Source organism: Acanthochromis polyacanthus, chromosome 2 (genome assembly GCF_021347895.1).
Source record: "Acanthochromis polyacanthus isolate Apoly-LR-REF ecotype Palm Island chromosome 2, KAUST_Apoly_ChrSc, whole genome shotgun sequence".
Lineage (NCBI taxonomy): Eukaryota > Metazoa > Chordata > Actinopteri > Pomacentridae > Acanthochromis > Acanthochromis polyacanthus.
This window is the reverse complement of record NC_067114.1, coordinates 31,530,546-31,602,634: the sequence shown is the minus strand read 5'-3', so window position 1 is coordinate 31,602,634 and position 72,089 is coordinate 31,530,546. Positions and strand designations below refer to the sequence as shown.

General features: G+C 41.0%; 1 long non-coding RNA gene across 1 annotated transcript; it reads left to right on the top strand.

Moving 5' to 3' along the window:
• Positions 1-21,612: 21,612 nt before the first annotated feature.
• On the top strand, positions 21,613-40,941 carry LOC127532105 (uncharacterized). Its single transcript, XR_007939366.1, has 3 exons — positions 21,613-21,743; positions 36,180-36,339; positions 36,411-40,941. It is a non-coding gene; the product is annotated as an uncharacterized LOC127532105 (long non-coding RNA).
• Positions 40,942-72,089: the final 31,148 nt, after the last annotated feature.

Below are 72,089 nucleotides of genomic sequence, written 5' to 3'. Positions count from 1 at the left end.
TCATTAGTTTTTCAACAGGATGATGAGCCAAAGGGCTGTTTGACCAAGAATCAGAGTGATGGATGCGACACCTGAACAACTGGCAACTACATTCACCCAATGTCAACCCAACTGATACTGTTTGATATGAGTCAAAGAGTGATGGAAAAATGCTTAACATGTGTGGAAACTCCTATAAGACAATCAGAAGCATTTCCTATGATGACCTCATGATGATTGTTGAAAGCACACTCTAAAAAATACAAAAAAAAAAATGAACAAAAAACCCCCCTTTGAATGAGTAGGTGTCCAAACCTGGACTGGTACTATAGGTGCAGGAAATTTTTTGTACTTACTACAGCGTAATGATTTTAATATTACCTAGCGAAATATAGCAGACCAACATCCCTGAACCTGAACAACATTGTCTAAATCTTTTCAAACTTATGAAACTCAATAAGTCCGACTTTCCACTGATGTACATGTAAGATGACATGGCTTCTATGAAATCTAGGGCAGACTTAATCAAATGTCAGCTTCTCAACCTAAATGACTGATTTAGAAAGCATCTATCACTAAGGTCTGCCTCCTTTCTGCCTCAGTCTCTCACTTTCTGTCTTCTCTCCCTCTTCAGTCTAATAGACAGTAGCTTGGATCTCTGCTCCGGTAAGCTGGCCAAGGTAATATTCCTCAGGTATCCTTTAATTACCTGGCATTTAGTATTCATGGTCCAAGTATTCATCACCACTTTGCTCACTGCTCACTGATTGAAGAATGAGGGTTTCCCTCAACAATATGCATTTCCAAAAAAGAATTACCCTCCTCAAGAAGAGAGCAGTGAAGAAAATGAAAGATTTGCCTGGACAGACAAGACAAGAGGTTCTTCTGATGAAAGACAATGAATCTGATTTAATATGGTGTGTCAAAAAAGTTGAAATGGGTCATTACAAATCTTCACTCTTCCCAGCCCAACGAATGTATTTTCTATTGAATTTATCAGCAGTGCATTGCATCCATTATTATTGTTTATTCTCTACATGAAATCAATTAACAATGACCCAAAGCATAACTGCACAGGATAGAGCTGAATTGTCTAAAATCCTAAAATCCCATTCATCTTTGACTGGCTATACATCCATCAAGTTCCTAATGATGATTCACAGTGTCAGAACACCAGTTTCATATAACTGGCTCATTGTCTGGTCATCTGCTCATCCCAGTTTTGCTTTGTAAACAAATTGTACCATTTGTCCAGTCATAACAGATTCACATTCAATTTGCCAAACCATTTAATCTCTGTGCATTGTTTTAAAAAAGAACCATCAGTTGTGCATTACAGAGAAATACATTTGACCCTATAGTTTTATAATTTCTCTGTATTGTAACTAGAGTTCAAAAAGAGTTATTATAGTTAATCTAAAGCAGTAAGATATGAAATCCAATTGTGATTATTCTCATAATTGTGCATCAAAAGAATAGCGAACTGTATTCATGTGTTTTAATGCAGAAAATATGAGAGTCTGAAATCCACTGTTTCATAGACACACCAGAAAGCCTTTGTTCAGCTGGATTTGCCTTGAAGGAATGAACAATCTAATCAAAGCTTGTTCCCCCTGAAGAATACTGTTAATGAGTTGCTGCATTCTCGACATTTTCATTCTGTCTTGTGGGTATATATTCTAATAATTCTTGATGCCTAATTACTACCAAAGAGCTGTAAAATGTTCTAAAGATGGACAGTGTCAGTGTGTAGTAGGCATTAAACACGATGACACTACCACTGGTATACATTATTTAGAGAGCTGACATTTAATGGGGAAAAACATTTTGTGATTTACATTTTGAGGGAGAAAATTATCCGTGATTGCTGTGACACAGCAGATGTTGAACAGGTCAACAATGACAGCAGTTCTACAGCACCAAATGTTGTTGTTGTAGCAGCATTTTGCTCCTCTGATTGAACTGTTCGACACCCGCTGTCACTCATCTGCTACCCACATGCCAGTCCAGGGAAGTACACAACAGATGGAAATGGTTATGAAAATAATTATGCGAAACAAATGTTTTTTTGTAGAGGCATTTCTCCACTTCGCATTCCAGTAAATGTTGCAGTGTCTATTGTCAGTCTGACAGCCAAGAAAGCCTGGAATGCTTGTCCCTGCTGGAATCAAACCCACAAAGTGCTGTTTACCACTGTGACACATTAACTATGCCACTTGGGATGAGTGGTCTGCATTTTTTTTTTCATTAAACTATTAAGCCTTGATAAGAAGACATGGAATTCTGGAACTCTTGGTATAATCCCTCCTCCCCTACAGCCTTGTGAGCCAGATTGCTCTCTCCCAATTAAGAAATGTTTGCCAATAAGAGAACATTTGGTGTAAGTCATAAAGTCAGACTGCAAAAAAGAAGAAGGGGAAAAAACACACACCCAGGGAAATAAAACAACATCTTAACATGCCCAACAATATTAGAGATATCAAAATTGCATTAATTGTGTGGGTTCACAGGGGTCTATTAAGCTATCCTCAAATGCTCCTTAAAAGTGCTGTCACTAAGATTATGTAGAAAATGAGGAACAACATGCAAACAGCAAAGTGGCTAGAAGCAACAGGGAGAAATAAAAAAATATCAACTGAAATTGAAGAAAAATGAGATTACATTAAACAGGAGCAATGTTTCATATTCGCTCCCAGTTTATAATTTGTTCCCCAATGCCGTGATACATCAAATAACTTTCAATGATCCAGTTATTGCCTTTGTTTAAGTCCAGAAAGGACTTAGAAGGTGGAACAGAGAAATACATCATTAAAACCTTGCTATTAGCCATAAAGTATTACAAGTCTTCCACGCAAATCATTAAATCAAATGACTTTGTTTAATGCCAAAAGGAAACTTGCGTATTTAAAAAGAGCCAGAATCTTGTCAGTTACTACACTCACTGCATTTTTTTTTTTGCAGCCTTTACTTGTTCTTTGGTCAATGGTTTGGTTTTCTGGAATGATTAATTCTCTTGGCTATTATTAGATCTACATTATTTTTTTTTAAAGTATTTGGTATATGTACAGAAAAATTGAAAAGCCCATATTATGCTTTTAAGGATGTCCCTTACTGTGTTACAGCTTTATTGTTCATGTAAAAATTCTACAACCCCCACAGTCATTGTCTCCCACAGAAACCTCTGCTTCCACCATCCTGTAATAGCAGATTTGGCCATGACCGTAAACAAAGAATGTGTATGTAACAACTGTATGTATACCGGTACATTTATTTACGTGTAATCTATGTAATCTTGAAGTTGGGTAAAGGAAACTTCTCCCTATTGGACATCTTATGCAAACAAACTCTTATAGAAAGGGCCACTGAAGGAAAAGTAATTCCAACATACGTAAAACACAAAAACACAATGTAAAAACTGTCAGCTCAGTACTCCATAAGGGAAAAACAATGCTTTCAACAGGCCGCAGGCCACCAAGGGAAGAGAGCATCGAAGCCACTCAAATCCTTGCAATGAGAAAAAAAAAAATCTGACTGCACTGAGAACCATAAACAAAGAAGTGTTTGTCTCTTTTCTTTGACTACAAGTACAGAAGCAGCAGCAGCAGCATGTTTCATCTGATGCTGCCTGAGGAAAACCAAAAGCACAGAAATATGCTGCTGCTGCTTTCTTACTTTCAAGCTGCACAGTCATTTAAATGTGTGTAACTAAAACACACTTAACCCTTTTTCTCCTCTCTTGTTTAATTTTGACAGTTTTAACCTGACTTCAAACTATAACTGTTATTTTGGTTCCGTGATCGTTTTATTTATTTATTTATTTTTAATCAGCCACTAATGGCTTAGAATCTAGCATCATCTCTCTAAATCTCAAATAAGAGTTCTATGGCTGGGTCAATATATAATTGCGGGATTTTTGAGTTTGAAAAATTCTGGAAATTATTTTTTTCCCAATACGTTATTATTTTTCCTTACAAAGTATTCCTGAAATATTGTGTTTTCAGCAGTTGCCAAGCTAAGGCATAACTGATTTCAGATATTTATTTAAGAGGTTCGCTGATTATTTGGTCAACTATGCTACGGACACAAACTGTAAAGTTTTAACTTTGAGTAAATGTCAGTTATTTAAACAAATCATTGTTCTTGGAAGAATATGTGTCTACTTACCTACATTTTCAATTATAATCCACAATTAAAGAAAATGTACCTTTTTTGCATTATAATTTCCATGCAGTTCATGGTCTACATATTTACTCCCCAAACTCCTGAGATTCATGATAATATTCTTGATTAAATTATACTCAGTTTCACAGTTACTACATTTCCAAGTTTGTGCTTACAGTTTAGGGAACAATTAAATATATACAGAAACGGCAGGATATCAGCGCTCTGTGAAATAATAATTATTTAATGCCAATATTAATAACTTGAGGCATTTTTGCACAAGACATGAACAACATATTGTGTAACCACAATTTTGGCAATAAATTATATATACAGCTGAGCACATGAAACAGTGCATTAGTGTTGAATTGACGACTCAAGTATTATGTTAAGTGCTAAGTATATTAAGAAATTAATACTAGAACAGAAAACTACTGTACAGTAATTTATGATGAAGCTTAATGTTACTAACTGATCAGAACTGCAACAATTAAGTGATTTTTCAATTAGCAGACAAAGAAAAATACAATCTGCAACAATTTTGATGATTTCAACATTTCAGTGAACAAGTCAGCAAATGATTAGCAGATTTCATAAGCAAACACATACTATTTAGACAAAATATCCAAAAATTACTCAGTGCAATACATTGCTGGATGATGTGTTGTGCTAAAGTCAACTTTATACAAAGAAAAATCTGGTCATGGGAATAAATGTGTGTGTGTAAACAGACAGACAGTACTCTTCTGTTGAAGATTACTTTGAATCAAGGGCGTCAGTTTGTTTTTAAAAGTGGGGGGGGATGGAGACCACAGCCATTGTCAGATGGAAATGCACACCCTGGGTGGCATGCTGGGTAATCAGGAACACCGGGGATATCCCTGGTGGGCCGCTTTATTGTTGGGCTGCTGCAGTCCGGGCTGAAATTTTCCTCCTGCACGCCTCTGGTCGGAGCTTCCATTTGGCACGGGCGCAAATTTAGCATCTGCACGTTTTTTTATTTAACCTCACGAAGGTGTGCTGCATGTCTGTGCAACTCTCGGCCGAGTGCGGATGGTGCATTCAGGAGCGTCAGAATTTTCTATACTGCTGAAAATAACTGGGCTTACAATGGCTTACATGTGAAGAATTTGTGTTGGAGACAAAATGACCCCTGACAAAAAGTGGGGGGGACACATCCCCACCGTCCCCCCCTAAACTGACGTCTATGCTTTGAATGAATATGGAACAGGCCTGGACAAAAATAATGGTATCCTTAATTTTGTTGCACAGCCTTTTAAAGCAGTCACTGCAGTCTGGAGATTTCTGTAACTCTCAGTGAGACTTCTGCATGTGTCCACTCCTGGTGAGCAAACTGCTCCAGCTGTCTCAGGTGTGAAGGCTGTCCTTCTCCAGACTGCATGTGTCAGCTCCTTCCACAGATGTTCAGTAGAATTCAGATCAGGGCTCATTGGAGGCCACTTCAGAACAGTTCAGTGTGTAACTGTGTGTTACACCTCATCTCTTCATCTAGCTGCGTTGCGATGTCAGCCTTGCCTAGCATCGTTAGCTTCACAAACTGAGAGCTAAACTGAGCGGTGTGAGTTTCCCCCAGTGTCCTGTGTCTTTTAAATTGTCTGTTTACGCTTATGATTTGATTGTTCTATGTAATTCACAAAGAGACATTGACATTTTAGCTGACGCTGTAAGAGATTTTGGTTTTATTTCTTCGTCTAAAGTGAACTGGGAGAAAAGCGAGGCTCTGATGGCAGGGGGGGAGCTAGGGGTCCGGCTCAGGCTACCCGGTGGCCTCCAGTGGAAGAAAGGAGGACTCAAATACCTTGGAGTCTTCCTGGGGGATGAGACCACTGTAAGCAAAAACTGGGACAATGTCTTAGAAAAGGTCAAGGGTCGGCTGGAGAAACGGAGGTGGCTGGTCCCCAAAAATGTCCTACAGAGGCCGAACCTTGATAGCCAACAACTTGGTCTCATCCTCCTTGTGGCACCGGCTGTCCTGTGTCGAGCCCCCAGTTTCTCTCCTGTCCAAAATACAATTGCTTTTAGTTGATTTTATTTGGGATAAGTTACACTGGGTCCCACAGAGTGTCCTGTTTTTACCCAAAGAGGAGGGGGGCCAAGGCCTGGTCCACCTGGTCAGCAGGGGTGCGGCCTTCAGATTACAGTTCATTCAGAGATTGCTGACTGGACCAAAGGACACTGTGTGGAGACCCCTGTCCCGCTGCATTCTCCAAGGTTTTAACAGCCTGGGTCAGGATTTTAGTTTGTTTTTAATGAACACACCGAACAGGAGCACGTCTCATCTGCCTGCTTTTTATAAAAATGTTGGAGACAGAGAATCACAGGACGGGACCGCCTGCTTTTAGCCTCTTTTAATGAAACAGTGACTGCTGAGGAACCTTTTCCTGCCATTTTCCTGGCACCGGATTTTAAAGACTGTTCTGGCCCTTTGTTGGAATATACCCAGTCCGCCCCACTGGAGGGGACCTCAGGGAAAACCTTTTACAGGATATTGGTAAAAACTTTAAACAGAACAAAGCTGGACAAGAGACCTGACACCCCATGGAGGACCTACCTGCAGCTGGCTCCTGCAGCCAGACCTCAGTGGAGGTCCCTCTACAAGCCTCCACTCTCAAAAAGACATGCAGACCTTCACTGGAGAGTCCTTCATGGCATTTTAGCAGTGAACTCCTTTGTATCCACCATCAATACTGCAGCAGAGAACAGATGTCCCTACTGCGACCAAAGAGAGACTGTTTCACTGTTTTTATGAGTGTCTTCGTCTTTTACCTTTGTTTCGGTTTATACAAACTGTTTTAACCAAATGTGGAGAGGTTTTTACTAAGCAGGTTTTTATTCTGGGTTTTTAATACACTCGTCAATACAAGAACAAGTGCCAGCTTTAAAACTTTGTTTTAGGGCAGGCCAAGATGGCAGTGTATTTTAGCCAGAGGAGGAGGGTGGAGGACGGTTTTATTGTTGAACCAGTCACTGTGTGTGTTAACATGATGAAGGTGTGTTAATGATGTGTTGTGTTCTGTGAAAAACCACACACTGCAGTATGGAGATGTGCTCATGTGAATGGTGTAATTATTTATTTAATTATTTATTAATTTATTTATTTAATGAAGTAAGAGCACTTATTTGATTATATGTTGATGATTTAATATTTTTGTGATTGCAAGAGCGGCAAATAAAGTTGATTCAAAAATCAAATCTCTCTCTCTCTCTCTCTCTCTCTCTCTCTCTCTCTCTCTCTCTCTCTCTCTCTCTCTCTCTCTCTCTCTCTCTCTCTCTCTCTCTCTCTCTCTCTCCTCTCAGGTGTGCACTGTCATAGAGGTTGGCAGCAGGTGCTCTGAATCAGTGATTGGCAGAATGTGAGCAGGTGGGAGTCATGCAATCAAGCTACTCCTGCTAGGGAATGTTTATGTTAACCTTATAGGTCAACAGCTCTGCCCCTGCCATGTTAGTGGGTGGGATATGAACCAAATTTTGAAATCAAAGTCCACCTTAAATATGTTTCTGTTACAATAAATGAATAAATGATTGCATGGATGTGTGTCCAAGTTTTGAAACAATTATGAACAGTATGTTTTTGATTAGTTATTTGCTCCTATAAAATGGAGTATATCCTCATGATAGACAGATGCTGTCTTGAATAGAGTTTCAGGATTTCTGCTTATGAATTTCAAAGAACCTTGCACTGAAATTGTCTCTGTGAAATGAGTTTCCTTCCCAAAATGTGATATATTGCTGTCTTTTTCAAGTTGAAATGTTCTGCAATAAACTATATTAACTGAAGGAGGATATGGGATTTTTGTGAGATGTTTAGTTATATAATAGATGCTGTCTTTTTGCTCATGTTTTTTATAGGTGCTGTGTGATGGACAGAGATCAAGAAAGTAAAACAACATAGGACAAGGAAATCATACAAACTTAAACACAGTAAAGGTGCATGTCCACTAAATGCAATTTCCCCGCATGGCAATGCACCGCACCTGAAAATCGCACGGATTGTGGGCATGTACTTGTGGTCAGGAGGCTGTCTAGATAAAAAGGGGCTTCCCTTCAACCACAGTCACTCTTGCACAGTGCAATGGATCATAAATAAAAGAATACAAAAAATACATAATTAAAAGATGCACAGTCCGTCTAGAGTCTCCATGAACCCCAAATGATTTTTCTATATATACACCACAAACCTGGTTAGAATCACTATTTATATAATATTTTATGTAATTCAAAAGCAAAAAGATGAGACCAGACAACTGAATTTCTAACTTTGCCAGCAAGTTGATTTCTCGCGATATTTGTGAGTTCACAAATCTCTCAAGAAACCATCTTGCCCCGCTCCCGCATTCACTGTTCGTACAGAGCCAAGTTGGCACGGGCCAATCACGCAGCAGTGTTCGCGTGTCGGGCAGGATATCCGGGTGTGAAGACGACACCAAGCGCCAGTAGATCAAACATGGCAACGGAGGACAACGATCGTGTAGATGCTGCTATTAAGTCAGTTTTAGCTGAATCTCCTATCGCTTCTTTGAAGGAAGAACAACGAGAGGCGCTTTGCGCATTTCTGCATGGTAAAGATGTTTGTGCTTTTTTACCTATGGGTTTTGGTAAGAGTTTAATCTACCAATTGGCTCCGCTCGTTGTGAAGATCCCACGATTGGCCAAAAACAAACCTGTCAGAGGCGGGACGTACTGTTGCATTGTCCAATCCGTGCCTCTTTCCTCCGAACGGATTTACATGGAGCGGTCCCAGATTGATATTGTGGAGTACTATCAAGTACTCCACAATATCAATCCGTGCCTCTTTCCTCCGAACGGATTTACATGGAGCGGTCCCAGATTGATATTGTGGAGTACTATCAAGTACTACACAATTATTAATCTGGCTATTGCCAGGTTACTGAATTTCCCTTCGGGGATCAATGAAGTCATTCTCTTCTATGTGGGTGACACCTAAAGGGACCGAAAAATCTAACTTACTAATTAAAAAATATGGCAAGTTATATTCCCCTGAGGTCTATAAGTTGTCATGTTTTTTATTTGTTTCTGTATGGATCCCAGGTGTCCTGATGAGGGATAAATCAAGCTGCCCATGCAAACTTTCATCTCTCATGGTGGTCATGCTGCCTTCTTGTCTCAGTTGGTTCCTGCTGTATCTGCCACTCACTGTAGATGAATAGAATGCCATGACTACTGCAATAAACAGGTTTTAAGTAGGTCTCTATATAACTGTAAACACATACTTTCAGTGCAGAGAAATGTAGACAGTATAGGGCAGGGGTCGGCAACCTTTAACACTCAAAGAGCCATTTTGACCCGTTTCCCACAGAAAAGAAAACACCGGGAGCCACAAAATGCTTTTGGCATTTAAAATGAAGACAACACTGCATATATCGCTTTTTTTTTTTTTTACCTCTATGCCCTTGTTAATCAGTCGTGATTAATTAATTACAAAGCCTCTAATTAGATTTATTTTTTAAAATTGTGTCCTACCACTAATATTTATCTTACCTGGTTAATGTCATTTTTGCTCCTGGACCTCATATGTTATGTAATGTTAGCTGGAAATCAATAATTTGTGAATGTATGTCTATTTAACTTGTAAAATCTATTTATCTATTTATCTTAAGCTAATAACTTTTCTCCGGTAAGTCGCTGCCCTATTTTCCAAGACGACACTCCTCTGACTCTCTGACCTGCTGCCTGGATGCTGGACGTGACATTGAGCCATGCTCTCGCGAGTAACGTCGTATTAACCTGACATATCAAAGAGTAGATACTGAGCGAGGCGTGCTTGCTGGTCTTTTAACTTTTATTATGACCACAACAATACTTAATATATACTTGCGTGTCTCTTACATGCACATGCCCTGTACAGGGCAGGAAGTCGGGGTCGGGTGCTATGCCCACCGGAGGCAGGAGCGGGCGCCTGGGCGTGCCGCCCCCTGGTGGCGTAGACCAGCTCTGGGGACGTGGAACGTCACCTCACTGGCGGGGAAGGAACCTGAGCTGGTGCGGGAGGTGGAGCGATACCAGCTAGATATAGTTGGGCTTGCCTCCACGCACAGCAAGGGTTCTGGAACCAGAATCCTGGAGAGGGGTTGGACTCTCTCCTACTCTGGAGTTGCCCAGGGTGAGAGGCGCCGGGCGGGTGTGGGGATACTCACAAGCCCCCGGCTGAGCGCCGCTTTGTTAGAGTTCTCCCCGGAGAACGAGAGGGTCGCCTCTCTGCGACTTCGTGTTGCAAGGGGGAAAACTCTGACTGTTGTCTGTGCTTATGCGCCGAACAGCAGTTCAGAGTATTTGGCCTTCTTGGAGTCTCTGGGTGAGGTCCTGGAAGGGGTACCGCCCGGGGATTCCATAGTTCTCCTGGGAGACTTCAACGCTTATGCGGGCGACGATAGAGAAACCTGGAGGGGAGTGATTGGGAGGAACAGCCTGCCCGATCTGAACCCGAGTGGTGTTTTGTTATTGGACTTCTGTGCTAGTCATGGTTTGGCCATAACAAACACCATGTTCGAGCATAAGGTTGCTCATAAGTGTACTTGGTACCAGAGCACCTTAGGCCAAAGGTCGATGATCGACTTTATAGTCGTATCGTCAGACCTGCGACTGTATGTCTTGGACACTCGGGTGAAGAGAGGTGCAGAGCTGTCAACTGATCACCACCTGGTGGTGAGTTGGATCCGATGGCGGGGAAGACTGCCGGACAGACCTGGTAAAACCCAAACGTGTAGTGCGGGTGAACTGGGAACGTCTGGCGGAGGACCCTGTCCATAGGGTTTTCAACTCCCACCTCCGGAAGAGTTTCTCCTGCATCCCGGGGGAGGTTGGGGAAATGGATTCTGAGTGGTCCATGTTCAAAGCCTCCATTGCAGAAGCAGCTGTTAGGAGCTGTGGTCTGAAGGTCACTGGTGCCTGTCGCGGTGGCAATCCAAGGACCCGCTGGTGGACACCAGCGGTGAGGGAGGCCGTCAGGCTGAAAAGGAGACTTTTCAAGCCTGGTTGGCTCGGGGGTCTCCTGAAGCAGCTGACAGGTACCAGCTGGCCAAAAGGGCGGCAGCTGCGGCAGTTGTGGAAGCTAAAACTCGGGTGTGGGAGGAGTTCGGGGAGGCCATGGAGAAGGACTTTCGGTCGGCCTCGGGGAAGTTCTAGCAAACCATTCGACGCCTCAGGAAGGGGAGGCAGGGCTTCGCTCAGGTTGTGTATGGTCGGGGTGGAGAACTGTTGACCCGTACTGTGGATATTGTCGAGCGGTGGAAAGAGCACTTCGAGGAACTCCTGAACCCGGTAAACACGTCCTCTATGGAGGAGGCAGAGCCTGAAGACTCGGGGGTATCTGCGTCCATATCTGTGGCAGAGGTCGTCAAGGTAGTTAAAAAGCTCCTCGGTGGCAAGGCGCCAGGTGTGGACGAGATTCGCCCTGAGATGCTGAAGGCTCTGGACATTGTTGGACTGTCTTGGTTGACACGTCTATACAATGTCGCGTGGGCATCGGGTACAGTACCTGGGGAGTGGCAGACCGGGGTGGTGGTCCCTATTTTCAAAAGGGGGGATCGGAGAGTGTGTGCCAACTACCGGGGTATCACACTTCTCAGCCTCCCCGGGAAAGTTTACTCTAGGGTGCTGGAAGGGAGGATCCGACCGATAGTCGAACCTCGGATTCAGGAGGAGCAATGCGGATTCCATCCTGGTTGTGGAACAGCGGACCAGCTCTTTACCCTTGCGGAGCTGCTGAGGGGGTCATGGGAGTATGACCTGCCAGTCTACATGTGTTTTGTAGATCTGGAGAAGTCCTACAACCGTGTCCCCCGAGGGGCTTTGTGGGGGGCACTGTGGGAGTATAGGGTCCGAGACTCATTGTTAAGGGCCGTTCAGTCCCTGTACAACCAAAGTGAGAGCTGTGTCCGCATACTCGGCATTAAGTCAGACACGTTTCCGGTGGGTGTTGGACTCCGCCAGGGCTGCCCTTTGTCTCCAATCCTGTTTGTGGTTTTCACGGACAGGATTTCAAGGCGCAGTCATGGTGGGGAGGGTTTTCGGTTTTGGAGCCTCAGGATCGCTTCTCTGCTTTTTGCAGATGATGTGGTTTTGTTGGCATCCTCAGACCATGACCTCCAGCACGCACTGGAGCGGTTTGCAGCCGAGTGTGAAGCGGCAGGGATGCGGATCAGCACCTCCAAGTCTGAGGCCATGGTTCTCTGCCGGAAACCGGTGGAGTGCTCCCTCCGGGTTGGGGGGCAATTGCTTCCCCAAGTGAAGGAGTTTAAGTATCTCGGGATCTTGTTCACGAGTGATGGGAAAATGGCCCGAGAGACGGACATGCGGATTGGTGCGGCGTCAGCAGTAATGCAGGCGTTGTACCGAACCGTCGTGGTGAAGAGGGAGCTCAGCCGTAAGGCGAAGCTCTCGATTTACCAGTCCATCTACGTTCCAACCCTCACCTATGGTCATGAGCTTTGGGTAGTGACCGAAAGAACAAGATCGCGGATACAAGCAGCCGAAATGAGCTTCCTCCGTAGGGTGGCTGGGCTCAGCCTTAGAGATAGGGTGAGGAGCTCAGACATCCGGAGGGAGCTCGGAGTAGAGCCGCTGCTCCTTCGCATCGAAAGGAGCCAGTTGAGGTGGTTTGGCCACCTGATTCGGATGCCTCCAGGGAGACTTCCTCTGGAGGTTTTCCGAGCACGTCCGTCTGGGAGGAGACCCTGGGGCAGACCCAGAACTCGCTGGAGAGATTATATATCTCGTCTGGCCTGGGAACGCCTCGGGATCCCCCAGGAAGAGCTGGAAAGCGTCGCTGGGGGGAGGGACGTCTGGAACGACCTGCTTCACCTGCTGCCCCCGCGACCCGGCCCCGGATAGGCGGAGGAAAATGGATGGATGGATGGATGGTGTCTCTTACATCCAGCCGATCTACATGTGAGTCAATGTCCGGCCACTTCCTGATTCTGCCCCCGTGGCATGCTGGGTTATGGAGTTCTTCTACACGAAACAGTCATTACATCACAGGCTGGGAGGCATATTTTGACAGACAAAAATTAAGACATTTTATTTTGATGTTACAAGATCACCATAATTTTCAAATTTACAATTAAATTTTAAAAATTAACAATCTAAAATAAAATTAATTTTAATTAAATAGCCTGCTGATTATTTTCCAAAGCTACAGGGAGCCACAACAGAGGGATGAAAGAGCCGCATGCGGCTCCGGAGCCACGGGTTGCCGACCCCTGGTATAGGGAAACACTGCAGACTTAGAATAGAATAGAATAGTCCTTTATTGTCATTGTAGCCAGTACAACGAAATTTAAAAGTGCCAGACAGTCAGCGCATCATTAAAAAAAAGACAACACAAGTCAATAAATAGAAAAAACAATAAATAAATAAATACTCAATCAGACATGACATTCCTTAAGGCATTGAGGGTAGTTATTGCTGTAGGGTAGAAACTGTTCTTCAGTCTATTTGTTCTTGATTTGAGTGTCCTGTAACGTCTGCCTGACGGCAAAAGTTCAAACAATGAGTGACCAGGATGGAAAATGTCTTTAACAATGCTCTGAGCTTTTTCAGCAGAGTGAGCACTGTGGAGGTCATCCAGTGAGGGAAGGGGGCAACCAATTATCTTCTGGGCTGTGTTGACGACCTGTTGGAGAGCCTTTTTCTGGGCCACAGTACAGCTGCTAAACCATACACACATACAGTATGTTAGAATGGCTTCTATGGAGCACCTGTAAAAGGACACCAACAGACTTCATGTGATGTTGTAATTCCTGAGGGTCCTCAGGAAGTGGAGACACTGATGGGCCTTTTTAATCACCTTCATGGTGTTCACTGTCCAGGTCAGGTCCTCCTCGATCTGAACACTCAAGAAGCGGATATCCGACACCTGCTCCACACAATCCCCGCTGATGATGAGTGGAGTGATGTCAGTCTTTTTCCTCCTGTAGTCAATCACCAGCTCCTTCGTTTTTGCTGTATTAAGGAGGAGGTTATTCTTCCCACACCACGCTGCCAGATGTACAACCTCGTTCCTGTAAGCAGACTCGTCTGCCCCGGAGATGAGCCCCACCACCGTGGTGTTGTCTGCAAACTTTACAAAGATGTTGTTGTGGTGTGTGGGGACGCAGTCGTGTGTGTAAAAGGTGAACAACAGGGGACTCAGCACGCAGCCCTGTGGTGAGCCGGTGCTGAGGCTGAGGGCCGTCGATATGTGATGGCCCACTCTCACCCTCTGGGTGCGACCGGTGAGGAAACTGTTGATCCACATGCAGGTGGGGTGTGGAATGCCCAGATTGACCAGTTTGTTTAACAGTTTATGAGGAAGTATGGTATTGAAAGCAGAGCTATAGTCCACGAAGAGCATCCGTACGTAGCTCCCCTGCTGCTCCAGGTGGGACAGTGCAGCATGGAGGGCTGTGGCTACGGCACGTCTCATGTTTTTGTTACCCTACATGCAAGGTATGCAATACATTTACATGCTCTAGTGAAAACAAGGCTAATGTCCATTTTTCACAGATATCTTGCCACTGGGAACTCTTTTAGAATGGTAGCTTTCAGCTATTGTGTGGGGGTCTGCACACTGGGCTGGATCGTGAAGGATATGGCAGTGGCTATCTGGGACACAGTGGTCAATGAGATGACGTCACCACCCACCATGGAGGACTGGAGGGCCATTGCAGAAGAGTTCCGCTATTGCTGGGACTTCCCCAACTGTCTTGGCTCTATAGATTGCAAGCATGTCATCATCAGGGCCCCTTCCAACTCTGGCTCACTGTACTACAACTACAAGGGGACATGTTCTATTGTTCTCTTGGCAGTTGTAGATGCACAGTACCGATTCAGAGTGGTTGATGTAGGTGGGTATGGAAGAACCAGTGATGGCGGCTCGCTTTACAATTCAGTGTTTGGTGAATATCTCAGGGATGGCACCCTCGACCTCCCACCTGATTGTGTTATACCAGGAGCTGAGCATAGGGGACCAATGCCTTATGTATTTGTGGGTGACGAGGCCTTTCCCCTAAGCAGGAACTTCATGCGGCCGTTTCCAGGCTCTAACATCACCAGGGAGCAGAGAGTGTTTAATTACTGCCTCAGCCGTGCCAGGCTGGTAGTTGAGGACGCTTTCAGCATTCTCTCCAAGTGGCGCATGTACCAGCATGTGATTGGGGTCAGTCCTGTGACAGCAGAGCTATGTGTCAAGGCCACCTGCCTCCTTCACAACTTCCTGAGGGTCACAGACACCAGTGAGGCAAGACCCATCCAGAAGGGCCAGAGCACACTGTTGCTTCTGTCCTCCAAGATGTTAGGATGGGCTTGACCAATGCCACGAGAGAAGCCATAAGAGTGACACAGACCTTCAGCTCATACTTCGGCCAGGAGAGTGCTGTTTCATGGCAGGACAACGTGTAGGGCTCTATAAAAACCAAAGGCTCTTTAAAGAGCCACCCATATAATACCTAAAGAGCAATGTTTCCTCTTCACAAGTACACCTGTACTGTCTGCACAAGCACAACTTTAATTATCTTCATAGTTGCACTTTGTAGTCTGCTTACAGCCTGAATTTCAATTTACTCCCTCCTCATTTGCGGGTATTTATTTATTTATTGTGTGGGTATTTAGCAAAACTAAAGGCAGTTCAATTGCAGGAACCACATCATAACAAAAACAATAGTTTCATTGCCTTCATAATAATAAGAAATATGTTGCCCTCGATATGACGCAACAATTAAATTATTATAACAGAGCATCTTTGACAGCACAACTCACAAGCTTTGTATTCCACTGAGGTATAAATAATCTGTCTGAAATTGTAATGCTATCGCTGTGTGCTGAGCATAGTATTTGCCAAATTTGATATTCTGCCAAGCTGCAAATAAATGATGGTTTTGGACATTATGGTATTGTAGTTACTTTGCTTACCTGTTGACCTCATTATCAAAATTGGAATTAAGTCAAATTAAATGAAAATTTTGAGTTATTAAAATGTATATTATTAAAAGGGTTACTTTTACTACGATGACCTGCAGAATATGAGATGTACTGTTACAAAAGTTTGGATTTGGAGTGTTACCTGACACCACTGGAGTCATCTTTATTATACTGGAGGTATATAATACTGGTAAAGCATTTGCAAACATTTGATTTAAAACCAACGTGACAAAAAAATCTGAAACAAATGCTCAAATGTATTTATTTTACTAAATTAACAAAAATGTAAACTCAGTCCACCTCCTCCTCCTGAATCTTCATCTCCTTTTCCTCCTGCTCCTCCTGTTCAGCCCTAGTCACGTACCTGAGGATCTGAAGCTTCACTTGGCGCTTTCGATGGACGCCGAGCCACTTTAGTGCTGGCACAAGACTCAGCATGAAGTAAGAATCCTTGCCTATATCTACTGGCACTGCTGCTGCTGGTGGTGGGGTTGGGAGTCGAGGTTGTGTGGCAGTTTGTGATGGGGCCTCAATAGCATGCATGAGTCATCTTTCAAAGTAGCTCATTTTCGGCTCCTTGCGGCTTTTCTGTTTCTTTTTTCCATGTGCGAGGCTGCTGGAAGGAATGTTTGAGGTGGAGGGAAAGGTGGATGGTTGGGTGGAGGTGAATGGTTGGGTGGGGGTGAAGATATCCTCAACATCAGGCATGAGGCAGGGGGCAGTGGAGGTGGAGGTGGTGGATTGCTGGCTGGGGGATAACGGTGGGTCACCAACAACCTGCCCCAGCAGAAAATCACTTATAGTGACATCATTGGAAGGGGGCTGGGTAGTAGGCAGGAGGGCTGGCTGACATCAGCAGCAGGTGTTTGTCTTTCTAAATTGGAGGTTGTCTACTTGTACTCAACAAACAGCCTCAAAAAGGACATCACGGCCATGGCGTTGCATGGCCGTGATGTGGAGGCCCCATCTCCACTCCTGCACCTCTCCTTCTCCCTGTTTAGCTCCTTTTTAAACTGGTCTCTGAAGTTGTGTCAGCGTGTTCGGCTGACAACCTCCAATGAGAACACAGGAAGAATAAAACACATCAGTTCAGTATCACCTCAGGAATTCATCCTCCCATTGAAAATCTTATTCTACCATATAACCTTTTATTTTAGTCCAAAAGTATCTTGTATGGTATCCAACAGACATCATAGTGCCAGCTTTATATGACCAGTAACAACTTTCTAATTGTTGGAATGTACTTGAAGTGTAATCGTGTAATCTGCCTGAATTTTTGAGAAAAACGATTTCACACCATCCAAGTCTACTCTACTATATCTTCAAAATTTCACTTTTTAATTACTATACAGATTTCGGGCAAATAAATTGTTTCAACCCACCAGAGACACCAACATCCTCTGCAACGGCCCTCCAAGCCATGTTCCTCTCAAACGAATTTTTGCACGATGCCAGGGTGACATTGTAGAGGATGGCGTGCGCAGATAAAGCTGTTATAAGGTTCTCCTCCATGGCGACCTGCGTTCAAAACCTGCCGACCTTCTTTAAGCACCTTGCCTGCCCCTGATTGGACAAACGCATCGGCTCGGGGGCTGGTCTGCTCCTGGATTTTAAGCCAGACCAAAATGGCGGCTCATCTAATATTACAAAAACACTTCAGCGAAAAGTATTTCTGAAAGCATTTGAGGTGAGAAATCAGGTTTGCAGCAGCTGAGTCTGTCCTAGTTTTTCTTCACAGATGATGTAGTGGATACATTGTCTTCACAGATAAAGTCTTTTGTCTCAGTTTTAGGTTCCAAATCAGTGGAAAAATATACACAGTTAAAAATAATAGTTGCAGCAGTCTCACCAATGATAAACAGAGAACAGTCTTGGAGCAATTGTCACGGACAGGCGTGTGAACCCAAGCAGCATGCACAGACAGGCAGGTGATTTAACAATGATTTAATACAAGTAAAAAATGTATAGAAACAGAAAACTCTTAATAAATGAAGCAGGAGGGAAATAACGGGAAAGAGGAACTAAACTAAACTAACAAAGTGCGGACCCGAAGGCCGAGGTAAAACAAAACATAAAGCTAAACCAAATCAATGGGGAAGGTGGCTTACTGAAAGTCCAGGATTTGGCAGGCAGAAGAGGGGCTGAGCTGCTGGAGCAGGAGGAGGGAGTGTGCAGGGAAGCAGGCGAGATCATCCTGGGTGGCGACGGGGTCCGAGGAGCGGGGACGTAGAAGGTGAACCAGAGGGAGACGAGTCCGGGAAGTGACGTGCAAGAGACGGGGGAACGGTGTAGCGGGGTGCGTTGTTTAGCGTGGAGAATGTGGCAATGAACCGGCAGTGAGCTGTGCAGAGAGTCAGGCTTATATGCTGCACTGATTGTTCATTACTGCCGGTTGTGCTCTCATTACAGCCGCTCGTTGTCACGCTAATGAGCCAGCACACCGGAGCAGGAGGAGCGTGACAGCAATCTTCAGATTCACAAAATAAAGTGTTTATTCCGTGCAGCACAGATCAAAACACTCTGAGAGTTACCATGGAGTAAGTCTGGCTCTGCCCTTTGATGCCCTGTCTTTTATACTTTTTGGCTCTGGGGTTCCACGCCTCCAGGTCCATCCTTCTTGTCTGACACCATTACATCATTTATTCAGTTATTAATAGTATCTGATTTCCTAATGCTTTCCTACAATAATCACTAGTTGATGAGATCCACCAGGTGGGGTGCCAAACCCCTCCCACTGTCTCACTGCCCAACCAATCAGAGCCTTTCATTACCTCGAGGAACCTCATCAGATCAATTCTGTTACTATTCACACTTTAGCGAATACATATTTGCCCAAGGTAACCCCCCCTTGTCCTGACATAACCTCGCCTGTCACCCTGTTACAGCCGGCTAAAACCAGTTTTCACTAGTTTTTGTCGGTAAACACCAGGTGCACTGGCAGGCTGCCTTCTGACAACCAGAGGATCAACCAGATCATTCTCCAACTGCTTCCTCTGGACCTAGAGCTGTGGCGCAGTTTTAAATGCTTGCTGTGACGAAAGTTTTAATTCTCCCCTGACTGCTGTAGCAGTTTTTAATTTTTATTCTAATTCACCATTTTTTCACCAGTTTATTTACTTTTCTTCAACAATGGCTAGTTTAGATGTTTGAGGACAGTTTCACAATGCGTGGAATCTCCACACACCAGAGTCCAGTCTACTCCGTGCAAATGAGCTGCAGCCCGCTCCAGGTTAACACATTGGATTGCAGCTGGAAACACCCCGTATGTGACATTCTGGCCCAGTTGTGGTTTCCACCTGCGATCCGGTGTCTTTACCCAGACTTTACCCGGAGAGGGCTGCAGCTTATTTGTGTAAAGCAGACTCGACTTCTACTTTATGCAAAATTCAATGGGGAGTGCGGAGATTTCACGCATCATGAAACTGTCCTCAAACATCTAAACTAGGCGTCAGTGACCTAAAACGAGGACAGATTCAGCTGCTGCACAGCTTATTTCTCGCCTCAAATACTTTCAGAAATGCTTTTCACTGAAGTGTTTTTGAAATAAAAGGGAAAGTTTGTGGCCGAGCCGCTGTGTATATTCAAGATGCCTGCCAGACTATCAAGCTGAAAGCTCGGTCACGTCACCATGTAGCGGCCCGCTATTGTTCGAGCACTGTCATGTGACAATGTTGTGGTCTGCTAGTGATCGCCCGTCGGCCGTGCAATTTTCAGATGCTGTGCGTTGCCATGCGGGGAAATCGCATCTAGTACACTTTAAGATTCTTTCATTTATTGCGACCTTATAAAATGTAGTTGTTTGCATCATCAGACTGTTTTCTTTTTAACTCAACAAAATATGAAGAAAATAGATGCCATTTTCAGAGACTGTTTGGGTTGCACCCTCTTGTTCACAGGCCTGCACCTGATGAGATTCCCGACTGACAGAGATTACAGAAAGAAGATGAAGAAAAGCTTCAAGCTGTCTTCAGGCTTTGCACATAAGACGACAAGGGACATCATGCTGCATGCCACCTTGTTGTTTCTTTTGTGCTGTAAATGCTCAGTGCTGCAAGAACAGATGAAGAATGCACGCCTGTTAAAACTCTACAATGAATCTCTGAAGCTGACTGTTTAGATTTGTTTTAATTATATTACAACTGGTTGCTGAGTTCAGAGTGAGATTCCTCCAGGGTTACTTCCTGTCAGTGTTAAGACCCGTTAGAGTTTTGTTTGCTGATGCTCACTTCCAGTGAATGTTTTTGCACATAGTAGTAGTTCCAGTAAAAGCCATGCAAAAGAAGAAAGAAAGGCATACATTTCTACATGGTGGTGCCTATCCCAGCTGACTGGGGTGAAGGCATGGGACACCCTGGGCAGGTCGCCAGTCTGTATATACAGACAAACAATCACACTTGCATTCACACCTACAGGCAAGTTAGAATAATTAATTAACTTGAGCATATTTTTGGACTGTGGGAGGAAGCCGGAGTACCCGGAGAAAACCCACACATGCACAGGGAGAACATGCAAACTCCATGCAGAAAGATCGCGGGAAAGGCGGGACGCGAACCAGGGATCTTCTCGCTGCAAGGCAAAAGTTCTAATCACTATTCCACTGTGCAGCCTGTTTATACCATCACTTTGAAAATATTCAATTCAACTGTAGCATAACCACTGAAGTGAATGTACTGCACTCATTAAAATAAAGGGGCACCACCCCGGTTATCCGGGAAAATTATTAATTTAGGCAGAATCTCAAGGAAATTCCTGTTGAAATACAGTTGATCAGTCTGATATCTGAAAGTCTAGAATTCTTGGTTGAAATTGACCTCAGTTCTCACACACAGAAAACGCACAAGACGGTGGATTGGTCTTAGTGAAAACATTTCTTAACTATTCTACCAAAACAATAAAGGTGAGCTATGTACAGTGAGAAATATGACATCATGCTGCATGCCACCTTGTTGTTTCTTTTGTGCTGTAAATGCTCAGTGCTGCAAGAACAGATGAAGAATGCACGCCTGTTAAAACTCTACAATGAATCTCTGAAGCTGACTGTTTTGATTTGTTTTAATTATTTTACAACTGGTGATAGAAAAGTGAAGATCTTACAAATTTCAACCAGAGACACACCTGGTATCAGTGGAAAGGAACAGAAAATGTCCCTTCTCATGGAACTATAAAAAAGCAAAATGAAAAAAAAACACAGACAGAACCAGGCTCAGGGAGGCCGACTGTTTGCCTCGACCAGTTGGGGTGAGAGTCAAGATGAGAGGGGTGGGGACAGCAATCAAATTAGTTCACTTTAATATATGTATTTTAATCTCAGTTACATTCTAGTTAAACGTAAATCCTGGGCTAAATTGCAGCTTTGCTACTAGTTCAGTTATTTTATGACCATTTGGAAATTCCACCTATTTGTCTGTTTAAAAATACAACAGAAGTGTGGCAGTGATTACTGTGGGAAGCATGGCTTTGTAGCTATGTGTGATGTAAGAGTCAAGGAACACAGGGGATGCTGACTAACACTCAGTGTAGCACAAACAAGGACATACTGCTGGTAGTCGGACCTAACCAGTCATGAGAAGCTCCTTTCAGACTCTTTTTCCCTCTGCTGGAAAATCAGGAAGTCCATCAGAGCTTTGACAGTGACTAGGAGCATATTCATGGCTTGGAGAGACACTGTGAGTAACTGTACAGCTTGTGGCTCTACTATAAGACGTGTTTCTGTAGGAGAGTGTCAGTCTAATGCTGCTTGTTGCATTTAAATGCTTAACTATGGTAGTTAGCAAAGGTGTGTGGGGGTCACTCGAAACCAGAGGTATGTAATAACTGAAGTGTTTATACAGTATTATTGATGATAATGTAGTAATTTACAATTCAGCTTCATGTTGCCATTGATGTCTCACTGTTGCCATTCTTAAACTCACATTCGGTGATATAGAAGTTTTTCTGTTTGTTTTCCTGGCATATTGTCACAGTAACACAACAGTGTTTCAGCTTTTCTACATGTTTAGTTCAAAGCAGCAATTTTCTTTGAAATCAGAGGGTTCTGATGACAACAGCTCTTAAAATAAAGATGTACTTGAGGATGCTGCTGATGAATAGGTTTCTGTGCCATTCATGAATAAGATCATTTAAAGCCATCATCAAAGTATGGAAAATTACATTCTGATCCATCAAAATATTTCCAATCAGGAGGTGGAGAAATTAGGATTCATCAGGAAATTTCATATAGTTTCAAAAGTGGCTCTGCCCTGTTTCCAACTTGAGAAGTTGCCTCAGTTGCTGAGACTGTGACTGAAAAAAATAAAAGAAGCGTCTCAACGTCTCAGTGCAAATGAATGCTTCCAAAAGTGTTTAATTTGTGAAGAATTAGAACTGCTCAGCTGAAAAACTCCCACAGAAATGCTGGACTTTACCACAAGACGGTGCAGTGAATTCATTCCGTAAGTATAAGCATGTGACTGTTATTTGTCACGGCCCCTCCCTCTCCTGTTCTGTGCTCAGCCTGATTAGAAGCGGCTGTGCTCCTGCACAGCCGTCTTCAATCTTTAATCACCGCCAGATAAAAGCCTGGCTCTGTCAAACGCTCCTCGCTGGGCCATTGACTGCGATTCCCTGTCATGAACATATCTCCGTCTGGACTCTGTCAGCCCCTGGATATTCCTCGCCTGCTCCGTCTCCCTCCTCTCCCTCCGGAACCCTCATCTACTCGTCTCTCTTCCTCTGCTCTGAACCCCCCGGCATCTGCCCCTGGTCTGCCTGCTCCTCAGTCCCCGCCATATCCCCGCCACCGGCTTCCTCAGCTCGGCTGTCCACCGTGTCTCCCGATCCCCTGGATTTCACGTGAGTCACCTTCCCCGTTTAGAGTTTAGTTTTGCCCCCACCACGGCCCCGCGTCGTCCCCTGTAGCTTAGTTTTAGTTTAGCCCCCGCTGCGGCCAAGAGCCGTCATTTTAGTTTTCCCGTTCAGTGTAATTCCCCGTGCCTCCTGTATGGAGTGATTTTGTGTTTTATTATTAAACCCCTTTATTAATTCACCCGCCTGCCTGTCTGTTGCCTGCTGCATGGGTTCAAACACCGCCTCGTTTGTAACAGTTATTAGTGATCACTATGGTGACTAATGTTGCTTTGGTAGGTGTCCATGTAAGGGAAATACCAGTGGAATGTGTGCAAGATAGGATGTTGAAAAAATGAAACATGTAAGCTGACACTAACATCAAAAGAAAGAATAGTTCTTCGTGTTTGTTATTGTTAATCATATGCTCGGAATAGGACTAACATGACTCTGGTATTACAAGTAAAAATATCAGGGATTAAAAAAAACGATAGACAAAAAAACAAAACCAAAAACACCCTTCCATTTCATGGTTAACACCCTGAAAATTTATGTTCTTGCACAGACCTGGGCATTGTGCGGCCTGTGGGCAACATCCGGCCCTCCGGATGACCCTGATTGGCCTGTATGAGGTCACTGGAAAATTTTAAAAGTAAATGCAAATATACATCATCAAAGTACATATACAATACAGCAATACACCTTCATTGCTTTTATTTTGAAAGATCCGCTAAGTTACCGCTTTTTCGCATGTGACCTTGGGCCATAAAGTCACACATGACTTTCCATTTTTTCATATCTGCTTCCCCTACATAGCATAAGGTTTATGCACTGATTGGTTTGTTGGTCAGCTTCAGCCCGGGAAGATGTCAGCTAACGGCAAAAAATAAAGAAAAATTGATTCCGAATACAAAATTTTTAACAAGGCATGGACCTACAAGTATTTCTTCACTGAAGTCAAATGTAAAGCTGTGTGCCTAGTTTGTGGCGAACAGATCATGGTGCTCAAGGACTATAATCTGAATCGACATTACGAGACCCAACGTGAGAGGGAGAGGATATCTGAAGGTTTGCTAGCTAAACTGCTAAAGCGGCAAGGATTTTTTACCAAAGCTCACACATCAAGAGATGCAGCAGTCGAGATGAATTTTGTAATGTTCTACAAAATCGTCAAAAACAGTAAGCCATTCTCTGATGGAGACTTTGTAAAAGAATGTTTGGTGGACTCTGCAGTGCTTATATGCCCGGAGAAAGAAGAAGCGTTTGTTAATGCGCCCGTTTCCAGGCGTACCGTAACAATGCAGGTGGAGAGCAACGCCGAAAACCTGGAGCTTCAGCTGCACAACAAAGTGGATGATTTTGACTTTTTCTCCTTGGCTCTGGACGAGAGCTGTGATGTCTGTGACACAGCCCAGTTACTTTGAGATGAGGGAGGAGCTGGCAGCTGTGCAGCCAATGAAGGGGACCAAGACAGGGAGTGATTTGTTCACTGAGGTAAATACTTTCATGAACAAGCTGGGGCTAAAATGGGAGAATTTGGTTAGTAGTATAACTGATGGCTGTCCAAATTTGACAGGGAAACATGTTGGACTTTTGAAATGGATGCAAGATAAAGTGACGGAAATAAACCCAGAACAGAAAGTGATATTTTTTGCATTGTATCATACATCAGGAGGTGCTGTATAAGTCAGTGCTAAAAATCAACCACTTGCCATAGCATAAACCATAGAGAGTTTGTTGTCTTTTTGGAGGAGCATGAGAGTGAACATGGTGACCTTGGTTACCAGACAGATGGCTCAGCCTAGGTAAGGTACTTAGAGGAGTTTGGGATCTGAGACGAATTTCAAATGATTCAAGAGTTTTGTGAGAAGAAAGGCAAGGGACATCACTGAGCTCTCAGATACAGACTGGATGGCATACCTTGCTTTTGCTGTTGATGTGACTGCATTATTGAATTACAGTGAACCCTCGCTATAACACGGTTCACCTTCACTGATTTTTTTTAGTGCAGTTTTTTAATGTTTTTTGTGTGTTCTGCATCCTGATTGGCTAAGGGACTGACCAACATGAACAGTCTTCGCACCTCGTCTCCTCTGCTATACAGGCCAGCGCTGCCTGCTGTGGAGCGCTGGATCTTTTCTCTCCTTGGTCTCCATGTAATGAGACACCCTGAAAGACGGAGCCGACGGAGCAGCCTTTTTTTTTTTTTCCCCCGCCGTCAACCGGACAGTGGACGTGGTCCCCAGCCGTCTCTGGCCACCGCAGCCGCGCTCCCCAGGAGAAGAGCACCGGCGCGAGCCTTCCCCATCCCGGACCCCTCCAATTGATTCAGCCGGCCCGCTCTCTGAGGCAAGAGTACCGCCATGGCGTCCACCTGGCTGCAGCTGCAGCGCTCCCCCGAGTGCAGTATTGTATAATAACTGTAAAAAATAAAGCTGACTACTTCACGGATTTCGCCTATCGCGGGTTCTTTTTGGAAGTTAACCCCCGCGATAATCGAGGGTTTATCAAATGCCAAGCTATAAGGCAACGGCCTTATTGCACATGAAATGTACAGCCTGGTGACCACGTTTATGAGAAAGCGGAAGTTTCTTTCAAGCCAGATGGAGGGCAACATTGTTACCCACATGCCCATACTGAAGGAAGTCACACCATCAGCTGATCACCTCCGCAGGTACTCATCCATGTTGGGGGCGCTGCATGCTGAATTTTCAAGGGGCCGCAATTTGGGGGCGGCATAGCTCAGTGGGTAGAGTGGCCGTCTCGCAACCGGAGGGTTGCGGTTCGATCCCCCGGCCCGTCGTGCTCATGTCGAGGTGTCCCTGAGCAAGATACCTAATCCCTAATTGCTCCTGATGGGTCGTGGTTAGCGCCTTGCATGGCAGCTCCCGCCATCAGTGTGTGAATGGGTGAATGTGATGTATCATGTAAAGCACTTTGGATAAAAGTGCTATATAAAAACAACCATTTACCATTCAAGATGATTTGAAGACTTCAAAACAGTTGAGAGTGAAATGCACGTTTCCTCTCCCTTCAGCTGCTGTGTGAATACTGCACCCAGTGATGTCCAACTTGCACTCACTGATCTTCAGTCTGGTAAACTACTGTCAGAGCACTTTAACTCAGTATCACTGCTGACTTTTTCTTCTTCTCTCAATGAGGAGAGCTTTCCAAACTTGAGGAGGCATGCTCAGAAGATGTTGGTTCTCTTTGGATCCACTTATGTATGTGAACAAACATTCTCAGTGATTAAGTTCAACAAATATAGATACAGATCCTCTCTAAGTGATGATCACTTGGGTGCTGTTCTTTGCATATCCAGCACAGATATTGACTTCAGTACACTTGATCAAGCCCAAAACAGGCTAGATTTCTCTCACTGAACAAAACAAAGAGAGAGAAAAGAACTGAGGCATGCAAGCAAACAAAGTTGGATGCATTTAATGCTTTTCATGGAAAGTTAATGTTGTACGGGTTTTGGACATTTTTGAAAATGTTTTTGTGAATATTCATTAAATAATTGTGTTCTGAGTTTCACATTATTGTAGAACTATTATACATCATTGTATTGTGTAATTTACTGTTGTTACTGAGATATATTGAGCAGAGCTGTAAGTGTAGTGGGTGTTGTCTTTCTTTATGCTTCACTATGCTACAGTCATCTCAATGTAAATTTAGAAAAAATTGACAACACTATAATGTTGCAGTATGTTTGCAATGTTACTTGACATCTAGCAGCTGTTAGTCCAGATACGTTTTAGCAGTTACCTCATAGTGTTCATGCTGAACAAAAACTGACATAAGGCAAGTTTCAAATCTCTACAAGCTGACGGTCATGTTGTTGTGAAAAAAATTCTGAGTGATGGCTTACTTTGTAAAAACAGTGACTGCTGATAAATAATTAAAGCACGTGGAAAATCAGTTTCGCATTTGTAGTATGTCTTTACGATAGTAAATATCTACATCTCAATAGGCAGCAATCATAATTTAAATAAAGAAAACTAAATCTTTCATTAAATAGTAGTGTTCTGTGTTCCCCATTTTCATTGTATTGTTTCATTTACTCTTTTTATTTATTGAGATACACACGTGGACAAAATTGTTGGTACCCCTCAGTTAAAGAAGGAAAAACCCACAATTCTCACTGAAATCACTTGAAACTCACAAAAGTAACAATAAATAAAAATTTATTGAAAATTAAATAATCAAAATCAGCCATCACTTTTGAATTGTTGATTAACATAATTATTTTTTAAAAACAAACTAATGAAATAGGGCTGGACAAAAATGATGGTACCCATAACTTAATATTTTGTTGCACAACCTTTTGAGGCAATCACTGCAATTAAACGATTTCTGTATTTGTCAGTGAGCATTCTGCAGCTGTCAACAGGTATTTTGGCCCACTCCTCATGAGCAAACAGCTCCAGTTGTCTCAGGTTTGATGGGTGTCTTCTCCAAATGGCATGTTTCAGCTCCTTCCACATATGTTCAATGGGATTCAGATCTGGGCTCATAGAAGGCCACTTTAGAATAGTCCAATGCTTTTCTCTCAGCCATTCTTGGGTGTTTTTGGCTGTGTGTTTTGGATCGTTGTCCTGTTGGAAGACCCATGACCTGCGACTGAGACCAAGCTTTCTGACACTAGGCAGCACATTTCTCTCCAGAATGCCTTGATAGTCTTCAGATTTCATCGTACCTTGCACACTTTCAAGACACCCTGTGCCAGATGCAGCGAAGCAGCCCCAAAACATTACTGAGCCTCCTCCATGTTTCACCGTAGGGACAGTGTTCTTTTCTTCGTATGCTTGGTTTTTGAGTCTATGAACATAGAGTTGATGTGCCTTACCAAAAAGCTCCAGTTTGGTCTCATCTGTCCAAAGGACATTCTCCCAGAAGCTTTGTGGCTTGTCAACATGCATTTTTGCAAATTCCACTCTCGCTTTTTTATGAGTTTTTTTCAGCAGTGGTGTCCTCCTTGGTCGTCTCCCATGAAGTCCACTTTGGCTCAAACAACGACGAATGGTGCCATCTGACACTGATGTACCTTGGCCTTGGAGTTCACCTTTAATTTCTTTGGAGGTTGCTCTGGGCTCTTTGGATACAATTCGAACGATCCGTCTCTTCAATTTGTCATCAATTTTCCTCTTGCGGCCACGTCCAGGGAGGTTGGCTACTGTCCCGTGGGTCTTGAACTTCTGAATAATATGAGCCACTGTTGTCACAGGAACTTCAAGCTGTTTAGAGATGGTCTTATAGCCTTTACCTTTAAGATGTTTGTCTATCATTTTTTTTCGGATGTCCTGGGACAATTCTCTCCTTCGCTTTCTGTTGTCCATGTTCAGTGTGGTACACACCTTTTCACCAAACAGCAGGGTGACTACTTGTCTCCCTTTAAATAGGCAGACTGAGTGATTATGAGTTTGGAAACACCTGTGATGTCAATTAAATGACACACCTGAGTTAATCATGTCACTCTGGTCAAATAGTTTTCAATCTTTTATAGAGGTACCATCATTTTTGTCCAGGCCTGTTTCATTAGTTTGTTTTTTTTAAATAATTATGTTAATCAACAATTCAAAAGTAATTGCTGTTTTTGATTATTTAATTTTCAATAAATTTTTATTTATTGTTACTTTTGTGAGTTTCAAGTGATTTCAGTGAGAATTGTGGGTTTTTCCTTCTTTAACTGAGGGGTACCAACAATTTTGTCCACGTGTGTATATATTGAGCAGAGCTGCAAGTATATTGGTCTGGCCCTTAATAACCGTCACAACTGTCAATTTCTCATGTGGCCCATATGAAAATTATTTGCCCACTCCTGTTCTTGCAGGGTACTTACAGGTTTATTTCAATGAAAATAACAGTAAATTAATCAAGAAATATAGTCTAGATATTGGTAATGTGATAAATGACTATTCTAGCATAAAACGGCAGATTTTTAATGGAATATCCACATAGCTCATAACAGAAGCCCATTTCCACCAAGCATCACTCCTGTGTTCTAATGGTACATTGTGTTAGCTAATCCTGTTGAAAGACTAATTGATGATGAGAAACACCCTTGTTGTGCAGTTCTAATAGCACATGAATAAAATTTTGAGTTTTTGTGGAAAACATGAAATTGCCTACCCGGGATTGCTAACCACAGATCTAAGTATGATTGGCATTTCCCTTGATCAATCAGAAAGAGAAAAGTGGTTTTGAACACAGGTGCTGAATGTATACGTACAAAAGCTATCCTCTTCCTCCTGACTAATATTTTTGTGTAAAACAGCAAATTTTTCACCATTTCTGTCTGCTCAGTCTCAGTCATAATATTAACTGATAATGCTCATATTCAGGAATTTCCTGGTGAGTTCTTTGTGGCACCAGAGAAGATGACTGAACACATGCTGGATGATTTGTCTTCGGAATGTCATTTCACCACATGGGTCTATGCAGTGCAAAAGAAAGTCGGATGACCTCACCAAAGCTGTCCAAGCAGTAGGCAGCCAGTCAGTGCATTAAACCGCATGGACACGAATCAGTGAGAACACAACAACCAAAGGACGAGATGCTTTTTAATTGGTCCCAACCAAAAGAACCTCACTCTGCTTCTAAGTAAACTCTGGTGCCATGTGTTTGTGGTGTGAATGCAAAAACGACCAACCGCAGCATTTTAATGGTACTGAATACAGTCTGCAACATTAGCATGAATTCAAAGGCATAGTGATCAAGACAGCAGTGGAGGAAATGATCTCCCAAGCAATGTGCAGTATATAAGCAATTATGTGGAATAATTTGCTCACTATACTAACACGTATATCTGTCAGCATGTGGGTGCCTGCATTTTCCCTGAAACATCAGAAAGTGGAACGGAGTGTTGTATGATTGATGTAATCACATTGCATACATACAGCAATTTTCAGTACAAAACACCTCCTTTTTATTCATACTAAATCCAGCAGCAGTCTTGACTATACGATGCTCAACACAATTATGATTTCCTGTTCTTACAGTCCTGTCATCAGTTTGGTAAAAAATAATTTGGGATTGTGTTGATTTTGCAATGTGACTGCATGCCGTACATTTCGTGCCCTCGTGCTTAATCAGAAATCTTCAGAGCTGTATAAGATTTGTGCGAGGATTACATAAAAAATATTCACTCAACAACTCCTGAAGCCAATTTATGTAGGGTGAGGCTTAGAAAAGATTCACTGGAAACTTGCAGGAGAGGAGACAGTATATCAAAATGTATAATAGCATTCTGTGAGTCTCTCTCTCTCTCTCTCTCTCTCTCTCTCTCTCTCTTCTTCTTCTTTTTTTTTTTTTTACTAATAATTCCACGGCCTTTTGTAAAGCCCTTAATGTCAAATAAAAACTATATTATAAAATTGAATGAGGCATTTAATAGAGTCTGGAGCTGCAGGAGCACGCTGGTCCAACATGATTTCTGGGGTGAATTCTAATAAGAAATAGATCCTCAGAATGCTTGCTGAGTGGGAGAAAGTGAGGCAGACAGTGAGGAAGAGAAAGTGACTTCAGTAAAGAATGTGAGTTCACTGGCAGCATTAGCTGTGCCGAGCCTGTTGTGCTGCTCCTCTGCATGTGAGTATTACTTTTGTGGATGTCTGCGCTTTGCAGAGATGTTGTAGCCATGTTTAAAATTTTAAAGCTCATTCAATAGAACGAGAATACTGCAAATAGAAATAGACAGGCAAGTGGGGGAGTCTCCTGACCAGCGTCTTCCTAACTTCACTTACAGACGTACATCTGAGGATTATTTACCGACTTGCCTGCGCAGTCACTCAATGTTATGGACATTCCTCACCCACTTCTGATTCAATATTAACTTGGCAAGACTCTGCACTTGCCACTGCCACTCATGTTTATCAGATCAATGGCACACCCGGCAAAATTGATTGGGATAAGAATCGAAAGGAAGCCTCTATGCTAAGAAATTTAATCAAAATCAAGAGCTACTTCAGCAGAATCTCACTTAGGATTGATCTGCCAGTATGAGGGGTGGACACTAGCAGTGACAAGCAGGTACATCTTGGGCCTATGAGGGAAATAAATGTTTATATTGTATTCAGGATAACATAATATGATTTATCAAGTTGGTGTTTAAAATTCTCGGGGCCATTTTTGTTTGCTCCATTGTGTAATCAGAAGTCCTGAGGAGGCTTGCCAGTCTTTTGAAGGGTAAATCTTAAATCATTCCTTGCTAAATAAAATGTCCTTCCTGTTTTGTCTTTCCACTCTGTGTTGGAGGCAGACTATTATCTTTGACATATGTACGATCGCTGCAGCAGAGGAGTGCACAGTGCCCTTCAGTTGAGTTATAGTTGCCATCTAAATATATAATATGTGACTTAAAGTGATGATTAAGCCTTGTTCCCGATTTCTTTTTTCCCCTTTTTGTTACTCTGTACACTCACATGTCATTTTGCAGCAGCTAACAGCGGCCTAAGGCAGACCCTCACAGCCACCCTGGATTACTGTAAATTGCTGTGAAGATAAAGCTGTTGCCTGGGAGCCACACAGGACAGTAATTCTACACTCCACTCCTATTATGGGCTTTTCATTTCTTCCATTTACTTCATACCGACTGAATGGGACTAAACTCTTCATCATCCTTCCAGTGTTACCATCTGCCTGCATACCTGCCCTGCATGAGAACGGATGCCATCTGACAAATACCAAAGCCCAGTGAAGCTTAAAGGAATAATAACAAAGCTGATTGAAACTTCATTATGTCCATTGTCTTCACCTACTAGAGCAAAACAAAAGCTCTCTGCTGATGTGAATGACCTCCTTGCACAGACCAAACTGGAGCGTCACACCTAAATATGAAACTAATCCTGAATTCATGAGATTAAAGAAGTTGTGCTCGGTGGTGTTAGAAGAAGAAATAATAATCTGGCAGACACAGTTCATTTCATTTCCTGGATGCTGACATGCAAATGAGGCTCATTTGTATAATCTTTCAAAATGAAAAACAGAAAATCAAATACCATCAGAAGCCATTAATATTCAATTAGGTGTCACTTATGCAAAGTCATGCAGTTGAAGGAATTCAAAGGTGTGGCGAGTGGATCACTCTGAGAAGAGAAGACAAATTGGCAACATTTGTCAGCTTCTAGTGTCATGTGAATTGACTGGAAGCCATGCTTTTATTGTGTGTCACAACATTTGCAACGCACCTTCAAGTTTTCTTAATGCTTGTCTACTGGCATACCTTCTGATTTCTTGGAGCTATTGTTATTTTTTAAGGCACTAGACTGGGTCTGCGACTAAAATTCAAAGAGGTCCAGTCAGAGATAATTTATTAAAGCAAAGGTCCGTAACATCATAATGTCTAACTTGAATTACTGTATTTTCCGCTCCTTAAGGTGCATCGGATTGTAAGGCGCAGTCTCGATTACGGGGTTTATTTCTGTACTTAAGCCAAATATAAAGTGCACCGTATTATTGGGCGCATGCAAAAACAAGTAAACGGAAGCAAAACTGTGAGTTTGGTTGAACTTTATTCTACTACATATTTAAAAATACACTCACATTATTTTTTGATCAATCTTTTGTCACAAATCCATCAAAGTCCTCATCTTCTGTATCTGAATTGAACAGGTGGGCAATTTCGACATCAAACATGCCGGGTTCACTCTTGTCATTGTTGGAGTCAGTCTCGTTGCCGGGTGGCTGTTCAGCAATGATGCCAGCTTTCACGAAAGCTCGGACAATAGTCAGTACTGTATGTAGCTTTATGTAATGTTCTCTAATAAGTTTATCGCTGCCAGCGTGTGTAGTGTACGTATTACTTCCCTATGTCGGCGGGAAATGGTCCAACAGTCAGCTTTTGGAACTCAGTGCACACATAAGACACACCGGGTTAAAAGGTGCACCATCGATTTTTCAGAAAATTAAAGACCTTTAAGTGCGACTTATAGTGCGGAAAATATTGTAGTGTGATATATGTTGATGTAACCTAGTAGTTTTATTAGCATCTTCTTTAATCAATAACTGATCATCAAATGAAATCAGTACAGTTCAAAGATATTCTGACATTTATTAACTAATAACTTTCAATATAACTGTACATCTTAAAATAAAGTGCAGAACGTGAAAAAAATGATTGAACCTGAACCATCTTAAGTACATCTTTAACAATACCTACATCTGAAAAAAGTTAAGTAATTCAAATCAAACTTTATTTAAATAGCACTTTTCATGCAAGAAAATTGCAACGCAAAGTGCTTTACAGATTAAAAACAATGCCTACACAGTACAGGAACGCTCACAAAAAATTTAACATTTTTACATTTTTTTCATGCCTTCTATCACTCCCCTTCCATCCCCTGCTGATCAATGGGAGAACTGAGCTGCAACTTGCCCTACCAGTATTTTGAAACGAGGCCTGAGTGGTGTCAGGGCCGTTCTCAAGCACATTTGGAGGTGCTCATTGGTGAGTCTGGAACAGTATTTGGTTTTAATTATGTTCATCGTCGAGAAAGCTGCCTCACAGCTGTATCTTGACCCTAACATGGTCAGCATGTGCAGGGCTACTTTTCTCAGACATGGGAAACCAATCTCAGAGACCATTTGGAGCCAGAGAGTGGCAGGGTCGGTTCCTCTGAACTGCTCTTTAAGAGCCACATCTACTTGGAGATCAATCAGTTCCATCTGAAGAGACCCAGCATTTGCCCACTTGATATGCTGTGTGGCCTCCTTTGAGAACCCCCTGACATCTGTAAGGAGAAATGGGTTCTGAATGAACAAGATCATCTGCTGTCCAAAGCTGAAACTGTCAAAATGTTTGCTGAAGTTTACAATCAACTTATCAACAAAGTTAACAAAAGAAGACAAGACCTGTTGCTACAATGCTGAGAAGTGGACACAGTCTCCCTGCAGGTCTTCCTTGAATACCTCAAGTTTCCTCTGAAAGGATCGGACAGATGTTGTCAGTTCACAAATTGAATTGTCCTTGCCCTGAAGCTTCAAATTCAGTTCACTGAGATGTAAGGTGATATCAACCAAAAAGGCCACATTATCCATCTTTTTCTCATCTTTTAAAAAGAGATAAAACTGTGTTGCCTTTTGACTCTTCAGCTCTGCCAAATAAGCTGCTGCCTCCCTTTTGATGGACCAAAACCGCTCCAACACCCTGCTTTTGCTGAGCCATCTCACATTGTTGTGCAGCAAAAGATCATCAGCATTTGCTTCAACTTCTCTGAGGAATTCCCTAAGCATGCGATGCTGATAGGGCGAGGATGCCCTGAGAAAGTTTGCCATATTCATCATTGTGTTCATCACCTCAGCATGCTCACCTGACAGGGTTGAGCAAAGGACAGACTGGTGAATTATATAGTGATAAGCAATGAGCTCAGGATTGTCTTTCTTCAGTCTCACCACAGCTCCTTTCTCTCTCACTATCATGGCAGGGGCACCATCTGTAGTCACTGAAACCACTTGTTTTGGCTCTATTCCTCTCTTTATTAGCATTTCCCTAATGGCCAGGTAGATGTCCTCTCCTCTTGTACTGGTCTGAAAGGGAGTAAGACCTAACATGTCTTCACAGAAAATGTTTTTGTCCTTGTTGAAGAACCTGACATAAACTAACAACTCAGCATTGTCAGTCACATCAGTGGGCTCATCTACAGCCAAGGCTACACATGGTGCTTTATAAAGAGCTTCATCTAGCTGAACTAGTACATCTTTGGTTAATATGTCACTTTTCTTTGTAGCTGATGACGCTGACATAGGTATTTGCTTTATTTTGTTATAAAGCTCTTCTTTTTGCTTTCCCTCAAGTAAGGTTTCAGCTACTGCACTCATGCATTCCTTGACAACCTCCCCATCACTAAATGTTTTTTTGTGTTGCCCCAGAATCCAAGCAACTACAAGGGAACATTCGTTAGCACGTTGCTGGGTAGTGAATGAATGTGTCAGGATCTTGGCGGACTGATCATACTGGGCTCTAAGGCTGCTTATTTTCTGCCCTCAGTTCAGACTTGATGGAGTACGATTGGTCAAAATCTTTGTGTTTTGTTTCATAGTGGCGTTTCACATTGCCACTTTTAATGAGTGCCACAGTCTCTGAACATATCAGACACAGAGGTTTTGTGCTCCCAGAGGGCAGAATGAACACAAACGAGTCTGTCCACTCCGAGTTGAAGGTTCTGTTTTCGCCGTCCACTTTTCTTTTTCTAGACAGTGCCATTTGTAATTTTTTATGTCTTGTTTAAGGCTCACCAGTTTCTTTGCCTTTTACTCTATCCCTATCTGGCTCACACGACTCTTCGTCTTCCTCTCGGTGTCGCTTTATTTATTTTTCCTTACTGCTTGTCCTCCTCTCGTCTGTCCCTTGCCTCTCAACTGTTGTTGGAACACAGACAGGGCTGCGATGTTTTGCACCTGTAATACAGACTTCATTGGCTGAGTAGCATCACGTGGGATGACTGAACTCATACATAATTGGTCTGCATTTCCTGAGCTGATAAACCATTGCCGTAAACACTGGAAAAGCTGTGCTGGTAAAATAGAAGTGACTCATCAAATTTAAATCCTGTTACAATTTGCTGATTAGAAGTCCGGGTCCGTATAAGGGTCTGGATCCGGACTGCGCTTCGCCAGTTAGTGACCCCTGCACTAGAATAATACATGCACTATATCAGTGCAATTTCTGATCCTTGCTTGGTCAAAAGCACTAAATAGTAATATCATAAAGTCACCATACAGTGTTACATCATTCATGAATGATAGATCTATATAGAAGTCACTCCACCTTGAGTTGAAAATGATCCAAACCACGCAACTCATGTACTGTATCAAGTTAAAAATAATGTTTTGCCACCAACTATCATGAACAAAATCCGTACAAATAGAAAAAAATTCTGTATTTCATTCTGTCGGGTAAGAGTCTGGAACAGTTTTTGCGAAAAGATCAAGCAATGTCCAAACATAAAACAGTTTAAAACAAAATATAAAGAAAACATTTTCACGGGATACAGGGATGAAGTGGGGGTGTGACAGCCACTGGGTGTGCACAGGTTACTGTTAATAATTATTTCTTTCATAATTTGTTTTCTATATGCACTTATGCAGATTATTAGTTGGGTATTTTTCCCTTGTGTTTTGTACACACACACACACACACACACACACATATATATATACACACACACATAAGTAAATGTATTGCTTGAGTGGTACTGATTTCCTGTATTTATTGTGTTCACAGTGTTATGCCCTCCACTATGACACTGGCTCTCTCTCCCTCCCTTCCTCTCTCCCTGTAGGTGGGCGTGTATGTGGTGCGTGGCGGCACTGGACAAGTGCTGTCCATTGGTAATCTGGGACTGAGTACTGCCAACTGGGAATGATCTGCAGCAATGACTCATCACACACATAAAAAGCCAGATGCAGTCACCACTCTTCACTGGACCGTTAAACTGTCAAGTCAGTGCTGACTCTTGTTTGCATCTGGCTCTTGGAAAAACTCATGTTGCAATTGTGTTTTTGTGTCACAGTTCTGGATCCTTGCCTGGTCTCCAAAACCTGTCTCTGGAAATCCTCCCTCTGCCCCGTTCATCGCCTGGATCACCCGAAAGAACCACACCATGTTTCCTCCACCCACAGCATCTGTCTCGTCTCCTCCATCATGGCAGCCACACTTCACCTCTGCCCACTTCGCCTTCCCTCATTTCTACCAGAAGTCTCTACCAGTGAAGTTCCCAATTCAGTTGCCTAGTGTTAACTTTAGTGTTGTGAATTTTCCATGTTGTTCTGTTTCACCATACCGGCGTGCCGATTCTATAGTATTGTTGTAAGAATTTGCTTTTGCTGCCGCAGTCAGCACGCCTTTTTAGTTTCGGTTAGAAAGCAGACATAGACTCCCTTCCATCATACATTTCCTTTCAATGGACTGAGCAGCAGTCTCAGAGCTGGAGAAACATTTGAATGAATACAAACGCTTCTAGTGTGCTAAGTTACCACTTTTGAACATGTGTAACTGTGGGAAATAGTTTCAAGTCTCACTCCCACATTTGCTCTATTTCTTCCTTTTGTCTCATTTTCAAGTTAGAAATCCTCTTAAGAGAGGTTTTCCAAAATAACATTATCTTCAAACAAACATTTCACTTTTAATCATTGCATTTTCCTCCCTTATGATTCACCGTAGTATTGCAGACCCTTTTGAAGCTGTTCTTTTTCTGAGTGTCCACTGGGATTTGCTCCCTCGTGGCCTCTCTGCTTACACCAAAGCTTCTCTTTTCAAACCAGGCTTTGAGTAAAGAAGGAAAATGGGGAAAAAAGAAACCTCATAGGAAAATAGGTGGTGAACTGATGAACAATCCACTGGTGCATACCTGACAGGAATAGTGATTCTATCACTTTGTCTATTCTGAGTAACACAGAAATATGATTTCTCACTGGACATTCACATGTCAGTCAAGAAGTTGGGCTGATGAGACACACAAAAGCACACACTCGGTTCATTACACACAACTGTGTGTGCTGCAATGACCCAACAAGGAGGGCTGAAAAGAGATACCTTTCTATTTTTGCACGCTTAAATTTCTCAGAAAAAAAGTTTCTTCTGGAAATTTCTCGATTATTTTTAAATGAAACTGTTTTCTTTCTGAGACTGTTTCTCATATTTAGAGATTAGATCTCTTTGGTCAGTTCCAGATGGAGATCCTCAATGGACCCCAATGGGGAGGGGATCATTGATCATTTACTTTTTATTATGTTTCAGTGTCAAATCAAATTTTCGATCTTTAAATTCTTAAAGATCTAATTTCTAGTCCCTTATAGTTTTCTTCATCGAAGTTTTGGAGTATCCTGTATTTTAAAAAAATAAATGTATTCTTGTGTCAAACTTATATATAAATAAAAAAAAAACAGAAAACACTAGATAAATTTCCATTTATCTGACCACATTTCCATGTATCTAGATTTCTGATCAAACTGATCCGATTGCTTTTGAAATTGAAAATGAAATTGCATGCAGTAAAAATAATTAAACACATTCAAGCAACACAATAAAACAAGGCGAATTCAGATGGAGATAAAAAAAAACAAGACTGACTGAAAATACAATACACAGAAAGAATCATGCTATGCTGTTAAATACAGAACTGAAAAACAAGACTGACTGAATATACAATACACAGAAAGGACAATGCTATACTGTTAAAAACAGAACTACTGAATAAATAGATGGTTCTAATAGATTTAAGTAACTTCGAATTCAAATGAATAAGAATTTGGACTACTGTATCTGACACTGATGAAGACAAAGATCAGCTGACTGTTTAGTTAAATCTGGCAGTTAGTCTCTCAGGATAATATTTGAAATGATTTGTAAAATTTTCTACATCATGATGTAACTTGGTAGATAAAAACGAAAAAAATTCGGCTGGGAATGATTTAAAAACTTTAACACAATCCTGCATGAACAGAAATCAGAACAACCACAGTGCGCTCGATAAACTAGACATCACCCCAGATTTACATTAGCTTTTCCAAGAGCTTTCAGATACACTCGAGATTCTTAGAATCAGCAAATTATTTCTGCAATTCATTAGCTTATAAAAGATACACCGAGTACTGAAAAAGCCAACTTAATATTTATTTTGGTATGCTATTAGTTTAAATTAACTAAAGTTGTATTCACACTTACTTGAGAATATTTTATTTGTTGCTATTTAGGCAGGTGGTATAAGCTGTAAGCATTTATGATATGTGTATATAACTAAGCTAACCAGTATTCAACATTTATTTCAATTCAGAACTCATTATGATGTGAAGGCCTGATTGACAACATAGCAGTGTAAGAAAACAAAAGATGTTACTGGTAAACAAAAAATTTTTGATACAAAAGCAATAAAGTTATTTTTAAAAGGCAAAAAATAAATTTTGAATATCATAAAACTATGAAGAATACATTTGCAAGACTTTAAAAGCTCAAACAAGTAAACCAACAGCTGGGGGTAAAATAAAATGAGGATAACAGCTTCAACTGCTTAAATGGTTAAAATGAATTCAGGTTGTTCTGAATGTTACTCCAGTTTGCAGATACACACTCAGTACAGCAACATTTTCCAAGCTTGCTAATAGCAGTGGACACTTCCAATGTAATCTAGCCATTTTAGCGTGTGTAATGAGGTTTTCATTAAAAGACAACAAAAGTAAAGCAAAGTAATGGGGAAAAAATCAGATGGTAAGACTATCATAATTAATATTTTGGCCTTGCTGAAAATCTTTATTTATTTTATTTAACCTTTATATAACCGGGTGAGTTGAGAACTGATTCTTATTTTCAATAACAACCTTGTCATGAGGCAGCACACAAACAGATTGCATGCACAGCAAATCACACAATATTACAAAATAAAAAATTATGCAATGTCTGGTAAAATAGAAAGGCTAAAAACAGGTGCAGTGGTCCTGAAGTGTTACTCTGGATTTTTTAAATGACAAGAGCGATACATATGAAGTGAGTTTTAGGGAGTGTTTCAGAGAGTTCCAGTCATTAGCAGGAGAAAAATGGAATTAGGATTGACTGGGTGTGGTACGGACTTTAGGAATGTGGAGGTTAATGAGACTGCTAGAACAAAGAGTACAGGTGGAGTTATGAATGATAAGTAATGAATGCAGATATGGTGGTGTTTTGCCAATGAGGGTTTTTTAGATGTACAGAAACCAGTGTAATTGTCTGTGGGAGTCACGAGAGGGCCAGTTCACCATTGAGTACAAACTGTAGTGGTGGGTGTTGCAAGGAGCTCTGGCAGCAAAGCGGTTGGCAAAGTGGTAGATAGTGTCTTGGTATTACCATGTGCGACTTGTAACTCAGCAAAACAGTGGATAGGTTATGAATGTTAAGGTGGCGACGCGGACGGACGCAGCGACTCTTGGCTCCTTGTGTCGGTGCTTTTTATTGTTGTTTCTGTGTGAATGCGTATGTGTGAATGGAAACAGGCGTTCCTACACTCAAGACCACCTACTGGCTGTAGGAATGACTTGTTGCATGGACGTTACGACCGAGTTTCAACAGTATCACATCCCAGAGGACATTGCCAGAACACCGGGCTCTCCCTGGCTCATCCTCAGACATGTGAAGCGGCGGTGCCGGCAGAGGAATAGGAAGCATAAGTGGGGATGCAGAGCGGGACTGCTGGCTAGGCTAGCACGACAACCACACAAACCACCAAGCTTCTTCCTAACCAACACCAGGTCCGTCGTTCACAAAACAGACGAGCTTTAACTACTGCTAGCCAACAACAAAGCCATCGGGGACTGCAGCGCCATTATTATCAAGGAATCGTGGCTACACCCACTCATTCCCGATGCTGCTGTTCAGCTAACAGGCCGCAACCTGCACCGTCATGACCGCAACGTTGACTCAGAGCAGAGGAGGGGGACTTTGCAACTATACACACAATGACTGGTGCACAAACAGCAGAACTATATACACCCACTGCTGTCCAGACTTGGAGTTCATTTCAGTCATGTGTAGACCCTTTAATTTGCCGTGGGAGTTCAGTGTGGTGGTCATAGCAGCAGTTGACATTCCACCTGATGCTAATGTTAGCTTAGCCCTCTCGTACCATCATCAATAAGCAGATGCGGGATCACCCAGATGGAGCCTTTGTTGTTGCCGGGGACTTTAACCCGCGCTACCCTAAAAACGCTCTGGAGCGGAAATCTTGTTGCGCCGCTGTAATCAAAACAAAGCAGGAAAATGAAGCGTAAGAGAGTCTCCCTTTAAACTTGTGCTGAAAGTGCAGATTTTGAACTTTCTACCAGTTTTTGAATCATTTGTATCGGCCAAGTAAAACCAGAGATATGATCAATAATTAACGCCACATTTTTTACCGAACTTCACCTGAGCGTATTTCCAGCGTCTTTTATGCATGGCGAAACTTTGAACTTTGGACTCAGTGGAGAGGCTCTCTGCTGAGAGCCTGGTTGGAAACACCATAGACATATATACGTAGACGCCTCATTGACTGCGGCTGCCCACTCGAGCGATGTGCCTGCAGCGCCGCCATCTTGGACCGGGGCCAGCCGAGGCAGCGGTGCATAGACATCTATGGAGGAGAGATTTACTGCTGAATCTAAAAGTGGAATTATTCGCCGAATTTTGAACCGATTGCCAAACTGTTTGATTTTTAGAAACGTCACACGTGTAGCTACTATACAAGGTGCTCGGATATTTTTTTACAATGCAGGTTTTGCCATACTGCTATTATTACTACTGTTAATAATAATAATTATTATTATTACTACCTTAATATTATATCAATTATTACTATTATTACTGCTATTATTACTATTATTTTTATCATTATTATTACTGTTATTATTACTATTATATCACGTGTATAAATCACGTTCTTTGGGAAAGCTTAAACATGTGAGAAAAGTAGCTAGAGATAAAGAATTGTCTACAACAAAAATAGTTCCATCATAAATCAGGGCTATTAGATCAATCAGATGCTGTATTCTAACCCACCAATTACTGCAGTAAGTTGCTAGGAACGCTAGATTCATAACATCGAATTTTAAACAAAAAATTGTCTCAGATTAGTTATTTTACCGGTAAGCAGCTGTGTAATACACAGGATGATGTAGAGAGCTGGTTAGATCATGGGTAGAAGCCAGACACGGAACTGAGGGGTTCTATCTGTCTTCTCGGCGTTTATTTCACTCTAGCTATGACAACCTGCTAACAATATATTATTCCTTACATACATCTTACATGTGAAAAGTAATCCCACATGCTCTTGTTCCCTTACGGCGCTCATTAGAGCATCCATAGGCTGAACAGAAGTCCGGCATCTAAGTGTTGAGTGGCAAAACCAGCATTGTAAAAAAATATCCGAGCACTTTGTATAGTAGCTACACGTGTGACGTTTCTAAAAATCAAACAGTTTGGCAATCGGTTCAAAATTCGGCGAATAATTCCACTTTTAGATTCAGCAGTACCTCTCTCCTCCATAGACTTCTATGCACCGCTGCCTCGGCTGGCCCCGGTCCAAGATGGCGGCGCTGTAAGCACGTCTCTCGACAGCCTATGAGGCGTCTACCTATATATGTCTATGGGAAACACAGGCCCTTAGAGTGATGCTTGGTGTAGGAAGGAAATGGTGGACCAGATTTTCACAAACCTGGCGTTCTCTGGAGTAAAAACGCAAACTGGATTTCCCCAAAGGTGACTGAGAAACTTGGAGGTGACTGACAGAGACACTCTGACGGGGAGCGGCCGCACAGACACGCCCCCAGTCTCTGTGTTCATAGTAAGAGAGTGGAATATTCTAGAAATACACAGAGGAGAGATGGCCAAAGTGCAGATTTGGAACTTCCTATCATTTTTTTTTTTTTTTTTAGTCAGGGGATAGTTATAACTCTTTGGGAGAGGAGCACGTCCTTCACTGGCTTTGGCCACTGATCACTCTCTCTGCTTGACACCAAAGATGCACAGAAAATGAAAATTTTGTTTCAGATGTAATATATTACTACTACTACTACCACTACTACTACTACTACTACTACTACTAATAATAATAATAATAAAACAATAATAATAATAATAATAATAATAATAATAATAAAACAATAATAATAATAATAATAATAAAACAACAATAATAATAATAATAAAACAACAACAATAATAATAATAAAACAATAATAATAATAATAATAAAATAATAATAATAATAATAATAATAAAACAATAATAATAATAATAATAAAACAATAATAATAATATTCATTATAAACATATTCTAGCAATGGAGAACACCAGGACTCTGTATTCTCCCTATGGCCTAAAGACTGTTTCTGTTGTTTTTGTCATTGTAGAGATTGTGGTGGACAGAAAAAGCTTTTTGGAATGGTACAAACTCATTTGTGTAAAATTTTATTGTGACTCCTCATGATTTTGTAAATAGTTGTGCAAAAACACCTAAAAGAATTCCTGCATTTTAGTGCAAATAGTGGTATATAACTGTGTTAACTGCTAAATTTGTACATTATTTTATGACAAACAATTTATACATTATAAGTTCTGAAAAGGATTTATTACACATGTTTATGGTATCCACAGCAAAAAAATCTAACTTTTTTCTACTCAGACTTTTTATTTTTCTGCTATTTTAGGTCAAGTGTGTTCATACATTATATCAAAATGTATAAATAATTATAGAATCACACAGGTGAGGTTGTGCTGAAAAAAAAAGATACCAAGCAAAGCAAGATCAACAGCTTTTAAGGTGAAATATAAAGGTAAAATCAGAATTAGTCAAAAATGGACCTCTTCCCCCCAACCCCCCACCCCACCCCCCACCCAACCCCCCCACCCCCAGGGCCCTAAGGGTTAATAGAGCCTGCCTGAAGACCATGCTCCCCAGATTTGTACAGTATGTGCAATGTCCAACCAGAGGGGAGAACACTTTAGCCTCTAAGGTGCAGTCCTGGATGAGCCCCCAAATTGTTCATGAAACGACGTGCAGGGAGGAAATACAGGAGCAGGCAGGGTGGTTTTTCAGGAACAACCTGGAGCTGAACACCAAGAAGACCAAAAAGATGGCCATTGATTTCAGGAGGCATAGGGGTGTCTATGCTCCACTATCCATCAATGGGGTCTGTATGGAAAGAGTGGCCTCCTTCAAGTTCCTGGGGACTCACTTATCTGAGGACCTCACCTGGACAGTCAACGCAGCAGCACTAGTTAAGAAGGCACAGCAGAGACTCCACTTCCTCAGAGTGCTGAGGAGGAACCACCTGGAGGAGAGACTGCAGGTGTCCTTCTATCGGGCCACCATAGAGTCTGTGCTGACCTACTCTGTGACTGTTTGGTTTGCAGCCTGCTTCACCGCAGACAGGAAGGGACAGCAGAGAAGATCATCGACTGCCCTCTGCCCCTCCTAGAGAACATCGCAACCTCCCGCTGCATCAGCAGAGCAAAGAAGATCTGGGCAGACAGCAAACACCCTGGCTAGAAACTGTTCAGCCTGCTGCCATCAGGGAAGAGACTGAGATCCTCAAAATGCAGGACAAACAGGCTTAGGAATAGTTTCTTCCCTTGGTCCATCAGACTCCTGAACTCCATACACATGTCTGCCTGAATGCACAATATCACTCTTTGCTGCTTTGGTCCATTTTCATAACATATCATATTCCACTGGTTCCTATTAGATTTCATCTACATCCCATTTTGCACATATCTGGCCCTCTTTGCACATGGTGTCTTTTTAATATTGTGTGTTATATATGTATATATTCAATTTTATTATTTAATGTGATATTTTATTACTTACTGCCTGTTGCACAGTCCAGTGGAAGTGGAAGTATTTTTGTCATGCCATGTATGATGACAAAAAAACCTATTCTATTAACAGCAGAATGCTACATACAGCATCTGCACAACAGTACTAACATAAAGTTGTACATCCTTTATAATTTTCACACATTTACATGTTACATTTCTAACAAGAAAAGGACTCAGAGAGCGCAGTACTCTGCCAAGGCTGTTCATTCCCCCATATGACATTGTAGGAAATGCAGCATGTATTTTTTTCTTTTTTTTTAAAAAATGCAGCATTTGTTTATTAGTTACTGATGACAACAAATCATGGCACCATAAAATGTGGCCATTTAATATAGATGTACCCACAAACAAACTTATGTTGCGCTTACCACAAGCATGTGTTATGCATGTGTATGTTATGAACGGATACCGAATCACATGACCTTAATATGTAGTGGGCGGCAGGAAACACTTCCACAATTTAATCAGTTCTTCCTTGTATTTTTTCCGATGGAAATGTCCCCATAAGTCCGCAACGGTGGATTTCTAGTAGGATCACAATCATGTGATCATCAGTAGGCAGCTGATGTAGTGTTCACTTCTCATAGTTACAGTGATGCCATGCCACTATCTTGTAATGATACAGAAAATGTTTAACAAATCTGTGGATCCAGACTATATGCTGCATCACTGCCGAAATCTAATCTCTGGGTCCTTGCGTCATTTCTGACCTTCCCTGAAAATTTAATCTGTTAGTCGGTTTCGGAGTAAAGTTGCTAACAGGCAGACAAACTGACCGAGAGTCAGACAAACATACGCCGATCATCACCTTACTCTGCCGAGGCTCCATGTCCTTAGTGGATTAATAACTACAAGCTGTTCTCTTCTACTCATGGAGTAACTCTAAACCACTTCATGAGCATTTTCATTTAATCCCCCAATGCTGTTGATCATGCATGGAGCAATATCAACATTCATCTGGAGGCGAGTTTGGTCAACTTGATGAACAAAAGTCCCACAATCACTCTTGACTGATGTCAGTTTTGTCTCCAGCAACTCCTGAGAAAAATATCTTCTATGTGCTTTTTAGTTAAACACACTATAAAGTAGAGGAGGAATTAAATAAGTAGATGATAATTTCCCATGGTTTGTCATGTAAAAAGGCATATCACACAGTTAGTTGGCCTGTTGTCAATATGTAGATATTCATACTTGCCATATTAAGACTATGTAATCAAACTCCGGATCTTAAGGCCATGGATATTGACAAGTTCAATACCATAGATGGTATTGAAATCAAAAGGGTAAGGGAAACCAAGTTTCTGGGTGTTATTTTGGATGATAATTTGTGTTGGAAATCACATATCCAGTATACAAAGGCAAAAATATTGAAAACAATAGCTATGTTACACAAAGTAAAAGATTCACTGGACAACAAAGCACTGCACATATTATACAACACCATGATTGTTCCACATCTGACCTATTGCATCGAAGTATGGGGAAACGCCTGCAAAACATATACTGAGTAAATTTTAATATTACAGAAAAGAGCCATAAGAATAATCAGTAGAAAACGTTACAGAGATCCAACCAATCCATTATTCCTTCAATTAAAATTGAAATTCCAAGAATTAGTAGATTACAGTATTCTGCAAATTATGCTGAAAACCAACACAAAGGCGTTGCCAGCTAACATCCAGAAAAGATTTGGAAAAAGAGAAAGCAAGTATAACTTAAAAGGAACAGAGATCTTTAAAAAAAAACAAGGTTTAGGACTAAAATGATGGAACGTTGTGTGTCTGTGAAAGGAATCAGTTTATGGAACAATCTGATGAAAGAAATCAAAGAATCTAAGTCAAGCACTACATTTAAGAGATTAATTAAAGCCAGTTTGTTAAACAAATATAACGAAATATATTAGTTACATTCGATTGTCATTTCTTTGTCATTTTTTGTTGTTGTGAATAAGCACTAATTTAATGGTAATTGGAGAACAAAATGGTATGTCACTGTCTCTGTTGGCCAGCAGTTATTTTATTTTATTGTATTATAGGTATGTGTGTGTGTGTGTGTGTGTGTGTGTGTGTGTGTGTGTGTGTGTGTGTGTTCTTGTACTTGCTACATGGTGAGTACCATTTTCTGCATTTAACAAAGTGGGGACATTTTTACAAAGTGAGGACATTTTGGCCGGTCCTCACTTTGAAACAGCCATGTTTGAGGGTGAAGACCTGTTTTTAGAGAACAGGTATGAATTGAGGTTTGGTTAGGGTTAGGGTAAGGATTAAGTTTAGGCAATCAGTTGTGATGGTTAAGGTTAGGGTAAGGCTCTAGGAAATGCATTACGCCTATGGATGTCCTCACTAAGATAGAAGTACAAACGTGTGTGTGTGTGTGTGTGTGTGTGTGTGTGTGTGTACACATGTATGTATGTATGTGTATATACATGTATATATTTTCATGTTTCTTTGTTGTTTTTGTTTTTAATTTCACTTTTTTCATTTGTGTTTGGTGATTGTTGTATTTACATGAAACATTATTTATTTGTATTTTTTTATTTTACAAATGAATGAAATAAAACAAAGTTTTCTCTATCTTCAATGTAAAAATCATATTCTTGTGAAGATTTAAATCTACAGTTTTTAAAAGAATACATAATATGTCATTAAACTATCAGTTAGCAATGTGCATCAAGTACAGCTGATGCATAAGGTTAAGTGAGAAGCAAAGAAACCTTTTTTCCTCTGATATTCACTGCTAAATGACAATATCAGCAATTAAATGGCTTTACTTTCTGTGACTTTATTTTGACTATGGAGGATAATGACTGTTATTAGGATTTCTGAAGGAAAGGAAATAGGACTGGATGATTCATATTCAAATCTCCTATCAACAAGCTATTTTGTATTTATAAATACCAGCTGTCTTTGTGAGAGTGAAGACAGGAATAAAAAGACTTCAGAGGAAGGGAAATCATAATCTGGAAATGAATTGACAGCCATGTAAAAACCTAACCCGTGACTAATGTATCGATTGAGGTTATGGAGAGTGCCATACGGTGATTATGCAGTTTGCCAATTCTGTGTGTAGTATACAAACATATGTGCAACACACAAAAACACACGCACGCACCCAAACACACACACACACACACACACACACACACACACACACACACACACATTTGTTATATTTGTGTGTGTGTGTGTGTGTGTGTGTGTGTGTGTGTGCGCACGAGCTTTTGAACGGTCGTGCAAAAGCTTGGGGTCACTTAGAAATGTCTTTATTTCAAAATCAGAAATACAGTCGAGACATTGTTATTGTGGTAAATGACTATTCCAGCTGGAAATGGCTGATTTTTAATGGAATATCTACATGTTGTACAGAGGCCCATTTCCAGCGACCATCACTCCTGGGTTCTAATGCTACATTGTGTGAGCTAATGGTGTTGAAAGGCTCATTGATTATTAGAAAATCCTTGTGCAATTATGTTAGCACATGACTAAAAGTGTGCGTTTTCATGGAAAACATGAAATTCCCTGAGTGACCTCAAACTTTTGAATGGTAGCGTATATGTATCTTCTGGAAAAAATGTTCACATATCAATATGATGTTATTGTAAAATGTAAGGATCAATCTAAGCCAAGGCCTCAGGATAAATTCAATCAGAGAATGGTAAACAATTTTCTTTGAAATTCTTTGCATTCATGTGCACATGATCCTGATGCTTAACACAATACCCTTGACCTAGCCTATACCTTATAAAATGCAAATTTTCGAATGAACAAAGTAATAGTTTGACAAGATACACATTTACTTGCTTCCTTACCAAGAGTAAGATTAAAAGATTTTCTTGATAAAATTGCAGCTCACAGCTGACTATCTTAGACTAGCATTGAGTGTTGACTTTACATGGTGGTAAGAAATGGACCAGTGTATAGTAAATACTCCAATAAAATGACATCTTGTCTTTACATTTTTAGAATTTCTTGTACACATGAAACAAATTAGACATGACATAATCATTAGTGTGCTTCAGAGTTGTTTATAAGCGGATTATTTATGAATGAATGGAGCTAAACTGACTTTTCCCAGCCACATTCCTAACCCAAGACTTAATATATTTCATCAGATTTTGCAAAATGCAAGCTAGCATGTTTTCTGGCCATTCTGATGCACAATCCTCTGCATAGTTAATCACATATTTGACAGCTTATGTCACTGTGCAGACTGCAACAATCAAAGTTTAAGGTGCAATGTTATTATGACATAGTATGTCCCAATTGTATGCACACTGCATGAAACAGTGTGTAATTTGCAAGAGCAGCTGTCACGTAAGCTTCAAGTAAAACGAAAACATTTGCAATGTGAAACACAGCCATGACGTACGTACACTACTTCTGAAAAGTTTTGGGGTCACTTAGAAATGTCCTTATTTTTGAAAGAAAAGCATTTTTTTTAATGACGATAACATTAAACTAATCAGAAATACAGTCTAGACATTGTTAATGTAGTAAATGACTATTGTAGTTTCAAAAGGCTGATTTTTATTGGAATATCTATATAGGGGTACAGAGGCCGATTTCCAGCAACCATCACTCCTGTGTTTTAATGGTACATTGTGTTATTGAATTGTGTTGAAAGGCTAACTGATGATTAGAAGATCCTTGTGCAATTCTGTTAGCACATGAATAAAAGTGTGAGTTTTCATGGAAAACAGAAAATTCTCTGGGTGACCTCAAACTATTGAATGGTAGTGTAGATAGTACATGCAAAAGTAAGATCCATACGAATGTCAAGACCCAAGGTTTTCCAGCACAAATTGTAATGAGATTATTGCAGTTTACTTTGTCAGTAATTTATGTTATCTGATCTGCGTGTAAGGCTATGTAAACATGAACCCTCATTGCATTAATAAATCATTGGAGTGGACATTGGTTGCACAATCATCAACTGCACTAAATAGCATATAGCATGTCCTTACTGAAAAAAATTGGGTAAGAACATCCCCACAACACTTGATATTGTTGTTTGCCCAGAAACCTTTTGACATTTTCTGTAAGATAATAAAGCCTTAATGTGAGAGCCACAAGGGCTAGTAGCATCTGTAAGCTCAATCTGTATCCAGGAGTGCACATAAAACAGTGACCTACCACAGTGTTTGAAGTTATGATTTATGAATCAGCCGATACTATTCTTTGTTCTTTTCAAAGCGCTGACGGCTGATAAGGCCTAACACAATGGCCAGATTAGAGGCACGATTGGACACATCCCTGAGACGTGTAGTGTTTAAAATCTCCTCACTGCCTGTAATTCTCCTCCTCTCTACCCCAACCCTGTAACAACAGACCCCTTGATAATGTTATTGCTCATGGTTCATGACCAGGGGAGATAAGAGAAATAGGTTTCTTTAAGCCCTGCACAGGCTTAACCTATGACTCTACTTATAGCAAGCCCCAAAGACCCAGACAACCCTGTTAGCTTTAGTTTTGTACAATACCTTGACACAGTACGTGACAGATTTTAATACTTCTCATGTACTGTATGTGTTGTGTGCTGAAATGAGAACATTTACTACTTATGCAAATCCATATCCACAGTTTGAAAGGCTCCACTCAAAGCACAACCCATGTGAACTGTTCAGCAGGAGCATCATATTCGTTGCTAAACCTCATACGTAATGTAACACTTTGGCATATTTTCAACACTGATAAGAAGCTGGAATACTGCTAAATTCTTTTACCATCAGGGTGTGTTAAAGATGCTGTTAGTGGGGATTGTACAAAAAAATAAAATCGGAATTAGATCTGTAGAACTGCGAGGACAAGGTTTCTTTAAAAGGTATATTGTATTCTGCTTTTATGCTTCTCTGCTTCTCATTCTCCAAATTTGAATGATCTGAGTTCTGGGTGATCAGCTTTTCATACATTGCTTGTTTGTAATACAGAGAGGTCTCTTAAGTAGAGCAGCAGTGGGGCACAGTGGAATATTATCTGAAAAATCACATTTACACTGCCTGTCCAAAAAAAGTTGCCACTTGGATTTAACTAAGCAAATAGGTAAGAGCCTTCCATTGGATAATTACTGCAGTGATTACTATGTTTCAGCTGACAACAACTTATGTAACCCCAGCTGATGCAGTGAGTAGCTTCTCATTTCTTAAACAATTGTGTCGGAAGACATATCCTGTGGTCGTGGAAAGGATGATCTTCTGTTTCAGAAGGGTCAAATTATTGGCCTGCATCAAGCAAAGAAAACAACTGAGGAGATTTCTGAAACTATTAAAATCAGGTTAAGAACCATCCAATGCATTATTAAAACCTGAAGGATAGTGGTGAACCATCGTCTACAAGGAACAAATGTGGTCGGAACAAACTCTTGGATGATTGTGATTGGAAATCAACAGTAGAATTCACAACAATATTCAGTGTTGAAAGCAAGAGCATTTCCACATGCACAATGTGAAGAGAACTCAAAGGACTGGGACTAAACCATGTAGTCCTCAGAAAATGACTCATCAATGAGGCTAATCAGAAAAAAAGAACTTCATTTTGCTACAGAGCATCAAGATTGGACTCTGGAGCAGTGGAAGGTCATGTGATCTGATGAGTCCGGTTTTACCCTGTTCCAAGGAGATGGGCACATCAGGCTAAGTAGAGAGGTGGATGAAGTGATGCACTTATTATGCCTAGTGTCTACAAGCCTGTAGGAGTTAAGGTTATGATCTGGGGTTGGTCAAGTTCAGCAACGTTATGTTCCCAAAGAATGAGGTCAGCTGAGTACCTCAATATACTGAATGACCCGGTCTTTCCATCAATGGAGTTTTTCTTTCTTGATGGCATGGGCATATTCAGAGATGACAACGCCAAGATTCATAGAGCTCACACTGTAAATGAGTCATTCAGGGAGCATGACGTGCTGGAGAAGACTTTGCACAGTGGTCTGACTCTCCCATCAGCAATATAAGATCTTGGTAGAAAATTAATGCAACTCTGGATTGAAATAAATGCTGTGGCAGAAGCTTATCAAAATAATACCACAGTGAATGTATACCATGCTCCAAGCTAAAGGCAGTCCATAAAAAAAAATAAAAAAAATAAAAAAATTGGGTGTGCAACATTTTTTTTTGGATGGGCAGTGTAGTTTTCTCTTTACGTTCGATCTGAAATGATCAAGACTAATATTACTTGTTTTAAGAAGAAAGTGTTTGAAATTTAGCATTGCCCTGTTATTTCCAAATTCTGTGATGCTCTCACGTGTTATATGGTTTGATTATCTGGTCTCAGGTCAGCCAATCTATATTTATATTTTCAGTGTCCTCTTAAAGAATCTTGGGACAAAAATAAATAAGATACCATCACTGCCACATTGCAAGTAAATACCCAATTTTAAGTTTTGCAAACTTCATGCATTTTTATTGTGTAAGCTTACGTATGAATGCTTAAAGAGTTTTGTTACTCATCCTCAGTTGGCTTTTTCTCGCGAAGGAGCAACATTCTGGAACTTGCTACCTTATGACGTGAAATTTACAGACTTCACTACTGTTAACGAGAGCTATCAAATGCAGCAAAAAAACAGCCTGTAGTGTTTCATTTTAAAAGATATTGTGTATAAATATATAAAACATATTTTTTGTATTCTGTTGCACTTAATTTACTTTTTATTGTAACTTGCTGTACTCAGTTCATTTTCCTTTTATCCCATTTTTCTGACTCACTCTTATAAAAGTCTTTGCAGGAATGAGTGTTGAAAATTAGTATTTGCTATAAACATTATGATACTTGCATTGGACACCTGTTTTCAGTTTACCTATGTATACGGTATCTGCTCCGATCAGATAAACCATAAATAAAAAATATAAACCCTGAACTACTGGACAGAGAGCCAGGTGATATTAAAATATGCATCTGCTGAACTGGGACAGAGTGAAGTGCACTTTCTGTAAAACTATAAACTGTTAATAAAGATGGGGCACCACTGTACCAAAATGTAATCAACAAATAGCAGACTCAGACACTTTCACCTTGCTATCGTGAGATTATTTGCCACCACAGCCGGTGCAGTAGTGACTGGTTAGTGAAGATTTGTAATCATGGTTCAGCCTCCGAAGATATCAGTGAATAGAGTTAAGTACAGAACATCTCATTTTGTGGTATGAACTACAAGGTTAAGTAATGGAAGAGTGCAGTAAAGGCCTGCAGAGGCCAGTTCAGCTACTTTATTTAGAGCATCTGTTAAACACAGATGTCACTTATGAGGACATGCCACCCATTTAATGAATCAAATTACTAATCAATAATTAAAACCAATGAGAAAACATTCCTAATGGTGAAATCTTCCACATACACTATTAGTTTTTCTCACTTAGCTTTATTTTATTTTAGGACTTAGCATGTCACAAAATACGTATTATTGTGACTTTATTTTATGTTTTATTTCATGTTCGCATATGACAATATTGTATTGTTTACATGTGATAGTATTGCACAAGATGAGAACATTTGCACAAAGGATTTATTTACAATTTTTATTTCATTCTATATCATTTTTATTCTATTCTATTTAATTTAATTTAATTTTATTTGTTATTTCAGTTGTGTGAAGGGAATTTACAATAACAATTTTATCACTCAGGGTAACCACTGTGTTTCTGCTGTGTATGTGGCAATAAAATTCTTGAATCTTAAAGCCGTGTATAGAGAACGGATGGATGGATATTCGTTGTTTGTCGGACAAATGTGTTTATATTACAAGCTGTGGTAATCACATCTGAAAGTGGTTTATGCCGGCGGATTCATGAGAATCTAAGCTTTCCATCGGTGTATTATGTTTCTATCATCGAGTTGGCTGTGTCGTTCTATTTCGAAAAATGCTTATGCAGATATCAAAACGGCCTGCCCGCGGGCCGCTGAACCAACACAAGAAACACAAATTTCCAAATCTCAGTGTTTCACAACATGAAGCTTTTGAAACAAATACCTGTAGTAAGGTAACGTTTTTATATTTGAACAGTGCAAACTACTTCCAGTGACAAGATATACTGTATTTCACTTCTCTCCAAATGGCACAGGCTCAGTGGATAGAAAATAACATTACAAATAGGGTTGACCCTAATATCCAAATATTCGGTCGTCAGATTCTTCCCCCTTGCTCCCCATCCCTGTACAGGCTGTATCAACCGTGACTACCAAGCGTGACGTCACGCTTCACTTCGGCCGTGTTAGTAAACAGAAGACAAAAGCCGAAGACGAGATATCGATGCTAATGCTATGCTAATGTTGTCGGACTCCGAAGCAAGGTCAAACATCTCAAAAACGCCTCCATTTTATTCATTCCCTGTCTGCTACTTGTGAAGAGTTTGTGCCGCTATGTTGCCACAGTTTGTATGTGGTCATGTGACTGCAGAGTGACATCTGGTGAAACAGAGTCATGGGATTATTGTTGCTTCATCTGATTGGTGAAACACAGTCATGTGATAGATCCACTGGGGGCATCTCTCCGGCAAAAGAAAGCATATCTAATGTGGTAAATAAAAAAGTGACGAGTAGAGTGTAGCCCATTGTAACGGAGTAAAACTACCGTTTCTTCTTCACAAATCTACTCAAGTAAAAGTAAAAAGTATGGCAGAGTAAAACTACTCTCAAAAGTACATTTTTTTCAAAAAGTTACTCAAGTAAATGTAACGAAGTAAATGTAACTCATTATTACCCACGTCTGCTCTTCTTCCTCTTCTCTTCCTCTCTCTTCACTTCCTTTCCTCCCTCTCCTCCTCACTTCTGTCGTTCTCTCTCTCTCTCTCTCTCTTCCCCTCTGCTTCTCTGTCTCTTGTCCTCCCTCTCGATACCTCCCCCCTCTTCGCTACGCACCCGGTCGACTTCTAATCCCGGCGCTGTGGACACAGCTGTGAAGGGAGTGCAGCTGCACCGGATTACTAATCAGCTCTGGTTAAAACTCAGCTTGTCCCACCAGCAGTGACGTGCACAGATAGACACCAGGTGGTGCTAGAGCACCTGCCCTTGCCCTCAGTATCAAGCAGGTGCCCTCCGCATCTCGAATTTTTATAAAAAGTTTAAACAAACACACACACAGACGCACACACACACAGGCACATGCACACTCACACGACCCCATGTCGTGCCGTGCTGCGACTCGCCCCGCCCCATCTCATAACGTTAACATGAGGAGCGGACATGCACGTGGCAGCAGCTGCACAGCCAACAGGCATCTCGACCCTGACTGTAGCCACCAACCAGGTAACACATAAATGAATCAAGTGTATTGTTCATAAGCCTCAGTTGCCAAGCCACACTGTGCATTTATTTGTCTCTGTTGTGAAGTAGCCTGTCTCATGCAACACAAAACAACCATACCTAAATTAGCCAAATGCCCGCCTGCTAAACAACCTCAACACTACCCATAATAATAATAAAATAATCAACATAACATGATGATGATGACCACACAACCAACATTATTTGGTGATTTGTTACAGCATATGATTGGTATACTATAACTGAATATTTAGTTTCTATAGGTTTATTGTTAGCCTACATTAGGTAGAGGCAACACTTGCTGTGACTTATTTGCTAAATGACAAAAAGAAAAAGTAGCGTTCTACCTTCTTGTAACCTAATGTCAGGAATCAGTCTTGATATTGTCAATCTCTTTTAATTTACCAATTGCAGCATGTCCAGAAGGGAGAGGATCAAGAGAGGCAAAGAAAGGGAGCTGAAACAGGCCACTCAGGGAAGCAGCTCGCTGCTGTCCTGGATTTAAAAAGAAACAAAAACAAAAACATCTAAGTAGGATGAGGAGAAAGATCATGATGATAAAACAGGGGAGTGATAATGCTCACACAACTCATTCACTTTTCTAAAGGTCATTTGTTTCATTATGATGTCATTTACAATGTTAGGGTGCAATGTTTTTTTGACCATTTGTGTGTTATTATTATGAAGATGTTAAAATAAATGCCGTTACAGAAAATCTGTTCCTGATTTTTGATTTTTCAGATCTCACACTGTTAAATTAAGGCAGCCAATGGTTCTACATGCCACACAAGGTGCCCTTTTTTTCCCCACTGAGCACCTTCCCCCCAAAATGTCTGTGCACGCCACTGCCCACCATTCTCTGCCTGATCATGGCGTCAGCTGCTCCAGTCATGAGTACCACACTGTGTTGGGTTGCTCGTTGTAAGCGGCAATCTAATTCCTGTTTTCCTCTGCTTCAGTTTTTCTTCCAGTCCACTCTGGTCAGTGCCTGCCTGCCTGTCTGCCTGTCTCCGGTCCCTAGTTCTCTGTCCACACTCATGACTTCTGCCTGCACGCCGACCATTTTGTTCAGCCACCACCGCTGGCTCTTTCTCTTGATCTGACACGGACTCACAGACTCTGTCTCGCTGCTCTCCACGGCGCACCTCCCCTGTACCGCCGCATTTCCCGTATCACCAGACTTCTGTTCCAAGATGGCCCCCACTTCCTGTTTGTATTCCTTAGTTGTGAATCGGCCATTTGTGTTGTTTATATGTTCTTAGCCCCATAGTGTGGTTCTTTGTCTCGACAGTTTGTTGGTTAGACTTTATTCCTTAGTTACCATTAAATCTTTAGTTTTTTGACTGGAGTTTGGTCTAGCTCAGTTCTTCTTGGTTTGCTTGGTTCTGCTTGTTTCCTTAGTTTTAATTGTAATAAAACTCTTTGTTTGACCAGATTTGTCATAGCCTGTTCTGTGTGCCTGCACTCTGGGTTCAGAACCCCTGCACAATTGCAGGATCAGAGATCATAGAAATATACACATTTGGAATAAAACTCTTTTGGGAAGTTTTTGTGAAATGAAAAAAGTACACAAGCAATATGGAGACTGTCTTTTTAGAGCTGTATTAGTTAATTTTTGTCATATTAATTTACTGGATGACCACCCTATTTAATAAAGCTAAACTAGCCAAAGATTATTTTACTGTCTGTTCTATGTGTAAATGTGTAAATATATAAATGATTGCTAATATATAAACATGTTTATATATGTGAATGTTGTGTTTACATTGTTTCACTGCTCCCAAAAAAGAAGATAATAAACAACCCTCACAAACTATCTCAAGTAGTTCATGATAATCAAAAAATTGTTAATATTTGTCACATACTCACAATGAAACATTATTCATAATTTAAATAAAAACACAGCAAGCTCAAAATTAGGTTATAATGCTGATTTCTACATGTGACTTTAGCTTAAATTACACCACTACATCTTCATAAATAGAAAAGTTAGTATTCAGAGCATCACATCACACACACTATGTGCTAAACCTTTACCACAGCACAGCATCTGACATAAGTCTCCCACAAGGGAAATGTGGCATGGATGTAAGAAGAAAAGGGGGATGGCAGATCTGACAAAAGGTATACCACTGTGGTTATAAAGTAGCCACCTCCCATCACAGATGTTTAATTGAATTCAGCTTGCAGCACTTCCAGCAGGATCAACCATAAATTCTGGTACCACTGAAACATCCTCCCCTGTACCTGCTCACAGTTCTAATTAAACCCATACACACCATCTCTGTTCTTACATTCTGCACAGGAGTCAGCTCCTAAATTTAGATGCAGCCACAACTTTGTGCTGCTTTAGAAGCCATTCCTTTGTTTTATTCCCATTGTTAATATTAGCCAGCAAGTTATTCAACCCTTAGAGTTTAAACACAGTTTGTTCAACAGTGAAGAAACCGCAACATTCGATATGACCATCAGACCCCCTCCAGCTGTCACATCTATTGACTTTGTTCTATTTTTCTGAATTTGATATTATTTATCCACAAAGAGAAGCAGAGACAATGAATTAACATCTACACCATGACAATTCACACATTTGTGCTGAAAAGTCGCCCTTTGACTCAATCGTGCCACCAATGTTTTCACTGAACAATGCTAGAAAACTGAGTAGTTCAACTGCTTCTTTGCTTGGTTCAAAACATCGCAGCGACGCTCATCTGCCCCAGCCTTGCCCCCACGCCCATCAGACCCCAGCACCCCCCCCCCACACACACACACACACACACACACACACACACTCACTGTGGAGGAGCACGATGTGAGGCGTGTGCTCCTGGGAGTGAACCCAAGGAAGGCTGATAGTCCAGACAGAGTCCCTGGAAAGGTGCTCAGAGCATGTGCTCAGCTGTCTTGCATCTTCTGCAGGATTTTCAATCTCTTACTGGCCCAAGAAGTCATCCCACCTGCTTGAAATCCGCCACAATCATCCCTGTAGCAAGAAAGTCACCCACAACCAGCCTCAATGACTACCACCCTGTTGCCCTCACACCTGTGATAACGAAGTGCTTTGAGAGACTGGTTCTCCGGCACATCGAAGACTGTCTCCCCCCACACTCGACTTCCACCAGTTCGCATACCGAGCGAACAGATCCACAGAGGACGCCATCGCCATAGCTCTGCATGCTGTGCTGAGCTACCTGGAACAACCGCAGAGCTATGCCAGGATGCTCTTTGTGGATTACAGCTCAGCATTCAACACAATCATACTGGACATCCTGATCAACAAACTGGACACCCTGAGCCTCCGCCCTCTCACATGCACCTGGATTAAGGACTTCCTAACCAACAGACCCCAGTCTGTGAGACTTGGTCCCCTCCTTTCCTGAGCACCAGTTCACCGCAGGGCTGTGTGCTGAGCCCCCTCCTGTACTGTCTCTACACCTATGACTGCAGACCAGCCCACAGAAACATCATCATCAAATTTGCTGAAGACACCACAGCGGTCGGTCTGATCTCATAGGGAGACAAGACAGCCTACAGAGAGGAGGTCCAGAAACTCGCAACCTGGTGTTCAGAAAATCACCTGACACTAAACACCTCAAAGACAAAGGAGATAATCATGAACTTCAGGAGGAACAGAACTGACCCCCTCTACATCAGCGGCGAGTGTGTGGAGAGAGTCCACACTTTCAGGTTCCTGGGAGTCCAGATCTCCGATGACCTCTCCTGGACAGACAGACAGGGGCGGCATGGCTCAGTGGGTAGAGTGGCCGTCTTGTAACTGGAAGGTTGCCGGTTCCATCCTCGGCCCGTCGAGCTCATGTCGAGGTGTCCCTGAGCAAGACATCGAACCCCTAATTGCTCCTGGTGGGTCGTGGTTAGCGCCTTACATGGCAGCTTCAGCCATCAGTGTGTGAATGGGTGAATGTGATGTGTCATGTAAAGTGCTTTGGATAAAAGCGCTATATAAATACAACCATTTAGCATCATGGCTGCCATAATGAAGGCTCAGCAGTGGCTACACTTTGTGAGAGTCCTCAGGAAGAACAACCTGGACAGGAGGCTGCTGCTGGCCTTCTACCGCTCATCCATAGAGAGCCTGCTGACATACTGTGTTTCCACCTGGTATGGGAACTGCAATAAGGCAGACAGAGCGAGGGCAGTATAGGACAGTCAAAGCAGCACAGAGGATTGCTAGCTGTCCTCTCCCCTCCCTCATGGACATCTGTTCCACCAAGTGCTTCAGCAGAGCTCAGAACATCATCAAGGACAGTTCATATCCCGGTTCTCAGCTTTTTGATCCGCTGCCCTCTGGAAGGTGTTACAGATGTATTAAAGCGAGGACAAACAGACTTAAAAACAGCTTCTTTCCGAGAGAAATCACCACCCTGAACTCTCACACGTCTCATGTCTCACACTCAGCCAACAATATAATGTAAAATGGGCAATATACACCACTGCCTCATTCACTCTGGTATTTATAATATATATTTGTAAATAGACTGTTTGCACTATCATAAGTTTTATTTGCACTGAAAAGGAGAAGCTCTGCAATGTCATCATAAACTGTACAATGACAATAAAGCATATTCTATTCTATGGATTTTGTTCAGTGACAGTGTTTTTACTATTCAAAAAATTATTCCTTTCTGCAATTCATGCACCTTGAGATTGAGAGACATCTGGTCTCCTGTGACAGAGAGACCCTTTTCATAACCTAATAAAATGCAGATGAAATTTCTTATGCCTTTCTTAACACTTAACGACACATAAGCATCTCTCCCAGCTAGATCACAATCTGACTGCAATCCCTCAGGAGTTCCATGCAAATCAGACTTAATCTCATTCCAGACCTGCCTCTGAAGCTGCCTGGTAACTGACAAACATACCAGAGTGAGAGAGACTTCCACACTTTAATTACATGTTTAGTCAGCAAGCTAACAGCTATCCATAAACTAACACAAACACTTTGGTGCATAGACAAAAAGACTGAGAAACATTTGATCATTCACACCGCTCCCATTCGGATCATCAGAATCAGTGAATAGTAGCTGTTGGATTGTGACAGAAGGAAAACTCCACATGAAGGTAAACTACGCACACATCCACCTCCCCCACCTTCAAAACTGAACTTTCTTTATTTCTACATAAAGCACACATTTTCTGTTTTAATAGTTTGCTTTTCAGCTTTAGCATTATTCCTAAGGATAGGTTAGCTGTGTATCTTCCTGTGATTTCCATGGCTTGCTCATGGGCAATTTAAGTACTTACTTAAATAGACATATATTTATAGTACATTAACCTCTCCAAGGTTGTGGATTCATAAACAAAAAAAACTTACTCTAAATCAGACTAAAATACCATAAGTAAAACTAAAAATACAGCTGTTATTTTAGTGTCATTTTAGTGTACCTTAATGTGCATTTTGTTTCAACAAGGCATGATTTGAAGAAAAAAAAGATTTTTGATGTTTATTTCAGTATTTACTAAAAGACAGAGAATGAATAGATAAGTTGTCTGAGGCAGACTAGTTTCTTTTTCATAATCAACATGCGGTTTTACAAAATAGTTATCAAGAGGAGCCTCTTTAATTAAATTCTTGCTGATTGTGTAAATTACTTCCAGAGAAGCCCACTGAGCCAGGCCAAGGATGTTAATATCGAACGCATGTTTCTTACCTTGCTTCTTATAATTTAATTTTACGAAGGAATTCATTCAAACATTTTGTTATTTATAGACATTATCAAAGGCAAACTTACTTTAAAACATTAATGGCGGTAGTACCATTTTTCTTTTTTCTTTTTGCAGTTGTTGCCCAGTTGTTGACATTTTCCAAACACAACTGCTCATCCAACTACCGTTAGCGTTAAAAAATAAATAAATGCAAATACTAACTCTGTTAGGAAAACATGGTCGCCTTTCATAACTTCTCAAAATGAATCATGGCAAATGAGAAACTTTCCATCAGTTCACAAGCACAGAAAGAAAATATTCAAGCTTTCATTCTGAGAAGCCTCTGAAAATGGGTTGAACAATTGATAATGGTAATGCAGTCTTCAAACCTATGAGTGAGTTGCCGACTGAAGGTTAAATATGATCAGTGAAATTGAATGTGACAAGGCTACATTACAATCCATCTTGGGATATTAAACATTTCAAATTTTCTGAATTAAGGACTAATAATGCTGCTGAGATGAGTACGAGATGGATGGTCTTGGTTAACAATCACAAAACAGATCTGATGAGAGTAAATGGCATCCGAGTTGACACATGATATTGTTGAGGGAGAAAAATGAAGTTTTAAATTATTTTGCATCCACTGAGATTGAGACTGGGTTTTTTTTCAGAGCATTTGCAGAGAAAACTGGGAAAATATACTGATTCTGTTTGGACTTGCGAAACTTTTTAATGGATTGGCTCTCTTATCTGTTACCAGTGAAATAGCTATCAGGAGATGCTACTCCAGGCTTTCCTTAATTGTGTAAATTCCATTAATTACTTGATTTATGGCTGCTGGATGTTTGGTTCTCAAAATTTGCAATATGCCTTAAGCAAACAAAAGACAAACAAACACTTCAAGGAAACTCACGGACTGTTGGCTAAACTCACTGTCCAAACAGCAATTGTCCAATCACAATTTAGTCTGGTATATCTTTGCTTTTTTACACATGTATAGATTTATAGTAAGGGCTATACGTGTCAAGAACTTAAAGGATGATGTCAGTTTTTAGGATTTACAAGACCAAAAGTGTAACAAATTTATTAAACTGTGCTGTAGCACACTAGACATACATGGCTGATTAGTTTATGGTGAACAAGCCAAACTCAAAAAACATCTTTAAATATTTTTTTCTTATCAGTGTGGGAACATAAAAAAGATGCAGGTGGATGTCCTTGCCAATCTTGAATGTGAAGGCCTCTTTGAAGGTCACCAAGGTAACTGCCGTTTAGAACTTGAGTTTTGAGTTATTTGATGTAAGATGTATGTCAAATGTAATTGTTTTGTCAACTGCAAGTAAAGATTCATGGCTGTATAGTGGATACCAGGCCCAGGCTGATCCCTGGCCCAAGTTGGGACACAAACCGTGGATCTTCTCGCTGTGAGACAACAGTGCTAACCACCGAGCCCTAAATTTTAGGGGAGGGAGAGACAGATGACAGACGCAAAGACACACAGAACTAACACAATTTTAAAATGGGCCATAGATTGTTTTTTAGTGGACATCACTTCTAAGTCTAAAAAGTGGAGGCAATGCAAAAGTGTCCTAAACCTGCACTCTTTCTGAGAGCCAGCAGTGAGCGATTCCACTGGTTGCAACAAGTAGCTATCAAAACGACATGGTGTTCACTTTGGAAATCAGGCCCGGACTGGCAATCGGGAGAGGTGGGACTTTTCCCGGTGGCCTGCCTCCTTATTGGCCTGCCTGGACAGGCCAACCACGGACTAGCAGGCCAATGAAAAAAAGTTGATCGGCTTTTTGGCAGACAGGCCAGAGACAGCAACACTAGAAGCCTTACAGAGTACACGCCCACCCTCCTGTCACTCACACAAAGCAAGTGCTCTGAACTCTAAATCAGAAGGATAGGGATTGGTCAAAGTGACTTTTTTTTAGAAGAAACGTGCCATGATTGGTTAGTTGCTTTATGGCCCGCCCCTTCATAGCGAGAACGGGGAAGCATGCACTGCAGAGCGGTGATATGAGAGTGAGGCGAGAGAGTGGAAGGAGCGAAGATTATGGAGCACCCTTACTTCAAGTAAGTTTACAAACGGTCGGTTCTTCTCACAAATGCATCATCAGACTTCAAAGGCCAAAATATAATAAAAAATGATTGGTATATTATTGATTTGCTTGGCTATATTAGAAAACTTTGTTTCATTTTGTCAGTTGCAAGTGACACTTTGCTAAGCCACGCCCCATTGGTTACTGTTGCTACGCCTGTCAAGCTTTCCCTTCTAGAATGAGAAATATGGAGTTTTGAGTGAAATCAATAAGTGTTATTCAAATATCTGAACAGATTCTTCAGTACTTTAGAAAGAAGTAGCCAGAAAAGGTCTCCAGTATGTTTCAGAGAGAAACACATCAAATCAAATGTTGGCAGAGTTAAAGTGAAATCAAAACAATTAAACCAAGAACAACAGTGTTCTTGTAGAGTAGGGTAAGTCGATATGTTCTGTTTAAATTGAAATTAATTTTAATTTGTCTTTCATTGTCATTGTGTTTGCCCATTTCTATGGTGGCCATTCACAAAATGCTAAAATATATCAGTATGTCAGAACTTATTTCTGTTACACATATTTCTTGTTCACATATCTCAGTGGCTCAGGGTTTAACAGAAGTAACCTGCTATTGAAGCATCTTAGTTTGTTAACATTATCTTACCTGACACATAGCGCTCATGATAGTTAACACCTTACTTTAGAACAAATGCAGGTGTTCTTAGGCTCTATCCACACTCAGCATCTTTCTGTTTGCATCTTGGGCTTGGGAAAGGCCAAAAAAAAAAAATCCACACCACCCTCCAAACTTCTCAAATATTGACTGTTACACTTGTAAGTGCTGTATGCACACAGCTTAGGCATATTGATTTTTTTTTTGAAAGCTTGACAGACCTCCTGTGCATTTTCATGGTTTCTAACCTAGGATTGGACAGTAGCCCTTTGTGGGAGGGGCTTAGCAAAGGGTCACTTGTACCCTCAGAGTTAGACCCTCACCCTTTTAATAACACGATGAAGTACACACTCACACACCATTTGTCTTTCTATGGCCTTTGCTTTATTATAACAGCAACAATAACAACCTTCACTACTGGTTGTCAAAGGAAGCTTTATTCCACATTGTAGATTTCTTTTGCCGTCTGTCTGCTGCAGTGCTGTGGTGGTTTGTTGTGTTTGTCTCTCAATAGTCAAAACATAATATAGTTACTAGACAAGTCACCTGTGTATATTCCATCCTTGGATTATAGGGATCCCAGTATCATAAGCCAAGGGATGGATAAATAAAATATATTATCTATGTACTGCTGCTGATGCATCTGCCATTTTGGTATATCTGGCATTGCCATTGTTACAACAGGACAGGTTAAGAAGATATGGTTGGCTATATAGTGCATGTAAGCCATGTTTATTTTAAATACTATCACTTTATTTTTTTCTATATTATTATTTCCAATTCTTTTAGTTTAGCTATGTTTAGCGGAAATGTGCCACCTGCTGAACTTATTTATTTGGATCACAGCAGGGGGCCTGATCTCACTAAAGTTTGTGTGATTTTGATCCACCTTGTCTGCCTCATTTGATCATTATTGCAGTGTTTTTGAAAACTGATAAATACTTAGTGCAATATTGATGACCATTAAACAATATTTGTAGAGAAATGAATCAAATAATTATTACACCTTTGTTCTTACATGGTGATGGAAATGTAATGCTAATTTTAATGCACAAAATATGGTGAGTCTGGCCCAAATAAGCTCCACAGATGTCAGGTGGGTTGCAGGAAGCCTGAAAACGTTTGAGACCCCCACTTCAGGTAGGATAGGCAGTTGACTTACAATTTTCAGTTATAAAATGAACATTGGTGTTTACATATACTATTAGCTATGACCAGCTGACATCTAAATGATTTGCTGACAAAATAATATATTTATATTTATAATAATATATATATATATATATACAGTGCCTTGTGAAAGTATTCGGCCCCCTTGAACTTTTCAACCTTTCGCCACATTTCAGGCTTCAAACATAAAGATATAAAATTTTAATTTTTTGTCAAGAATCAACAACAAGTGGGACACAATCGTGAAGTGGAACGAAATTTATTGGATATTTTAAGCTTTTTTAACAAATAAAAACCTGAAAAGTGGGGCGTGCAATATTATTCGGCCCCCTTGCATTAATACTTTGTAGCGCCACCTTTTGCTGCAATTACAGCTGCAAGTCGCTTGGGGTATGTCTCTATTAGTTTTGCACATCAAGAGACTGAAATTCTTGCCCATTCTTCCTTGCAAAACAGCTCGAGCTCAGTGAGGTTGGATGGAGAGCGTTTGTGAACAGCAGTCTTCAGCTCTGCCCACAGATTCTCGATTGGATTCAGGTCTGGACTTTGACTTGGCCATTCTAACACCTGGATACGTTTATTTGTGAACCATTCCATTGTAGATTTGGCTTTATGTTTTGGATCATTGTCCTGTTGGAAGATAAATCTCCGTCCCAGTCTCAGGTCTTTTGCAGGCTTCAACAGGTTTTCTTCCAGAATGGTCCTGTATTTGGCTCCATTCATCTTCCCATCCATTTTAACCATCTTCCCTGTCCCTGCTGAAGAAAAGCAGGCCCTAACCATGAGGCTGCCACCACCATGTTTGACAGTGGAGATGGTGTGTTCAGGGTGATGAGCTGTGTTGCTTTTACACCAAACATATCGTTTTGCATTATGGCCAAAAAGTTTGATTTTGGTTTCATCTGACCAGAGCACCTTCTTCCACATGTTTGGTGTGTCTCCCAGGTGGCTTGTGGCAAACTTCAAACAAGACTTTTTATGGATATCTTTGAGAAATGGCTTTCTTCTTGCCACTCTTCCATAAAGGCCAGATTTGTGCAGTGTACGACTGATTGTTGTCCTATGGACAGACTCTCCCACCTCAGCTGTAGATCTCTGCAGTTCATCCAGAGTGATCATGGGCCTCTTGGCTGCATCTCTGATCAGTCTTCTCCTTGTTCGAGGTGAAAGTTTAGAGGGACGGCCGGGTCTTGGTAGATTTGCAGTGGTCTGATACTCCTTCCATTTCAATATGATTGCTTGCACAGTGCTCCTTGAGATGTTTAAAGCTTGGGAAATCTTTTTGTATCCAAATCCGGCTTTAAACTTCTCCACAACAGTATCTCGGACCTGCCTGGTGTGTTCCTTGATCTTCATGATGCTCTCTGCACTTTAAACAGAACCCTGAGACTATCACAGAGCAGGGGCATTTATACGGAGACTTGATTACACACAGGTGGATTCTATTTATCATCATCAGTCATTTAGGACAACATTGGATCATTCAGAGATCCTCACTGAACTTCTGGAGTGAGTTTCCTGCACTGAAAGTAAAGGGGCTGAATAATATTGCACACCCCACTTTTCAGTTTTTTATTTGTTAAAAAAATATAAAATATCCAATAAATTTCGTTCCATTTCACGATTGTGTCCCACTTGTTGTTGATTCTTGACAAAAAATTAAAATTTTATATCTTTATGTTTGAAGCCTGAAATGTGGCAAAAGTTTGAGAAGTTCAAGGGGGCCGAATACTTTCACAAGGCACTGTATATATTTTTAATTCCACATGTTATATAAATAATAGGAAAAGGAAAACATTGGAAAAATTGGTGAGGGTAGTGAAGAGATTACAGAAGAGAAAAGTACTGGACTGTATGGAGCTGTCGTTATGGTTGTGTTTAATAGACTTACTGTCTGTTTAGTAGTGTTGTAATTGCTATAACATAACTGTAAAAGGCATATTTTTGGAAGGAAAAAAAACAAAATTTTGGTGCATTATCCCACGTGACACAACCCTTGCGGTGGCGGAAGTGGCCTGACTGATTGGAAATCTCCCAGCTTGAATTTCTTTCCCAGTCCGGCCCTGTTGGAAATAATAGTTGCATTTACCTATCATATTGCTATGCATAATGTTATTAAATTCTAAATCAGAGCAGAAACAGATAGTGAGTTTCAAATGCCAAGCTCGAAAATCAATTCAAAACTGCTACAGTATATGATACATTACACATACACTGATCAACCATAACATCATGACCACTGACAGATGAAGTGAATAACAGCAATAATCTTGTTATAATGCAATGCTCTCATGAGAAACCTTGAGTCCGGACATTCATGTGTTTTACATGTACCAACCACCTTAACATTGCAGGTCAAGCAACCCCCCAACCTCCCATGGCAGCAGCAGTCCTTGATACAAGTTGCCACCTTCAGCAGAACAATGCACCCCAACACACTGCCATAACTACTCATGAATGGCCTGGAGAACATGACAGAGCTAAGGTGTTCACCCGGGTTCCACACTCCCCAAATCAAAATCTTACTGAGCAGCTGCAGGATGTGCCAGGATAAACCTGATCTAGGTAGGTCCCAAACCACAGGACCCATAGAATTCACTGCCACCATTTGGACCAACACAATATTAGGCAGGTGGTCATAATAATGGCCATATAATTAGCCATAATAATAATATATATATATATATATATATATATATATATATATATATATATATATATATATAAATTAATTAAGTTCTAGTGTTAAAGCTAGGGCTGGGGTTATAACAGATTAATTTCGATTAATTATAAAATAACGCGTTTAAAAAAAATGCACTTTTTTCATCGTACCTTCCTCAGTTCCCTAATTTCTGGCACACCAGTAGCACTGATGCACACTCCAGCCCAGTAGGTGGTGGGAATTAACCTAAATTCTGTTTGCCAGTCACAAATAAGATGCACAGGACACACTGAGTGATGTCAGTGCACAAGAAAGTTTGGTGAACATTGAACAGCAAGACCGCATTACTTGGCTTGTTGGGTGTAAAGTTTTCTTTTAAACATTTCCCGATACCAGCTTGGATAAAAGCATGGTTGTGTGCAACCTGTGCAACAAAGAGTTTTGTAATCACTGCAGTACTTCCAGCCTACTGTATCACCTCAATGCAAAACATGCTGCTGCGAGCACGGACACCTGCTACGTGTCCACATTGCCGTGCTTTCTCCTATGGAAACGCACCACATTTGAAAATCGCCCACTTAGTGGGCAGGTCACTAGTGGGCCTCTAGGTGGTCACATAACAACCCTTCAGATCTTCAGACCAGTAGATGTATCCGATCAACATGGCAGCTCGGTCGCAAACTTTCTCTTTTATTACGAAAACATGTCAGCTAAAAGTATTTCTGAAAGCATTTGAGGTGAGAAATAAGCTGCTGAATCTGTCCTCGTTTTAGTGCAACGATTTCTAGTTTAGACATTTCACGAATGTTTTGTGGTGTGTCGAATTTCCGCTCACTGCACTTCATTTGCATACAGTAGAAGTCCAGTGTTCTTTACGCAAATGAACTACAGGCAGCTCTGGAGAGGCACACCAAAACACAGCTCGAAATGCAACACAACACAACCAGTATGCAATGTGACGCATTTCACATCGACAATGAATGGGATGCGAGAAATTGACGGATCCTGTGGACACATACCTACGTTAGGTACAACAGTCCTGGTACTGGCAGTCGGTGTATCCATCCCACAATAGACCACTTTTCAAGACATTGAAAGTGATTGAGTTTACAAAAAATTTTAAAATTGGGAATACAGTCATTATAAATGCACTTTGAGTTTTAGACAGATGAAAATGCACACATAAATATAAATGAAACAAAAACATTTTTGTTGTTTAAGTTCACATATGTCTATTCATCCATTCAGGCATCACCCAAACTTTATTTGAATTCAAAAGCTTTGCTTATTGCGTCAGATATTGATATTTGACAAAAATGCGATGAATCACTATTAATTAATTACAAAACCCCTAATTAATTAAATTAGTTTTTTTTAACAGCGTCCCACCACTACTTAAAGCAAGTGGAATTACTCATGAAGCAAAAAGTATTAGTCTCTGCTTTGGCATTGGCCTTTAACAGGTAGCCACAGCTGCAAAGCTCCACCAGTAAAAAAGCTTGACTTCAAAATTTGCATGGTATTTTGCCACATTATCATAAACTGCATAAGCTTAAATGGAAAGTTTTACAGGTGCAGTACTGGCAGCTAAGAGGGGCAGGCCACATGATCAGTTGATAAATACAGTGTGTAAATGAGACACTTGTAATTTGGCCAAGTTAGGCTCTTCTCTCAACTTGAAAAAGAAACTTGTGTACAAAGTTGGCAACATAAAGTTTGACTAAGTGTGTGTGTTTGTATGTGTCTCTGTGTTCAGGATGTTGGGGGAATAGCTGTTTGTGAGTGGATCTTGACGATTTATTCCAGACAGCTGCATCGTTGACAGGCCATCATTAGCAGAGTGATTCCTCAGGTTGTTTCATTCCCCGGTGGCCAAGACAAACTGCACAAGATCTTAATTGCTGGTATGAATAAAAGTTCATTTTCCAAGGGGTGGTATCATTATATATGCAGTATAAAAGATTGCTGAGAAGATGAATATGTCAAGTACTGTACTCTCACGCTACTGCAATAAAGAGGCTAATAAACCTGGGATGGGCCAGAGGATTATTCAGGGACAATAGAGAAGATAAATGCTGTTTATCCCCAATTACTGTACATTCTTACAACTGTCTAAGTTAAAAAAGGGTGTAAGAAAGACAGAGGGAAGCAGATGTAGAAAGCGACAAACGGAGACAAAGAACATTTCAAGCCTCTCAGAGAGTCTCTTTTCAAAGCTTTTCTTGGAAAAAAAAAAAGTGTTTTCCACCTAATCTTCTTTGTGATTGTCCAAAAAATGTTTTGTGACAGATAAATGAGAGGTTGTCTGTGCTTTGAATGCTTGCGAAGTCAGAAAGCAGCACTGAAAGCCATTGTGAATGGGGCTGCAGTCTGGTGAATGCTGTGTGGTTATAATTGTGATCAAGGAAGAGACTGTGGAAGAGGAGGTATTAAGACTGTTCTCTGGGGATGGACAAGGGGAGTTTAGGGGCTGTAGTGTAATATAGCATGGAAATCATGATAACCATATATCCCTGATATCCACTTACCTTCTCTTCAGTGAGCTATTGTTGCACAGCTCCTGGTACCTGTACAAGAGGTCTATACTATTGTGGCATACATTCAGGTGGCACTGTGGGCTGACAACATGACAAATGATGAAGACCTATATAAAAGCCAAAATCACTAATTAGTGGTGCTTATGAAGCAGTGATAAGCACACCTTGCCGGTGAAATCACATGTCAAAAAACTTGTTAAACTTACAGCTTTAACTTTCCCCAGCTAGCCTCTCTGAGTATTTGTCAAAACTGTATCACTACTGTTAGGGACCAAGCAGCCAAGCAGGGACACAAGAGAAACTTTCAAACTTTTAAGGCTTTATTTTGCCAATGAGAACTGTCCATAAAATATGCAAAATTGAAAAAATACATCAGCAAAGGAAAAAGTATCAACAGAAATTCTAACTCTGGGCCCTTTACATAAACTGAGGTCACTAAAACAATAATATCAACATAAGTGTGAACTGAACAAACCTGACCTACCAAATGACACAAAAAAGGGTTATATATACACATAGGCTAGCCTACAAACACACAAAAAAGGGAGAGACCTATTCCTCACACCATTAAAACCCCCAAAATAAACCCAACTGGCACATAAAGACATAATACAAATAATACCTATACATACTAAACAATACCAAACCACAACTCAAACAAATGCACACATGCTGCTTTTCTTGAGCTCTCAAGGCTTCAGCTCTCCCCTTCACAGCACTGGGAGTTGGCGCCTTCCAGTTCCTGACTGCCAGCATAAAAGGCTGCCTTAAACTCCTTTTCTCCCTTTTGCCAGGACCTCAGCAGCATGTGGAGCAACAGAGACAAAGGTACAATGAATTTATAGTTTAAGCCAGTTTGATGAACTTCTGGCTAAATGTAACAAAAATGCATCTACTCAAATTGGTAACACCATCACAATGTAAATCAAAGAAGCTAAATAAACATTTTTTTAACCAAAACTGTGTGGATGATTATTAGTTTGAAATGAAAAGAAACAATATTAACACTGCATGGTCCAAGTTGTTGAGTCCATTACAACCACAGATGGGCCAAATTCTTCAGCAGATACATCACAGATGAGTAGCTTATGCTTGAGCGGTGGTGCAAGGTGCAGTATGTGCTCAACTGTGCAAAATACTTGACTGCATTAACACATTTGTAGCCAGACACACCAGACAAAGTAGAAGCCAAGATGTAAATTGGGTGGATTTGTAAGGGATGAATAGTGTCACAATGTAAGTCCAATTTGTAAGTATTTGATTGACTGAGGACGCAGTATATGGAAAACTTTGTTTTTTTTAACTATTACTGCCAAAATTAACCATATGATTACAGTGTGCAGAGATTTAAAAAAATTATAAATCTAACTGTGACTCTTACTAAAGGGTAGTTCAGCCATTTTTGGTGAGGAGAAGCAGAGGTCTCATTGCCTTTCACACAGGCTTTTCATTTACATAAAAAGTTAAATCATTATAACCACTCTTCATCTGCTTTACTACTCAACTTTTTACAACATTTGAATAAAAGCAGGGCTATCACTGCAGCCAGGCAACAAGATGTGTGAATATGCATAAACACAGAATGCATTTAAAAGAATGACTCTACACTGAACTTCACTTACATACTTAAACTGCTTAACAGTTGAAACATTGATTATAAAATGTGGGGAATAATTAAAAATGTTAGCACAAACAATAAAAACTTACAATCCATTAGAGGAGCATCAACTTATGATGATGTTCTGCTACAGTAAAAAAAAAAGCAGACGTTCAATGATGACTCGCTTGAGTAAAATTTGCTTATATTTAGTTGGAAGATGAGTATTAAGATTGAGCAATGGGGCAGAAAAGGAAAGATTTACAAGTGTAAATCAAGGAACTAAAACAACATTTTTGATTTAATTTTAATTCCAGTACATATTTAATGGATGCTATTAGTGTTGAAAAACTCAATTAAATTGTTTAGAATTGGAGTGAAGTTGTTGATATTGTCATCATAAATAGGATTAAATTATGTAATTTGATTTTATCTTGATGGTTTTGGTGAGACTATCGAGAATCAATAATTTTTATTGCCATTGTGTTTCCGTACAGCAAAATTTTGATTGGTGTTTCCTAGCTTTAGATAAAAAATAGAAAACACCACATTATATACAAATAAAATAAAATGAAATTAAAAAAAATATAAATATACGCATGAGCAGTAGGATGAGAGGTGAAGTGCAGTAGAGTGCATTCAGTTCAATTCAGCGATACCTCGGACCTTCCTCTGGGCCCAGCTCGCGTATATTGAGTCCAGGTCTGGAAGAAGACTTCCCACAATCCCCTGTGCTGAACCACCCGGGCTAAGTTCTTTCTGTCCTGAGCGGTGCAGCTGCCATACCTCACTGTTGCACCAAGACAGAGGATGCTTTCTATTGTGGCCCTGCCAGGAGCTGAGGGGAGAAAACAGCACGTTTCAGCTTCCTAAGGAAGAAGAGTCTTTGTTGAGTCTTCTTTACTTAGAGAATTGTCCTCGATAATGGTTTGTTCAACTCGGTGGTGATTGAGAAGAAGGAGATTTTGCTACAACAGGGATAGTAGGGTCACTAGCTTCATCAGCACATTTGCTACACTGTACGCAGCCATTGTTGTTGTTGCCATAGATATGGTCGTTGCCGTGTGTGGCACATGCGTATCAATGAAGTTACGAAACTGTGCAGGCGTGTCAATGAAGATATGACACTATCTGTATCTGAAAAGTAGCGGAGAGCCAGTAAACACAGGACTGCGTATACGGCATTTCAAAATCTTTCCACTCTGGAACCTGGTTTCAAAAATGATCGTTTACAGATCCCCAAAACGCCTTCTTCGTGTGGATGATACGCA